The sequence below is a fragment of the Triticum aestivum genome, chromosome 6D (assembly GCF_018294505.1).
Source record: "Triticum aestivum cultivar Chinese Spring chromosome 6D, IWGSC CS RefSeq v2.1, whole genome shotgun sequence".
NCBI lineage: Eukaryota > Viridiplantae > Streptophyta > Magnoliopsida > Poales > Poaceae > Triticum > Triticum aestivum.
Genome location: NC_057811.1, coordinates 38850668 through 38911770, shown reverse-complemented (window position 1 = coordinate 38911770; position 61103 = coordinate 38850668). Strand labels below are relative to the sequence as shown.

At 45.0% G+C, this 61103-nt stretch overlaps 2 protein-coding genes and 1 pseudogene across 24 annotated transcripts; 2 read left to right on the top strand and 1 right to left on the bottom strand.

The window, feature by feature from the left end:
- The first annotated feature begins 4179 nt into the window (after positions 1 to 4179).
- On the top strand, positions 4180 to 30355 carry LOC123143354 (uncharacterized). 23 transcript variants are annotated; one of them, XM_044562255.1, is made up of 7 exons: positions 4180 to 5498; positions 6306 to 6621; positions 7176 to 8341; positions 15826 to 15951; positions 17315 to 17548; positions 28242 to 29447; positions 29578 to 30355. In XM_044562255.1, the coding sequence occupies exon 1, from the start codon at positions 4273 to 4275 to the stop codon at positions 5443 to 5445; it is 1173 nt and encodes a 390-aa protein (XP_044418190.1). In that variant the 5' UTR covers positions 4180 to 4272; the 3' UTR covers positions 5446 to 5498; positions 6306 to 6621; positions 7176 to 8341; positions 15826 to 15951; positions 17315 to 17548; positions 28242 to 29447; positions 29578 to 30355. The 23 variants fall into 23 exon arrangements, with proteins under 23 accessions (XP_044418190.1, XP_044418198.1, XP_044418185.1 ...); XM_044562263.1 differs by lacking the exons at positions 28242 to 29447; positions 29578 to 30355 and adding an exon at positions 25259 to 25919 and having other exon boundaries at positions 7176 to 7480; positions 8197 to 8341; XM_044562250.1 differs by lacking the exons at positions 28242 to 29447; positions 29578 to 30355 and adding an exon at positions 25259 to 25919 and having other exon boundaries at positions 7176 to 7480; positions 8174 to 8341; positions 17328 to 17548.
- On the bottom strand, positions 9102 to 10890 carry LOC123143187 (probable kinase CHARK; annotated as a pseudogene).
- On the top strand, positions 20813 to 24184 carry LOC123143357 (uncharacterized). Its single transcript, XM_044562271.1, has one exon. It carries the CDS (start codon positions 21250 to 21252, stop codon positions 21952 to 21954), a length of 705 nt encoding a protein of 234 aa, XP_044418206.1. The 5' UTR covers positions 20813 to 21249; the 3' UTR covers positions 21955 to 24184.
- Positions 30356 to 61103: the final 30748 nt, after the last annotated feature.

Genomic DNA, 61103 nt, shown 5'->3' with positions numbered 1-61103 from the left:
CACCAACCGGGACCAAAGGCCTTGTGCTGCCCCGCGTCAAAATTTAGTCCCACCTCGCTAGTTGAGAGAGCTCGAGAGTGGTTTATAAGCGCTGCTGCGCCCACCCTCTCGAGCTCCTCTCAACTGCAGGCTTTCGGGCCTAACCGTTCTCTTTGCCTGTGGGGCCTACTGGTCCTTCTGCGGGCCTGAATCCTGGCCCATGGATGGGTTTCAAGTCGTATTCAGGCCGTGGTGGGCCCAATAGGTGGCATAATTTTTTTCTCTGTTTTTTGTTTTCTCTTTTGCTTTATTTGTTTTGTTTTGTTTCTACTTACAACAAAAAACTTATTTATTTTATTTCTAATTACTTATGTATTTTACTTTAATTATTTTATTTTTATTTATTTTACTGCTGCTATTTTTATTTATTTTACTGCTGCTATTTTTATTTAATTTATTAAGGTTTATTTATTTCAGTTACTATAGTTTATTTTATTTTATTTTATTAAGGTTTATTTATTTTTATTTATTTTATTAAGGTTTATTTATTTTATTTACTATAAAAAAATGAACATAGATGCGCCTATAGAGAAAATTCAACCTAAATTCATAATAAATTTCTATGAAATTCAAAGAAATTTACTGTGAATTTAGGTCAAATTCCCTGTATAAGGGCATCTATTTTCACTTTGAGAGGAGCTCAACAAGGCAGAGATGGACGGGCTTATAAACTGTGTGAGCGCCCTTCGGTTGGCGAGGTGGGACTAAACACTGGCCGCAACTAGGACCAGCCCTTTAGTCCCGGTTTGTGGTATGAACCGGGACTAAAGGGTGGTGGGCCAGGAGCGTGGCCCATTGGTCCCGGTTTGTCCCACGAACCGGGACCAAAGGGGCCGGACGAACCGGGACCAATGCCCCCACGAGGCCCGGCAGGCCCCTGGCCGCACGAACCGGGACCAATGCTCGCATTAGTCCCATTCGTGACTGAACCGGGACTAATGTGAATATTGCCCTGTGAGCAAAGCCCAGTTTTCTACTAGTGGTAGGACATTATCCGTGATCATGCGTCCCGACACGAATGCAGATTGGGTAGGGGATATGATGTCCGGGAGGATGACCTTCAGTCGGTTTGCCAAAACTTTGGAGATGAGTTTATACAGAACATTGCAGAGGCTTATTGGTCGGTATTGGGTGAGACGATCAGGATTCTTTACCTTCGGAATCAGCACTATAGTTGTCTCATTCCAACCCACCGGCATGTCACCTCCATTCAGAATACTCAAGACTTCCTCCTGGATTTTCACTCCCATCTTCTCCCAGAACTTTTTATAGAAAACCGCCGGCATCCCATCTGGGCCAGGGGCCTTAAGATCCCCTATGTTGTCTAGAGCTTGCTTTATCTCCTCCCCACTAAAAGGCTTCATAAGCTGCTCATTCATCTTGTCGGTTACAGTTTTGGGCACATGTTGGAGAAGTTCATTGTTTAGCGGGCCTGCAGAAGACACGAACAAACTTTTGTAATAGTTAAATAAAAGGCCCTAGCTCTTCCTCCTTCTCCACAACACCACCACCATCCTTCTTCAAACTCCTGATAGTATTCACCCTTCTCCTTTCAGAGGCATGAGCATGGAAAAAGCCCGTATTACGATCACCATTCTTGAGCCAGTTGACATGAGCTCGCTGCTGCCAATAAAGGTTATACTGATCCTCCAGCCGACTGAGCTTATACCTTAGGAGGTGCTCACGTAATACCTAATGTTGATCTAGGACCCCCCGACGACACTTCTCCAGGTCCTTTTTTGCTCTCTTAATTCTGTTACGCGGCTCCCCCAGAACCTCCCTGTCCCATCGAACTAGGCTACCTCCAATTCTCTTCATTGCCTCCCCCACCGACCAGAGATCTTCATTCACCGCCGCCTCCCAAGCTTCCATAACCACCTGCTCACACCCCTCCTCATTCAGCCAACGCGCCTCAAAACGAAAGCACCTCTGCCCCCACCTTGAACACCTCCCGCTGTTTGCCCATTCAGCTCCGCAATAATAGGACGGTGATCAAAGCGTCGCAGATCACCATTGATGATTTTGTGTAGTGGGAAAAGGCATCTCCAGCCCATATTTGCGACCGCCCGATCCAGACGCTCCCTAGTGTAACCAGCCACATCTCTCCAGTTGTTCCTCCATGTGAAAGGGTCACCAACATACCCTAGATCATTCAGCTCACAAACTTCCAGAGCCCTACGAAAAGCTTCCATGCTACCCTGGGCCCGAGCCGGCCCTCCTTCCTTTTCTCCCGCGAATAGAATCTCGTTGTGACACGAAAGTGGTGGTTCTATGCATTTTACTCCGCGTTGATGCAATGCATGGCATTGTCAAAGCAACAATCGGAGGGTCCAATCACTGTGCAGTCTGATTCCTCAACGGCATTGACATCTGTCATGGGTGATAGTTTGGATCGCTCAACATCTGGTCATTTAGTTGCTGAGATTAAATTCTTGATGCTTGAAATGGAGTTTACTCCCCAAAAGGAATTAGTCGTGAACAAAATAGGGTAGCTGATTGTTTAGCTGGTTATAGTCGAACTGAGTGTAGTACTGTTGTATGGCTACACCGTGGACCTCCATGTATTGAGGCTCTTTTGCCACTTGACTGTAACCCTATCTCTATGGAATAAAACTCCCATTTACCCCGCAAAAGAAAACTTGAGGAAAAATTATCCTTCATTTTTTGAGTGGAATTACCCTTCAATTAATTGCTCCCAACACACAGCCGCTTCCCTTATTTTTTTAAAGGAGATCAGCTCCCCGTCGCCTTCTTTGGTGTATACTGGGCCTTGGTGTTCGGCTATTGGGCCTCAAGTTGGCCTCATAGATTTCCTTCCTGGGCTTTAAAGACGATGCGTGCTGCTCTTTTCGAAGAGTTATTTACCCAAAACCACCGCACTTGGGGCTAGGGTAATCACTTGGTACCACATTGAAGGCAGATCACAAAAAACCACGGGAAATGTGCCTAATGCGTAACGCGGAGCACCGATAGTCGGATAACCTCGCGAAAATAGTCAAACTGACTGGTTGGGCCCACCTGTAAAGCTGACGTGGATTGCCTATGTGGAAATTTTGCTGAGTTGGACCTAGGTCCCACCTGTCAATGACTAAAGTGTTTATTTGTTCACCTTTTCTTTTTTATTTCTCTCTCTTTTTCTCTGTGGGCATTTGACCGAACAGGTTGTGGGCGAGCACTGGACACGGACATCACCGGCGCCGCCACCACAGAGGACATGTGCTCCTGGCTGCCGCCGGCGAGCTCCTCCGGGAGACCAGCTCGCGTCCGCGGGCCGCATCGTGGAAGCGTGGCCGCTCGTCCTCCGGTGGACGCGGACATGGCTGGGGCGGGATCTCGCCCGAGCTCAGCGCACGGCCCCTCCTCCTCGCTTCCACTCCCGAGCGCCGCTGCTGCTGTGGAGCTCCACGCCGCAAACACCGACCTCCGCCGCCGACACGGAATGAAGGGACGAGGCAGAGACATAGCAAGCGGGAGCGGCGCCGGCAGCAGGACGTGCGAGCTTGCTCCGCGCTCGCATCGCGCTCTGCCTGCCGCACGACCCTGCCTCCTCTCTCCCATTCCTGAGCGCCGACGCCGCCGCGGAGCTCCACGCCACCAACACCGACCGCCGCCGCCGTTCAGTGACCGGAGCGCCGCCGCCACGCGCCTGCCCTACTATTTCTCTTCTGGCCAAGGGGGTGACGCGGACGAGCACCACTCCATCACCAGAGTGGCCTGCTTTTTTCAGTTATGGGAGCGTGGTGGCCTGCACCGCTCCAGGCTGCCGCCGGCGAGCACCTCTCCACCGGAGCTCCCATCCTCTGCTTGACCGATTGAAGAGATGGGGAGGAAGAAGACAATGGATGGATGACAGGTGGGACCTAGGTCCAACTCAGCAAAATTTCCACATAGGCAATCCACGTCAGCCTTACAGGTGGGCCCAACCAGTCAGTTTGACTGTTTTCGCGAGGTTATTCTACTATCAGTGCTCCGCGTTACGCATTAGGCACATTTTCGGTGGTTTTTTATGATCTGCCTTCAATGTGGTACCAAGTGGTTACCCTAGCCCCAAGTGTGGTGGTTTTGGGTAAATAACTCCTTTTCGAACAAGCCAGACCACGAGCTCCGCAGTCCGCACATTGCCTAGAAAAAAAACGAGCTCCGCACCTAGCCACCAACAGCCAGCGGCGAACGTCCCCACTCCCCCCCACCCCCACACCCATCGCCGCCGGCGACGTCCCCTGCACCGGCGCCATGCTCCGCCTCCGAAGCTGCATCCTCACCCATCTCCCCTCTTCGCCCGCCACCCATCCCGTCCCCTATCTACACCGCCTCCTCTCCGCCGCCGCGCCCGCCGTCTCCCCAGGCCCCCGATTCGCCGTCGAGGACTACCTCGTCGACACCTGCGGCCTCACCCGAGCGCAGGCCCTCAAGGCCTCCACCAAGCTCTCCCACCTCAAATCCCCCACGAACCCCGACGCCGTGCTCGCCTTCCTCGCCGGCCTCGGCCTATCCAGCGCCGACGTCGCCGCACTCGTGGCCCGCGACCCGAAGTTTCTCTGCGCCGGCGTCGAGAGAACCCTGTCTCCCATCCTCGCCGGGCTCACCGGCCTCGGCCTATCGCGCTCTGAGATCGCGCGCGTCGCCTCGCTCGCACCCCGCAGCTTCCGCTCCAGATCTGTCGTTTCCGGGCTGGAGTACTACCTCCCCCTCTTTAGCTCCTCCGAGAGCCTTCTCCGGGGGCTCAAGAAATACAAGTACTTCCTCAGTTCTGATCCAGAGAGGGTGGTCAAGCCCAATATTGAGTTACTGCGGGAGTGCGGGCTAGGCACTTCCGATATTGCGAAGCTCTGCCTCGCTGTGCCATGGCTGCTCAGCGCCAAGCCGGAGCGCGTCCAGGTGATGCTGGCGTGCGTGGAACGTCTCGGTGTGCCCCGTCGATCGGGGATGTTCAGGCACGCGTTGAAGGCTGTTGAATCCCTTAGTGAGGAGAAGCTCGCTGCCAAAGTGGAGTACTTAAGGAACACGTTCAGGTGGTCGGATGCTGAGGTGGGCATTGCTCTTCGTAAGGCCCCACTGATGCTGACCAAATCCAATCAGACACTGCAGAGCAAGTCGGAGTTTCTTATCTCTGAGATGGGGTTGGAACCGGCGTACCTTGCTCATTGCCCGGTAATGCTCTGCCTTAGCCTGGAGGGCCGAGTCAAGCCACGGTGCTATGTTATAAAGTTTCTTAAGGCAAATGGATTGCTAGATCGCCACTGGACCTACGGGACAATTGTCAGGGTGTCCGAGATGGTATTTGTGGAGACGTTCATATGCCCTCACAAGGAAGCTGCACCGAACCTTGCTGAAGATTATGATGCCGCATGCAGAGGGGAAATGCCGACTAATTTCAGATTTACATGGACCAAGAACAGGCTATGAGAATTGGTAGCTGCATATGGCGCGAAAAAGTTTTCACTCTGCGTGGTAATCTGGTAAATTATGTTTCTTTGCTCTTTGCCTAACTGGATATCTGTTGATTCCTTAAGCCCCACGAGTTGATGCCATTTGATAGAGAAGAAAGCATTGCCTGCAATCTCTCAAGATAAGAAGTCCAGGAATTATTTATGGTTCCCTCTTCTGTTTAAGATGACGGAAATGGATGTCTGGGTGGAACCAATTTTCTGTTGAAACCAGGACCCTGAAAACCAGAAAGCAAAAGAACTATCCTGCATTGTTGTGATATGCTTTCACGCCGAATTTTGTTTAGCATGTTCCTTTTTCAGTTCGTCGTCTTTTTTGCCAAAATTGTTCAGTGTATAGTATTTAAATTATGCTTCTAGAAGATATATTTCTACCAGGTCTATGTTTATTGCCTGCCTTCTGATTTCTTTCCTTGTATTCTTCAAATTCCTCAATCCTGTAGTTGACCATACTTTTGCTGGGAATGTTCAAATATTGAACTAACCTATTTGGCTCTAAAGTATGATTAACAACTGATTTTTTTATCATTTATATCTGCCCTTAATCTTCAGAATTAAATCAGTGGAGATGGCATTAATTAGTCTTATAATATCTATCTACTAGTCTTGAATTAATCTTATCATATCTACTGCAAAACTGTCAGTTCACAAAATGAATTTCATCAAGTTACGAATTTCAGACCAAATTGTTGCTTTCAGCTAAGCTGCAAGTCTTTGTACAAACTATCACCTTAGGCTTGTTGTCCATCCTAGCATAAGTGGCAAATTGATGTGTCTACTGATGGAATTCTTCGTTTTGATTGTGTTTAATGATGCAAGATGGGTATCTGGTCTACTGTTCAAAATCATGAGATGTCATTCTTTTGAAATCAATGAGTCAAAGTTCTCCCCTGTTAAAACGCATGAAAGATGTATTGGAGCTAAGACAGTACGAGATCAGGCCATTCAGCAAGTGAATTGAGAGTATCAGTGAGCTATTCTCTGTACTTTTCAAGTACAATAATCTGCTTCAGCTGGTTTTCAACTACAAATATTGGGCTACTTTGTTGGTGAGCCTATCCTGCAGTTTAGGTTTGTCAAGCATCAGCCGCCAATGGAAGCCACTCTGATTTTGAAGTAACATAATCTGCTTCAGGTGGTTTTCAACTATATTTGACCTTATGCAATGTAGGATAGGCTCACCAACAGGATAGGCTCATTTTGTTTGTGAGCCTACCATGCAATGTAGGTTTATTTGTCATTGGCGAAGTGTTTTTGTGCCTCTTGCTGCAGAAGGAACCTGTGAAACTTCCTAGCTGTATATTTATTTGCAGTTGACACAACTGACAACAGAAATATAGAAGCAATAAATGGATCTGCCCCAGTGAGCTATGCTGCTTTTTGAACAAGTATAGATGTGCAAATCAAGATAATTTTTACCTATCCATTTTGTTGTGTTAAAATAGTCATACTGTAGTTCTTAGTACTGTTTATGCCATTTAGTTTAGAGTTACGCACATTAGTTTTATTGATTAATAGCCTGATCAGTGAGCTCTTTTTAAATTCTAATTGTTTGCGGTTCTTATTAAATTCTGCATCCATGATATAGATGCCTATTGTTGTGAACTCTTTTGCAAGCTCTTTCAAAATTCTAATTGTTTGCGGTTCTTATTAGTCTGTCATGAAAATTTAATTGTTTCTTATGTTCAGCTGTGCCTGACCCAGCAAGTGGCGAATCGGAGCTCTATGGAATTCTTACTTACATCAAGTATGAAATGATCTGGATTTTGCAACCCTAAGCTCAGCAAGAGGTGCTGAAAGGATAATGTCTTTGATTGGCTTAAGACTGCTCATATCTGTAACATAGATATTTGGTGAGGTATGAAGCGTAGGATGAAATATATGAACTGCCAAAATCTAAACCCTGGACAATATATCTTGGCTTCCATTGGGTTTGATGTACATCGGTAAATGGCTATGTGTCTGCGTCAACTCTCCAAAGAATGCATCACTTGGTATTTCCAAAACTTCCGGTGCTGAAATTGCCTTTTGTATTTCCTTTGCATCCATAGATTAGATATCTACCTTAGATGTTCAGTGTTAAGTTCTGAAAAGCTTCACATCAGTATATCTTGGCTTCCATTGGGTTTGATGCCCATTCCGTAGTTGTTTAAGTAACCTTAGCAAGACAATGCCATTAAAAAAAATCATCTGATTCTTGGGAATAATTTCATCATATGATTCAAATATCTGATTATGCTTCTAAGCTAAATACTCAAAAGTATGGCCCTATGGATAGTGTTCATGTTTTCCACGTAACACAGCCCTACTTCTATCTTCATGCTATCCATAGTCATGTTGTGCATGGCCCTGTAAATAGTTTCTGTTACTACTATTTTGCTTCAAGTATCATAGCTGCCATATGCACATACTACTCAGACAGGCTCTATAAGTATATTTTTACTTACTGTTATCCTTTGTGTATTAACATGATCAATGCATAGTATATGTACCCTTCTATAAGTATTTTTCCTTCGGAGCTAATGATATCTCTGTGCTTTTGTATGTGTGTTTGCCAATGCCATGGCTGAATTATTATTTTTTGTGTGTAGACTGAAAACTGTAGGGGCTACTTACCTGACACTAAATATTTGCAACCCACCTAAATATTTAAGCAATTTTACGTGTCTTCCAATAAACCTGCACAGCATGATTGCACATCGCCTGGCAGATTTCTCCTCCATTGTCATGATGATCTAGCAGCATGTTTGGAGAGAAAGAAATGACAGGATCTTCGATCTGAAGGCAGTGAACTTAATGGCAATCTGTGATCGCATCTCAGAGGAGATATACACATACACCTGCATTTGGCTAAGGTACCCCCTTCCCCCTCTCTTCTTGGTAACAATGATACGTAAAACTGCGCTGTATGTCTGTGTAAAGTAGGACTATGCACTCTATAGTCTATACATATTGATACTTATGCATACTGTCAGCCATATAGGCTGTAGAGAAGGACGGTTCTGCCCACTCATGATATTTTTTAATAAAACGATTCCTTCAAAATCCATGGGTTATCTCACCGAGCTTCTCCTAATTTTGGCCTTATGTTAATCCCTAGATTGCAGTGCTATTCTCTGGACCATCTTTATTTGAATCCTTCATCTTTGTGTTGTTGTACCTTGTCAAGACTTGATTCCATCCCAATTCTTTCCACCTAGTTACAAGGTCCTGGTTCTTTGTGTTGCCCGAGGAGGGCCAAGGATTCTCTCATGTGAGCAGATGCTGAAAGGCAACTGACGAAATTGCCCTGAAAAATTTCCTATGGAATTAACCCCTATTTTGCAGTGGTATTTATATTGGACCTCGTTAGCTCACAAACATACGTCAGGAAAGATGGCAAAAGCGAACGTTTTGCCTGATAGATTTAGTGCTAGGGGGGCAGCAACTTTAGTTGAAGAGGAGGGGGGGGGGGGTGCCTGACAGGTTTACTTTTGAAGCCATTTTTTTCCAGAAAAATTGTCATCGCTCGATCAGGATCTAAGGCATGTGGCTTGTGGGTGCTTTCGCTGGGAACTCCCCCAGTGGGCGTTTGCCCAATAGCATTATTTCAAATGTTGGCTAATAATGATCAGACTAAATACAAGTGGTGGTGGCCGAGGATTTAAGGTGAGGCAGCCCGTCTTTTTCCAGTAGTTGCATTGCTTCCAGCATGGAAGGTCGCTCTGCACCGTTGGGGAGGGAACACCAAAGGCCCATGACAAGTACACGCTGCATCTACTCCATATCAAAGTCGCCTCCCAACCTCTCATCAGCAGCGGCCTCCACCATCTTCATATGCTCCCCATGGAAGTTGCCTCCCAAACTCTCATCGAGCATGGGACCGCTTCTTTTATAGAGATCCCATACTTCCTTCTTGGAGTTGCGCCACCCGCACGCGATCTCCAGTAGAATGAGCCCGAAGCTATAGACATCGGTGCTCCTGTTGAACTTGACATCACCTTATATTTTTAACTTGGGATCCATGTACGCATCGGTCCCTACGTGGTAGTCACCAGTGAGGAGTTGTTTTTGTTGCCAATCCTTGGTAGCCCGAAGTCGGCGAGCTTGGCATTGTGATCATCATCCAGGAGTGTATGTTGCCTGGCTTGATATCTCTATGTAGGATGTACGACACACTCGTGGTGGAGGTAGACAAGAGTCGATCCTATCCGCTTCACTATTTTGTACCTGGTTGGCCATCGCAGAACTGCCGTGTCCTTGTCATGTAGGTGATGTTCGAGATCACCCTAAGGCATCAGTTTGTAGACAAGGAAGAGCCTATGATCATCCAGCTGCTTCAGGCTGCATCACCAGCACATCAAGTGCCATCTGCTTCTGCCACACCAGCCTTGCAACCTGACCAGATTCTTGTGCTTGGTGTTGCTAATGGTGTTGACTTCTGTGAGGAAGTCCTTGGCTCCTCCTAGCCTGGACCCCTTCAAGAGCTCCTTGACAGCAACTTGCTACTATCCTCCATAATGATCGACCTTGAGGCCTGTTTCCCAGTACACCGCGGCAAAGCCGCCCCTCTCCGAGCTTCCTCTCCATGGAGAAGTTGTTTGTTGGGCGAGCCAAGTCCCGGTACCGGAATTGCTTAGGGCTAGCCCTCGAAACCATGAGGGAATTACGCCTTCGTCTCCACATAAACCATCATAGAATGAACGAATCCGAGCAGGAACACGGAAGCTCCTCCAGCAATCGCTGCTGCAGTTAGACCCGTAGCGGATAACACACACTTGGAATTTGAAATAACCTCCTAAATCTTTGTGCAAGGTTGTCAAAAGTTACTGCTCTACTCAAGATGAGCACATACATATCGATATTGGTAGTTGTTCTTTGGGAGCAAGCGTGAAGTTGAAGGACCATGACAATATCTCATGGAGCTCCACACCTATGCTAGTGGCTGCAGAGAACCCTACTGCCACATCTGGTGGGAGTAACGTTTTCAGGTGGGGCAACTGCGAGCTTGTTAGACAGATAGATAGAGTAGAGATAGAATTCAATTAAACAGTTTTGATCTCCTCTCGATCTCCCATGTATCTGGACGCATCCTAGCGATCGTCCTCAACTTGTATGCCATGGCTGGCTGATCGCCTCAGTCTATAAATACCCGCGGCCTGCTACGGCAGGAGATATGCTTCCCATAATATTTACATGGTACCAGAGCTGCTTCCTCATAAGATCATAAATCACATCTAGCCAAGCTCTTGAGAAAAATCATGACCGGCACCACCGCCTTCGCGTTCACCAGCACCATGAGTGCCCTGACCTCCCAACCTTCATCTGCCACCTTTGCTCTCTTCTCCAGCACCAACGCCGTGTCCCTCGGTCCACCACCGTAAGAGAAGTTCACGAGGACAAACTTCCTCTTATGGAAGGCCATCGTGCTGCCCCATATTAAGGGCGCACAGATGGACCACTTCCTCAACGCAACAAGCCGAGCGTCGTTACCATCACCGTCACCACCGACGGGAAGGAAGAGCAGGTCGTCAACTATGCGCGCGCGATCTGGTACGCTCAGCAGCAACATGTACAAGGCTATCTAATGGGTTCTCTGTCCCGTGAAGTGCTTGCATAGGTCGTCACGTTGCAGACTTAGGCCGAGGTGTGGAGCGCCATCCATGCCACGTTCGCTGCCCAGACGCTAGCCCAGTCCGTGAACACCAGGATCGCGCTTGTCAACCTTCAGAAGGGTAACTCTAGCATGACGGAGTACCTCACCCAAATCAAGGTGCTCTCTGATGAGATCACTCTCGCTGGTGCGCCCCTCTCCAACTAGGAGATCATCTCCTATGTCCGCTCATGTCTGGACCTTGAGTACAACTCTGTGGTCTCAGCCCTCGCCCGCGTCGAGCTTGTCACGCCCCTGGAGCTTTACAGAGCTTTGAGGCACAACTCAACCTTTCCCAAGGGACGCACGTACAACAGTCTTCTGCCAACGCCGCGGCTCGTGGCCGTGGCAGTGGCAGCCCAGGCTGTGGTCACCAAGGACATGGCTGTAATAGCGGCGTGCATGGGTGTGGCAACAACACACGCCCGGCTAGAATCAGGAACACATCATCCTCCTGCACCGGTAGACCACGTTGCCAACTATGCAAGAAGCCAAGCCATGAGGTAACTGAGTGTTGGCACCGTTTGATGAAAATTATTTTCCCGACGAACCCCATGTAGCCGCTTTTCTCTAGGAACAAGGAAACACGATGTGGTATGTTGACTCCGGGGTGACCGACCACATCACTGGTGAGCTTGAGAAGCTTGCCATCCGCGAGAAGTATTTTAGCAACAACCAAGTACACACCGCCGCAAGCGGTGGAGGTATGAACATTCATCACATTGGTCAAGCCTCAATTAATGCCCTATTTCTAAACGTGATCTTCCATTAAAAGATGTTCTCCACGTTCCACAAGCCAACAAAAATCTTGCTTCTATGTCTCGCTTATCAGTCGATAACAATGTATTCTTTGAAACTCATCCTAAATATTTTCTTTTAAAGGATCGGGCAACAAGGGAACTCGATCGCGGTAGATGCATCGAAGGACTTTACCCCATCACATGAGGAGCATTTAGTCGAAAGCGTTGTCTTCAAGCCTACTGCGTCGTCAAGCCCTCCTTGGTAAGATGGCATTAAAGAATTGGTGACTCTTGGCACACTGACAAGCATCACAAACAGACTCTTTATTTTCACTATCTGAAAATGGAAGATTGCCTTGATTGACTACTTGCTCAACTATGATTGATGATAGATGTCCTACTCTTTGATGCCATCTTGCCAAGGAGGGCTTGACGACGACGCTTTTGATGACTAAATGCTCCTGATGTGATGGGGGTAAGGTCCTTCGATGCATCTACTGCGATGGAGGAGTTTCCTGTTGCCTGATCCTTTATAAAAATAATACTTAGTATGAGTTTCAAAGAATACATTGTTATGGGTTGTTAAGCAAGACATAGAAGCAAGATTCTTATTGGCTTGTGGAACGTGGAGAACATCTTTTAATGGAACATCAATTGGGGAACTAATTGAGGCTTGACCAATGTCATGGATGTTCATACGTCCACCACTTGCGGCGGTGTGTACTTGGTTGTTGCCGAAATACTTCTCGCAGATGGCAAGCTTCTCAAGCCCAGAGTTAGCATACGACACCATGTTTCCTTCTCCTTGTTCCCGGAGAGCAGTAGCCACATGGCGTTCGCCAAGAAGATAATTTTCATAAAAACGGTGCCAACACTCAGTTACCTCATGGTCTGTCTTCATGCATAGTTGGCAGAGTGGTCTGCCAGTGGAGGATGATGATGCGTTCTGACTGCAGTTGTTGCCGCCAGGGCGTGAGCTGTTTTTGTTGCCGGTCACGTCTAGGCTATTTTAGCCATCGAAGTGCAGTCTACCGACCAGCATCCGGGTGACGTTAAAATTGATGGATGCCGTCATGGTCCCATCCAGGCTGAAGCTGGGTAGGCTTGTCGTGTTAACCGAGTGTCTGAAGGAGCTGAGGTCAATGCCGATGTTGTCCAAGGTTTCCTTGGGATCGAAGGTGTTGTTGTACGTGTCAAACTCCATGGCGACGAATTGGTACGGGTCGTAGGTGATGCTCTCTGTCTTGTTTGTGAGGCCGAAGGCATCACCGGCCGAGTCTGGCGTTAGCGCCGATGGCTAGCCGATGAGGAAGAAGGCCATGGCATCCCCTTTGGGGTATCCATGCATGAGCTTTTTTGAAACAGAGACATAAGATTTGCCTCATCTATTAATTAAGGAGAGAATAGAGTTAGTTTGTTTTACAACCGACTCTCATACAACACATGGTGATTACTCTCGCGCTATAAGTGCCTAGCTTCTTAGCACCCGGGGTGCTCCAAAGATTGGCTTCGGCTAAAATGGTGTTTAGCAAGATCACCGGCGGTGCACTCTTGTTACAGAAGACGCGGGAGTTTGTCTTCCAAATTGTCCAAGATACAAGCATGGTGAGAGAATTCATGGCCATCTAGCTGGGATGTTCAACTCGGTCCTATTAGCCCACCAAGACTTGATGGAATCCTCCAAGTGCCAAGTAGAAGTGTACATGTGGTCGAGACCAAGCTTCTCGATGACCAAGTTCCATAGCTAAATTGTAAAACGTCACTTGAAGAAGAGATGTGCTCTAGCTTCACGCTCCCTCTTGCAAAGAGGACAAAGGCCACAGTTTGGCCAGCCTTGCTTGGCCAATCTATGGGTGGTCCAAATTCGGCCTTGTATGGCTAACCAAGCGAAGAACTTGACTTTTAGCGGAGCCCAAACTTTCCAAACCATTTGTTCCATAGGGGAGAGGGTCATACCAAAGAATTACGCCTTGTAGGTGGAAGCCGCTGAGTAGAGCCCATCTGTCGAGTGTTTCCACACGATGTCGTCCTTGGTATGCTCATCAAGATGGAAGTCATGCACAAGCATCCAAATTGTGAAGAACTCCCTTATGTGGTCAACGGAAACAATTGTGGATGGTTCAATCTTTTAAATCCAAGCATTCTCCTTGAGGGCCTCACATAACTTCCAATCTTTTCTCGTTGATGCCTTGAAAATGAGAGGGTCAATCTCTTTTGGTTTTCGTCCAAGGTGCCATGGTGAGTCCCAGAACGGTGTTTTTGTGCCATTCTCCACTGTGATGGTAGTGGAGGCATAGAAGAAATCAAGGTCATCCTCATCATAAGGGTTTCCCATACCAACCCGCAAGTTCCCCGACTCCTTCCATTCTAACCATGACCAACGCAACCTCAAGGCCCTAGTGATTTGGTCGGTGTTTGAGCACCTTAAAGCCTCCATATTCGAGTGGCGATGTGCAGAAAAGCACGATGATCCAATTCCGAACCTTGGTCGGGAAGCCTTTCCTTTGTAGAAGATCAAGGATGTACTCTCACTTAACCGAATAAGAGGCCTTGCGAATGTCAAGCTTGAAGAGTAGGGTGGGGGTCCTGCACTTGTGCAACCGGTGGGCAAAGTTCGGACGTACATAAAGTTATCGTGAATCCTTCCCCTCTTGATGAATGCACTTTGCGCGTTGGAGACCAGGGCATCCATGCGGGGGCCAATGCTGATGGATAGCACCTTCGCAATAATATCGATAGCATGGATGAGACTAATAGTTTTGTCGTTGGAGATGCCCTCCGCACCCTCTTTGGGCAAAAGCACCACATTTGCGGAGTTGAGCCAATGGAAATTTGCCGAATGTAGGGACTCAAAGATGTGCATGACCCTCGTAATGCATCTTTGATGGTGTCCCAGCATTTCTTGAAGAAGATGCCCGTGAAGTCATCCGGTCTGGGTATGCCTGTGAAGCCATCCATGCATGAGCTCACCACCTCATGGGTGGTGTTGTCATACAACGGCAACGGGGGCCCGTACGACATTAAGTCGCGGTCGCCGGTAGTCACTGCTGCAAGGAGTTGCCTGCAAGGTTGACCAAGCTGCCGTTCACGGCCGCGTCACGCGAGAAATTGAGGTATTTTGTGTCGCATGAGGATGAGTTGGCGAAGTTGAAGCTAAAGGAGATGGGTGGCGGCGTTGCGGCGGCGACATGTCAAGGAGCATCGAGCAGCGAGGAGGAGGAAGCAGCCGGCGTAGAGGATGATGATGAGAAGAAGCTGCTACTGGGGCGCTCCATTGCTTGCAGGAAACATGGCTCTGTCTGTCTAGCTAGCGCTGGGGTGTTGTGAGCTCATATATATATATATATATATACTACCATAGCTTGCCACATAACTTGTTTAGGCTCACTAAACTTTTAACGGTTTAAAAGTTATCAAAAAATATGAAATAAATATGGGAGCATCTCTCTAATGTAATAAGATGATCCAACAGAGGGATTGTGGAAATATGCATTTATGTGTCCTCTGCAAAAATAACAAGCATTTCAGCTCACTGTGACATAAATATATACTAAACTATTTGTTTTTTTGTCCAGGACACATACAGTCGTATTTTTATAATCCCTCCATTGGATCTTGTTATATTATAGATGTGATGTTTCAGTGTTTTTTTTCAGGATTTTTGAGAATATTTGCACCGTTGAAACCCTTAACTAGTTCTGTGGCAAGCTATTGTAGAAAATTCTGCTCCGGTTAGCTAGACAGACTGAAATATAATACACGACTAAATTACCTTTAGATTAATCACGTGGGTACATGTATCTCATCCGAGTCATGTCTGAATTTAAGTAGGTGGCAAGAATCTTCCTGCCTGTTAGTGAAGGCATTCATGCACTACTGCCATCCTTGTGCTAGCTTTCCAAGTTGTTCTATTCTGAGCCTCCACTTAATTGTACCAGTTCCAGTTGCTAACTTTGCTATATGATAGTCTGAAAGATGGAAACCAGGGTGCAAGTCTGTGGGCAGTGGGCCGGGCACACGAGCACCAGCTGCTATTTCTTGTGGACTGCTTTAGTAGCCGCATGTTCCTGATATGAACTTTATGTAATATCAGGTAATTAACAGGACCTTGGCCTTCAATTATTTTATGCAAATTTGGTTGCCCTCCAATCTTGACTGAAGTTTCCTCGGGGTGGTTGTGATGCCATTGACGTTGACGGGCGGGTTTGCGTAGTTCCCACCTTTAGGGCTCCGTTGGTTCACAAGATAGGAAAAATGTGCAAAATGTAGGAATATGATAGAATGTATGTGTAGAACAGAGGATTGAACAGTATAAGAACTCTATATTTGGCCTGTGTTGAGGAGCCTGTCATGCAGCAGTGTAGGTTTCGTAGGCATTGGAAGAGTACTTTTCCTGCCTGTTGTCGCCCAAGGAATCTCTGAAAGTTCCTATCTGTATATTTGTTTCCACCTGACACGGCTGAGAACAGAAAAACGGAAGCAAAAAAAACTGCCCCGGTTAGCTATGATGTTTTTTAACAAGTATACATGTAGAAATCAAAATAATTTAGCTATCTTTTTCTTTTGTTAAAATAGCTATACAGTAGTTTTTGGTGCTATTTCTGTCATAGCACTTGCCTGAAATCTTTGGTGTATTTGCAAGCACCAGCAGTGACTATAACATGGACGAAACTTAGGCACCATTCATCGTTCCTTTTGTAAAAAAAATGCATCTAGAAATTTGTTGTAAAAAAAAAACCGATTTGGAACTTTTTTTTTTGCTATGCATGATTCAGAGCTTGTCAGCTTAGAGCTTGATAATGTGATATCATCAAATCATCCAACGGATAATGGAAACTATTTCGGTGGCGGTAATGGCCTCCAGTAGTTTTCTATGGAACCATACCATTCTGTAAACTGAGAATGCTTATAAGCTAGATATTCAAATTACAGTCCTATGAGTAGTTTTTGTTGGCTGGGAACAGTTTTCATGTTTTCCACGCAACAGACTCCTAGTTTTATCTTCATGCTATATGTAAGCTACACCTTGGTCGAATTGGTTTCAACAGTGGAAATATTAGCATTTTTTTATGGTAGGAGATTGGTTTCAAAGGATGGCAATTGACTCTTTTCCACGAACACTAACAACGGGAAGATCTTCCTATGTATCTTAGCAGCGACTGTTAATCCCTATACTTTGCTTTTGCTGAAGGTACTAGACTGGATGTTGATAACATTTGCTTTTGAAACATTCATACGGTGAGCCACAGAGGGTAGGTCTGCTCACTATGACATAGTCATAAACAAAATCCCATCAAAACCCATGGACTAACTCACCGAGCTTCTAGTTATAGCTTTGTGGTAATCCCCAAGAGTGCACTGCTATTCTCTGGATCATCTTTGCTTGAACCCTTCACTTTTGTGTCTGTTGTACCTTGTCAATACTTGATTCCATCCTGGTTCGCTTCCACTCACAGGGTGAAACTTCAGGTGACAAGGCTGGCGAATCATCACTCTGTTCAAATATCGGCATGATGAGGACGACGGGAACATCCTCTGCTGCAAAAGTTTGACGAATCAATCCCGTGCCCCACGTTTCAGTCACTGTCTCCATGAGCATGGCTACTTGCCAACTTCAGTAGGGGGATTGGCACTGGCATGACTACTTGACTGTCGGGTAACACCCTCCAGGCACCCATGGACCAGACCAGGTACGAATCTGAGTTCTGTCTCCTTCAGAAGTTGCACACCTTTCAGAAAACCCCGCTACACTCCACGGCGCTCAACATGAAGGATATTTGAGACTTATGTTTATGTATAGGTTTTTTTTTATACTTCCATGTTGGGATTGGTTCGGCATCGCCCCCAACAGTGCACACCCACTCTTTATGACTAAAAACAATTCTGGGTGCTTGTAGTGCAACAAAAGTACGCTCTACTTACGAAATAGCACCATTTATTTTTCTAAGAAACATGTTGATTTTGCAAGTACGAGATCTTCCACTTATTTGGTTTCATTTTACATTCTATCAGTATATGTGCTGCATATACAGCACTAATTCGCTTTCTCCCGCACCCGTAGGCTGCAGTTAATATGCAATTGCAAATGCCCTGATTTCTTGCTGGGAGTATTTGCCAGATACATAATGTAACAAATACTCCAATCTTCTAAACGCCGCCATTCCAGCCAAGGAATGACCATCCTTTAAACAGAAGAGAAGAGAAGAAAGGAATGACCATCCTTTAAACAGACTGTAAAACAATGTAATGTTGTAGAAATTCGACCCCCCCAAACTAACCCATTGGAGATTACTCCATTTCTTTACTGGTGAAGAATTTTAAAGTGTGCTCTAAATTGTAAATGACCCGACTGGGTAAAACACTAACTTCAAAATATGCAGCATATTCTACCCTTTTTTTTTGGTTGAGAAAACGCAAAAGCCTTGTGTTTCATTCCATTGAGAAGGTAGAAGAGACACAGTACACACACCCAAACGGGCAGGAAAGAAAACGATTACAGAGCTCAACAAGTTATTATGTAACTATGTTTGTGCCAACATTACAAATTATTACGAGACATGGTATACTGGCAGAAAGCTTCAACCTCTCAGTCGTAGAACTGAACAATTTGGCTAGCAACAGAAATAACCTGAAAAAGGAAAACAATCTATTAGGATGGCAAACTTCACCCACAATGATGTTTGAGAATCAATTAGTCTAACCTAGCATCGCATGAAAAACATTGAAAAGAGATCAGTGAGCAGGGGCACAATTCAAAACCTCGTTTATGTCATTGTTTGATACGATATAACTGAAAAGATGGCGACACAATGTTGAACAAAATAAAAGGCGCATTGGATCTTGTTTTCCGCTACATGAAAATGCCAGCTCCAAATTATGAGGCACCGGCCGTGGTTATCACGAGTATCCATCAAAAGAAGAAATAGCCGATTAAATGAAGAACATGCCAGTAGCCAGCAGCATTCCACTAGATAATAGCTTCAGCGTGCAATTATGTCAAGATCCACCACTAAATTATGCCCCTCTTAATTTGTCATTGCTGCCAATAAGTGGAACATGACAATGTGATGGTTCTTCTCGAGGACACCAGACACAATAAAAAAATGTAGCAGACATGAGACGACTTTAGTGTTCTGATCTCTATGCTTCTGGCAGATCTCAAGGCATAGCAGACAGCATCTGGGAGATGTAATGGCATGGTTCTTCATGTCTACCAGTCAGATGCTACAGTACAGCTGTAAGCATACCTTCTGTATAAATAGGCGTCAGCAGAACGGTAGAAACATCAAGCTAGAAGCTCTTCTTTTCTGCTCCTCCTCTCCTCAACCACAATATAGAGAAAAGCTTCAAGATCAGACATGGCTTTCCACCTAAGATCGATAAGTTTGCCTTCTAGGCCTCATGCCACCGAGACTGAGATTGAAGAAGAGATGTTGAGCCTAGAGGCAAGCATCTCTTCCTCCACGACCATCGGCACGATGTGTGAGGGTCTGAGGAGGCTTGGAGACATCTACAATGGTGTTGAAGAGATCATCTGCCTACCAAGCAGCCAAGTCTGCCCCTACCATCAGAGGATGGTGTTGGATGGAGAAATGGAAGGTTCTCTCGAACTGCTAGATCTCTGTGGTGCCATGCAAGAGATCTTCGCCGAGATGAAGGCCATCATCCAAGAGCTGCAAGTGGCTCTAAGGAAAGGGGATGATGCGGCTGCTCAAGCCAGGATCCAATCTTACACCCGCTTGACGAAGAAGGCCAAGAATCATTTCAACAAGACCGCGAAGAAGACTTCTGTAGATTGCAGGATGGTCATGCTCTTGGCCAAGGCCAGGGAGATCTCTGTCTCTCTGCTGGAGTCCACATTCCGTCTCTTGTCAAAGCAAATTGAAATGCCTAAACAGTCTCTTGTTTCCAAGGCATTTCACAAAAAGAAGTCAGTTGTTTGCAAGGAGCAACTGTTGGGGTTAGAGTGCAGTATTGGAGATCTTGAGATCGGAGCAGGACATCTTTTCAGGAAATTAGTCCAGAGCAGAGTTTCTCTACTCAACATCCTTAGCTCATAGATACTCCCAAGTCACTCTTGACACCCTTCGATTGGCATCCGCCTTTTAAGGAATAGCTGATCATCATAGAATTCCCCCCTATGTACAGTCCTTAGCTCATAGATACAGTAGAAATGTACATGATACTAGCAAGAGAAACAAAAGTTTTGATCCATTTGAACATTTCATGCTTGAAGATGTGCTTGTGATCCCAGTATACTTAATATTGATAACCTTGGTAAGTGGATCTTGTCCCTTATGCATGAAGCATGCCAGATCAACGTCACAAGGTCCCAACTTGTAGTTTGCAGAATCAATCAGTTTTATTATCCAGATTCTGCAGCAGCACCTCCAGCACCAGCACATGGCTGTGCAGTCTGGCACTGCAATTAAATATATTTCTGGTTTCATAAAACAAAGTCCAAATTAGTGCTCAAATTTTAACATCGTCGACATCTATATCATCTAAGCATTTAAGGTGAAATAATAACAAGACATTTACTGTACAGAATTAACAATAATCTGAGCAAGACCTAATCCAAACTTGCCAGTGTGAAAAGTCTTTGTTCTTCTCCGTATAATAATTCTCGAAACGCAAAGAACAACCAATGCTTTATATGCTTACTTCAAACTTCACCAAAAGTAGAGATGGTAGTGTTTGAGAATCAGTTAGTTTGACCAAGAGGTAATAAGGTTGTACGAAAACATCGGAAAAAATAGGGTGGACACAGGCACATAACAAAAGCTCGTTTCTCGTTAGATATGAAAGGGTGGGTGGCTGAAAGCCTCAAGCTGAAAAAAACAGGGGTAACACGCTGAACCACTAACATGGATCTTGTTTCCATTGGCCTAAACATGCCAGCTCCGATCAGCGAAGCTTTAACTTGTGATTCGCAAGGGTGCCCACCAAAGAAAACACCTGATTAAATACAGGCATTCCACAGCAAAATGCTAGGTTAGCAATCCATTAAATAATGGCTTTGGTAAGCAATTATGCCAAGATCCACCATCAGACTAAATTGGACTGCTGGTTCTTGTTGCCAATTGCTGGAACATAATGATGCAATGGCCCATCTCAAGGACAGTAGACACATAAAACAATGTACTAAACATGAGACGACTTTAGGATTCCAATCTCTATGTTTGTGCTTAAAAAATCTCAAGGCATAGCAGACAACATGTGGGAGATGTAATTGCATGATTCTTCGTGTCTACCAATCAAATGCTACTGCTTCTACATTTCTGTATAAATAGGCCTCAGCAGAGCAGTAGACGCATCAAACAAATAAGTGTTCCTTTCTTCAACTCTTCATCAACCACAATATATACTGAGAAAAGCTTCAAGCTCAGATATGGCTTTCCACCAAAGATCGATAAGTTTGCCTTCTAGGCCTCACGTCAGTGAGACCCAAGTCGAGCAAGAGCTTCACAGCCTAGAAGCAAGCATCTCTTCCTCCAATTCCATCAGCATGATGTGCGATGGTCTCAGGAGTCTTGCAAACATCTATGATGGTCTTGAAGAGATTATTTGCCTACCAAGCCACCATGTTTTCTCCTCCCAGCAGAGGAACATGTTGGATGGAGAAATGGAAGGTTCTCTTGAGCTGCTAGATCTCTGCAGCGTCATGCAAGAGATCTTCGCCGAGATGAAGGCCATCATCCAAGAGCTGCAAGTGGCTCTAAGGAAAGGGGATGATGCAGCTACTCAAGCCAAGATCCAGTCTTACACCCGCTTGGCGAAGAAGGCCAAGAATCATTTCAAGAAGACCGCGAAGAAGACTTCTGTAGATTGCAGGATGGTCATGCTCTTGGCCAAGGCCAGGGAGATCTCTGTCTCTCTGCTGGAGTCCACACTCCGTCTCTTGTCGAAGCAAATTGAAATGCCTAAACAGTCTCTTGTTTCCAAGGCATTTCACAAAAAGAAGTCAGTTTCCTGCAAGGAAGAGCAATTGTCGGAGTTAGAGTGCAGTATCGTAGATCTTGAGATCGGAGCAGGACATCTGTTCAGGAAGTTAGTCCAGAGCAGAGTTTCTCTACTCAACGTCCTTAGCTCATAGATACTCCCAAGTCACTCTTGACGACCTCCAATTGGCATCCGCCTTTTAAGGAATAGCTGATCTTCATGCAATTTTCCCATATGTATACACTATACTGTATAAATGTACATGATACTATAGAAACAGAAAGAGAAACCAAAGTTTTGATCCATCATCCTTGAAGATGTGTTTGTGATCCCAGTATAGCTTATTTTTATGCCCATGGTTATTGGATCTTGTTCCTTATGTATGGAACATGCCAAACCAAAGTCACATGGTTCCAACCTGCATTTAACAGAATCACTCCAACCTGTATTTAACAGAATCATTCAGTTTTATTATCCAGATTCTCCACCACTACCACATGGTTGTGCAGTCTGGCACTACAATTGAATATATTTCTTGTTTCATACAACAGAGTCCGAATTAGTGCACTCAAATTTTAACATCTATGACATCTATATCATTCAAGCATTGAAGGCGACAAAATAACAAAAACATTTACTTTAATACCACAACTTTTTGCATGCTCTACGTATTAACAATAATCCGAGCAAGACCTGATCTAAACTTGCCAGTGCACAAACCCTTTGTTTATTTCAATAAAATGATTGCCAGTGCACAAACCTTTTGTTTGTTTCAATAAAATGATTCTCAATACACAAACAACAATCGATGCTTTACATGCTTATTTCAAACTTTACCAAAAGAAAGAAGATGCTGATTCCGGAGTATCAGTAGTATGACTAAAGAGGTAATAAGATTGTACAAAAAAATTGCAAAAAATAGGGTGGCCACGGGCACACATCAAAAATCTTATTTCAGTAATGGTTAGATATGAAATGGTCATGCTACTCACACGGTTGGTGGCTGGAAGCCTCAATCTGAAAAAATGGGGATAATATGCTGAACCCCTAACATGGATCCACTACCGGAATCAGGGGCTACCATGGCCTAAACATGCCAGCTCCGACCTCGAGGCTTTGACCTGTGATTTGCAAAGGTGCCCACCAAGGAAAACACGTTATTAAATACAGGTATGTCACAGCTAAATGCTAGGTTAGCAACCCATTAAATAATGGCCTGAGCATGCAAGAAAGATCCACCATCAGACGAAACTGCGGTGCTGGTTCTTGCTGCCAATTGTTTGGATAGTAGCACAAAACAATGTACTAAACACGAGACGACTTTAGTGTTGCGATCTCTATGCGTCTGGCAAATCTCAAGGCATAGCAGACAGCATCTGGGAGATGTAATGGCGTGCTTCTTCATGTCTACCAATCAAATGCTACTTCATGTACATTTATGTATAAATAGGCCTGAGCAGAGCAGTAGACACATCAAACCAAGAAGTGTTCTTTTCTGCTCCTCCTCTCTTCAACCACAATACAGAGAAAAGCTTCAAGCTCAGATATGGCTTTCCACCAAAGATCGATAAGTTTGCCTTCTAGGCCTCAAGTCAATGAGACCCAAGTCGAGCAAGAGCTCCACAACCTAGAAGCAAGCATCTCTTCCTCCAATTCCATCAGCACTATGTGCGATGGTCTCAAGAGTCTTGCAAACATCTACGATGGTCTTGAAGAGATTATTTGCCTACCAAGCCACCAAGTTTTCTCCTCCCAGCAGAGGAACATGTTGGATGGAGAAATGGAAGGTTCTCTCGAGCTACTAGATCTCTGCAGCGCCATGCAAGAGATCTTCGCCGAGATGGTGGTCATCATCCAAGAGCTGCAAGTGGCTCTAAGACAAGGAGATGATGCAGCTGCTCAAGCCAAGATCCAGTCTTTTACTCGCTTGGCGAAGAAGGCCAGGAAACATTTCAAGAAGACTGCCAAGAAGGCTGCATCCAACAAGATGGTCATGCTATTGACCAACGCAAGAGAGATCTGCATCTCTCTGCTGGAGTCCACACTCCATCTCTTGTCGAAGCAAATTGAAATGCCGAAGCAGTCTCTTGTCTGCAAGGCATTTTACAAGAAGAAGGCCGTTGTTTGCGAGGAGCAATTGCAGGAGTTAGAGTGCAGCATTGGAGATCTTCAGAATGGAGCAGGAATTCTGTTCAGGAAATTAGTCCAGAACAGAGTTTCTCTATTAAACATTCTTAGCTCATAAATACTCCACATCACTCTATGCCCTGTGATTGGCATCCGTCTTTTTGAGGATGAGCCAATCTTGATATAGTATTCCATGTGTATAGTATACAGTGCAAATGTACAGAAATTATAGAAACAAAGACCAAAGCTTTGATCCATCTCAGATTTTACGATACTGATAATAATCTCCTGGGGCTTTGTGGTGAATATATGCATGACAAAGAAATCTGTATGATGTATATCCATCATGTATTTGTTAGGGTCTGTTAATTAGGTTTGTGTTACAGGTTACATGTTCGTGGTAAATGAAAACAACAATGATGTTAGACCTAGCATAAAACTATTTGGTTATGGGCTGCATTACACCTACCATATGATTCATGATTAACCTTATTTTTTGGATCTCACCTATCATGCATGGGACACGCCAGCTCGAAGCCACATGGTTGATGGTTGTACTTGCACATAAATCAACTAGTCAGATTCACTTCATAGTTGCAAATGCTGCCTTCATATGCCCAATTAATATTTAGGCATATATCTACACATTTATTCTGATGATAAAGCTTGCATTTCTGATAAAATAATAAAACTAGTTATGATGGGTAGGTCAAGTGGAAAAATTGAATCTAAATGTTCTTAATAACGAACGATAATCCACATTCGCAAATGCAAAACAAATAGTATGATGGTATATTCAGCATAAATTTATTTGGTGTTTAATGGGAGATAAATATTGGATTGATCGTTATAGGTTTCTGAGATGGCATGTCTTAATGTTAACACATTAACACCAAAAAATATCTCCTGTAATATGAAATATTTTGCCTGATCAAAGCTTTTGTCCATTGAGTCCTTACACCAGCAAGAGAGCAGGGATAGGATGAAGTCAATGACTCTTTACACCAGCAAGCACCAACCACCCTGGAGGTGCAGATGAGTTTACCACTAACGATTAAGACGCGGCTGTAGCATGCCAGCGGCAAAGCATGAAGAAGACTAGTCATCATGTAACACTGATGCACATGCATGATCAAGCTATCTGAACCCAACACGAAAACTGTTCCTCGTGTGTGAGTTTGTCTCCAATGATTAAGACACTTTCGACAGCCCCATATACTCATTCATTGATGTATGAAACGATAAGATAACAGTAGAGCAGCATAAGCTTGCCTTGAAGATGGGTGACAAACTCTCGGGACTTCGACTGACAGGATTCTGGTTGTCTGTAGGTAGCAAAGATGTGCAAGTGCTTCTACTTCTGAGCTATATATGAGGGTAGCAAAATGTGCGTACTGGGGTAGACACCATCCAAGAGCTGCACTTGGTTCTGAAAAGAGGAGACACTGAAGCTTTCAGGTCAATATTCAGTCATACACGGTACACCCAATCAACAAAGAAAGCACATAAACATTTCAGGTAGATCGGGAAGACGGTTACACCTGTTACTGAGGACCGAAGGGTGATCAGGCTACTTGCAACAGCAAAGAAAATTACAGTCTTGTTGCTTCAAATCTACACTCTGGCTCTTGTCAAAGTAACTTGTCGTCCCAAACATTGGCGGGTGTTCACTTTTCTCAACGCATTCCGTAGCTGAAGAGTAGCAATTGCGGGCACTTGTGTCGGACATTGTTGATCCGGGGAGCGGAGTTGACGTTCTGTTCAAGAAATTGATCCAGAACAGAGTTTTTCTGCTGAATACTCATAGCTTATAGATAAAGGTACATACTCAGATCCAATACCCTGTGGTTGGCATCCGGCGTTTGCAGGATCTATGTATAAAATGGAAAAATTACTCAACTCTGATGCTGTTCAGTTCGTTGGTTTACATACATAGTTCAGACACACTAGCCCGCTAACCCGAAGGCATGAGGTTGTTATGCTTTTTTTTAACTATGAGGTTGTTATGCAATTCACATGAAATGTGCCTCAAACACAAGCTCCTTGTAATAATATACTGGGGTATTGCTCCCTATAATTAATAGAATACCAGTTGCAGAAGCAACTAAAATTTGCATATCAAGCAGATGCCACCAGATAAACATGTCCCTAGAACATCCAAAGCTAAGCCAGCTGTTCCTTTCATCAGCAATCAGCAACCAGCTCCTTATCTCTCGTCGTTTCACTACACTCACCGATCTCATTATCTTGATCTGAAACCAAACTACACGCTCGTGCAGATGAGTTTGCTGCTGATAATTCAGACATGACAGCTAAATTTGCTAAACATGCCACCTCCGACCGTCGAGGCTTTGACCTGTGATTTGCAAATTTGCCCACCAAGGAAAACACCTTATTTAATACAGGTATGTCACAGCTAAATGCTAGGTTAGCAACCCATTAAATAATGGCCTGAGCATGCAAGAAAGATCCACCATCAGACGAAACTGCAAGGGACAGTAGCACAAAACAATGTACTAAACATGAGATGACTTTAGTGCTGCGATCTCTATGCTTCTGGCAGATCTCAAGGCATAGCAGACAGCATCTGGGAGATGTAATGGCATGATTCTTCATGTCTACCAATCAAATGCTACTGTTTGTACATTTATGTATAAATAGGCCTGAGCAGAGCAGTAGACACATCAAACGAAGAAGTGTTCTTTTCTGCTCCTCCTGTCTTCAACCACAATACATACAGAGAAAAGCTTCAAGCTCAGATATGGCTTTCCACCAAAGATCGATAAGTTTGCCTTCTAGGCCTCACATCAGTGAGACCCAAGTTGAGCAAGAACTCCAGAGCCTAGAAGCAAGCATCTCTTCCTCCAATTCCATCAGCACGATGTGCGATGGTCTGAGGAGTCTTGCAAACATCTATGATGGTCTTGAAGAGATTATTTGCCTACCAGGCCACCAAGTTTTCTCCTCCCAGCAGAGGAAGATGTTGGATAGAGAGATGGGATGCTCCGTTGAGCTCTTAGATCTCTGCAGCACCATGCAAGAGACCTTTGCTGAGATGGTGGTCATCATCCAAGAGCTGCAAGTGGCTCTAAGAAAAGGAGATGATGCAGCTGCTCAAGCCAAGATCAAGTCTTTTACTCGCTTGACGAAGAAGGCCAGGAAACACTTCAAGAAAACTGCCAAGAAGGCTGCATCCAACAAGATGGTCATGCTATTGACCAACACAAGAGAGATATGCATCTCTCTGCTGGAGTCCACACTCCATCTCTTGTCGAAGCAAATTGAAATGCCAAAGCAGTCCCTTGTCTGCAAGGCATTTTACAAGAAGAAGGCCGTTGTTTGCGAGGAGGGACAATTGCAGGAGTTAGAGTGCAGCATCGGAGAGCTTCAGGATGGAGCAGGAATTCTGTTCAGGAAATTAGTCCAGAACAGAGTTTCTCTATTAAACATTCTTAGCTCATAAATACTCCACATCACTCTACTCCCTGCGATTGGCATCCGCCTTTTTGAGGATGAGCCGATCTTGATACAGTTTTCCCATGTGTATAGTATACAGTACAAATGTACAGAAATTATAGAAACAAAGACAAGTTGTGATCCTTATCAGATTTTGCGATACTGATAATAATCTCTTGGGGCTTTGTGATGAATATATGCATGACAAAAGGAAATGTGTATGATGTCAATAATTTGTTAGATTCTGTTAATTAGGTTTGTGTTACAAGTTACATTTTCGTGGTAAATGATAACAACAATGATGTTAGGCCTACCATAAAACTAGTAGGGGTTATCGGTTGCATTACACCTACCAGAAGATTCATGATTAGCCTTATTTTGTGGATCTCACTTATCATGCATGGGACACGCCAGGTCGAAGCCACATGGCTCATTGTTCTACTTGCACATAAATCAACTAGCCAGATTCACTTCATACTTGCAAATGCTGGCTTCATATGCTCAATTAATATTTAGGTATGTATCTGAATAAATGTGTAGATACATACCTAAATATAATGGGTAGTTCAAGTGGGAAAATGAAATCTAAATGTTCTTAATAACAACAATAATCCATATTCGAAAATGAAAAAATGAGTATGATGGTATCTTCAGCATAATTTCATTTAGTATTTATAATGGGCGATAAATACTGGATTGAGCATTATAGGTTTCTGAGATGGCATGTCTTAATGTTAACACATCAACACCAAAAGGCATCTCCTGTAAAAGGGAAATATTCTGCCTCATCAAAGCATGGTAGATAGACTTTGGTAATATAGTTTTGGTCTCTTTCTTACCCCCTCTTACATTGTATAGGAGCGCCACAAAGGATGTTAGCAGAACAAGGTAGCACAGCCTGGAACAACATGCTGATTAAATCAGTGATTCCTTACACCAGCAAGCGCCAACCACCCTGGGGGTGCAGATGAGTTTGCCACTAACAATTAAGACACGGATGTAGCATGCCGGCGGCAAAGCATGGAGAGGACAGTCATCATGTAACGCTGATGCACATGCATATGCATGATCAAGCTATCTGGATCCAACACGAAAATTGTTCCTCGTGTGTGAGTTTGTCTCCAATGATCAAGACACATTCGACAGGCCCGTATACTCATTCATAGATGTATGAAACGATAAGATAACAGCAGAGTGGCATAAACTTGCCTTGAAGATGGGTGACAAACTCTGAGGACTTCGACTGACAGGATGCCGGTTGTCTGTAGGTAGCAAAGATGTGCAAGTGCTTCTACTTCTGCACAATATACGAGGGTAGCAAAATGTGCGTGCTGAGGTAGACACCATCCAAGAACTGCACTTGGTTCTGAAAAGAGGAGACACTGCAGCATTCAGGTCAATAATATTCAGTCCTACAAGCTACACCCAATTAGCAAAGAAAGCACATAAACATTTCAGTTGGTTAAATACACCTGTTACTGAGGACTGAGGTGTGATCAGACTACTTGCAGCAGCAAAGAAAATGACAGTCTTGTTGCTTCAAATCTACACCACGGCTCATGTCAAAGGAACTTGTTGTGCTGAACATTGGCGGTCGTTCGCTTCTCTCAGTGCATTCCATAACTGAAGAGGAGCAATTTCCGGCAATTGAGTTGGACAACTGTTGATCCAGGGAGCGGAGTCGGTGTTCTGTTCAGGACATTGCTCCAGTTGCAGTTAGCAGCAGTACGAAGCAACTAAAATTTGCATATCAAGCAGATGCTCACCAGATAAGCATGTCCCTGGAACCTCCAGCGCCAAGTCAACAGTTCCTTCCATCAGCAACCAGCAACCGGCTCCTCATCTCTCGTCGTCTCACCGCACTCATCGATCTCATGATCTTGATCTGAAAATCAACCTACACTAGTTTGCTGCCAACAATCCAGACATGACAGCCTGATCATATGCCCCTTACACTGATCGGGCGTACAAAAAATGCATCAGCTTGTCGGGGAGATGGGTGGCTTATGTGCCGTCAACAAAACTCAGCTCTTCATAATCGACGAGAACCTTGGTGTCTCTAGGGTGAGCCCTTACATGGCCACTGCCTCATTCGTTATATATAGAGCTAGACCATACCGTACTTGTTTGACACCGTTGCAGCGAAGAATCGCTTGTCTGAATCTATTCTCTTCCTTCCATTTCTTGCTAAAAGGAAAGCGCTCGAGCCTGCATTCCGGTCATGGCCAGCCATTCAGTCCCCCGCTCTCATGAAAGTGAAACCAATATATGTCGAAGACGAAGAACAGCTGCATATCCTGAAGGCCGATCGACACATCTCAGAGATCCTGCATTTGGCCAGCAGATGCATGCTTCGTCAGGAATCAGGATTGGGTTCGCTTGCATCCTCAGAGAAAGGTTTCATCTGAGCAACAACTGAAGGATGCCGTACATTATCACTATTTCCACGGAAAAATAAGATTCAAGACAAAATCATCTCGTTCTCTCAGGTTGAGTGGCAGCACATGGTGACATGGATCTGGTCCGAAGCACGGCAGCAGGCAACGCCGGATCGAAACCGAACCAACCTGCGACAACAAAACAAAGAGGGGAGCCACTTTGCAGTGCTCGTCGGGGTTGAAGTAGAGGCGCGTCCGCAGCAGGGAACGGCAACGCGAGCGCCGGCACCCATATACCTCGCCTTCTCCGGCAAAGGCGATGAATCGACAAAGCCTCCGTGAGCAGCAGGTGGGCGCTGGGAGATCGACGGGACGACGGTGGTGCCCGAGGTCCCCTTTTCTCGAGTCGCGTGCGGCGGCGCTGCTAGAGCTAGTACAGTGCCAAGGGCAGAGGGAAGATAGATATGGGAGGCTGACATGTGAGGACGGGAAAGCTAAGGGCCTCATTTAAATGTTTTACTAGCAAACATGCTCGCTCGTGGGTTGCAACCGAGAAAATTCATATGTTCATAGCATTATAAGCACGACTAAAGACCCCTCCACGAATGCACATTATCTATTTGAACATGGTGTCATGTCTGTGTTGTCACTTATCCTCCTTACCGTCTTCATCGACCATGGCCCGCCTTGTGAACCTGAATGGAATGCGGTTGATGTGGTCAATCCCATGATGATGATCTCGACTACTCCACGCGACATTGAATCACGCCATCACAAGTTAATGTCTAATAGTTTTATTACTAATCTCCTCAAGTTGAATGTGACAGCCGCCTTTTCCGAGCTACAGCCTACACCTAGTCTATACTCAAACCCTCATACACCCACTCACTTTTAAATCGTATATATATTATTTTTAAAGTGCATCAACCTTCTTTTTAAAACACATAAAGACTTTTAAATCACATGGACCTTTTTAAAGAGCATACTTATTTTTTGTAATTACGAATGTTTGTAAGCATGTGAACGCTTTTTAGAATTACATGAACAGGTTTTTTGAGAAAGGGTGAACCTTTTTCAAATTATATGAACATTATTTTAATACACAAACACTTTTCTTAAAACTACGCCAACAATTTTAAATGCATGAACGGTTTTTTAAAGTTATTTAACATTTTTCAAAAGGCACAAACACATTTTAAATGACACCAAAATCCGAAATCTGTGAACGGGATATTAATTGGATTTGGAGTGTGATAAGCAGGCCCGTACTGGACACATGTGCAGCATGTTCGACTGCACAGGGCCCCCAACTGACCAGAGGCCCCATTTTTTCTCTATACTATTTTTTCTAAACACTTTGTGCAAATATGCTTCTTAGTTAATGACCAATCAATGCATTTTTTTTACTGTACGAAGTACTAGTATTCCTTGGGAACATACACCGTAATAACTCCCAGCACTCCATCTCACGCACGCCTCTCCTGCTTCCTATTCTCTTTCTCTGTATTCTCTTTCACTTCCAGCGACCCATGCAAATCCCTTGCTCCATCGCAGGTCTCATAGCTTAATTCCTTCAAGGTTTCTCCGAAATAAACCCAGTGTATAGGTACGCTCCACCCTCAATCCAACATCTTTTTATCACGTGTTTTCTTCTTCGATTTCTCATGTCTCTCCCTTGTTTCTTAGATTCTTTTGCTGCTTCTACCTAGGCTGACCGACTAGAGCTTTAACCAGACTACCATAACTCCAGAAGCATTGCTGCCGTTGCCCGCACCATGATCTTCTTCCCAAATAAACCGAAGTTTGTTTCATTCCCTTCTGTTCATATGTTCTAGTATTTCTGACACATCATATACTAATCATTTGACCTAGAAAATGTGCCCTTGATGAGTAAGATTGGATTTAGCAAAATAATGAAGTGGCATTTTGGAGAAGATTGCTTACGAAAAACAAATTGAAGATTTTGTTTCAAGGACTGCTAGAAGGATGCATATTTACGCTGAATAATGTACTAATTTTGAGTTTTTAGAATGGATAGCTTGTTGAGTATAAATTTTTGTTTCCCTAATTACCAATGGTTATATCAAGGGCGTAATTTTGGATGTTGAACAGGGCCCCCGTTTTCTCGGGTACGGCCCTGGTGGATAAGGTTACACGCACGCGCCTAACTAAGTTTATTCTCAAAGATTTAGCCCTGCATGTGCGCATGCCTCCCATGAAATCTTTTACTTGTAGCCAGAGGCTGAGTTAATTTCCTTGTTTCTCTTAAGCACACCCTCTCTTTATTTATTGATGCCTTGGCTTGTTGATTGTGGCAACTCACGTGTATATAAATAGGTGTGATTTGATGTTAAAAAACGATGTGGGACTATAACTTAGAATACTGGCCTCATATTCTTTTGCATAGAGAAAAAATAGCTCAGTTAGTGGCATCCTTAAAAGTTGTTATATGTCAATACATCAGGACCAGTTAGCCTATAACGCACTGGCGAGGCCAAGCTTGGCGATAGACTCGGGAGACGATGTACGAAAATTATCCGGGCTGCTCCTGTTCCGAGCGATTGACGTACGGAAGCGGAAGCGCTAGTTAGCTAGCTATTGATGTATGAAACCTATCAATAGCTAGCTTAGCTATCTATACCTACTAATAAAGCAAGGTGGTATTCTTGATTTCGTCCCATCTATGTGATTTTATATATTTTATATTTGAAATATATATAGGCGAGGTGGTACTAATTAAGGAACGACTCACACTGATCGACATATTTTTCATCTGCTTGTGCGCAGCTGCGTTGTTGGGCCAAGGCCCACTAGACAAACGACTGGGCTGTTTAGGGAAGAAAAAAATAAAGTGCACGAAGGGGAATCGAACTTGGTACGTCCTGTGAGGCGCACAGCTTCAATAACCAGCAGAGCCAAGCATGTTTGATGTCTAATAGTCCCCCCTTAGTTATGTAAACATGTCGGACCAAGCATGTTTGATATCAACAAACCGGCGGTGAAACAGAGGAAGTTGCATCAATCGCGGAATTATCAGTCGCTGGAATATGGAAGGAAATTACCTCCTCATATTATGGGGCTGCCATGCAAAGAGAAAGGAGATTAATTAGTTGTTGAAAGGAAATAAACTCCTGGTATTATGGGGCTGCCATGCAAGGAGAAAGAAGATTAATTAGTTTTCAGAATCAAGGCCATTAACTCCAAGCAATGAGAACGTTTGCACCAACTTCTAAGTGCATAATTAAAGAAGACATTGCATAATCCAATGGCATAAATCGTATTAGACTCAGATTGCGGGCTGCCTTGCATCATGGTGCATAATTAAAAGGAAGACGTACCAAGGAAAGCTCAAATAGTTAAAAAGAAAATATATGGAGTGCTCTTGAGCATAAGAAAGAGTGTCGATGACCTGTCGTGATTTCATCAACCAAATTGGCCATTTTGTATAAAAAAAATAATAGTAAAACCATACGAGTGCAAGGAATTATCCCGTTGCAACACATGAGCATGTGGCGGACTAAGACGAGAAAAGAGGAAAATAAGTGAAGGCATGAGAAGTGTAACCATGTCTCCCGTTGTAACGCACGGGCATTTGTGCTAGTTGATGTAAAAAAAAGCTAGCTATTGACGTATGAAACCTATTTTTATTTGACGCTAACCACTACCCCACAAGACAGCTGGCCATATCACTTTATCTTAAAAAAAACAGGCCCAGACCACGTGGATTTAGGCCCAGCTGGGCGACCGACGCCGGAGGGATGACAGGACAAAAACGGGACCTGCTATATGCCGCGTTCTGAGACAAATTGCCGACCAAACGCACAGGGGGACTCCGCCCTGGGCCGGCCCATTAGTGAGTGCCCGTAGCGCGGTATCGAAAATGCAAAAAAAAATAAGAGATTGCTGCGACTCGAACCCAGGACGTCCTGCAGCAATGCTTGTCTTGCTACCCACTCAAACAAAAACGCTTTTGTGACAGACTACTAGCGCTGACTTTTAAGAACGAACAACCTAATGACGTGTTGTACCAAATCAAACCGATGAACTGTAGCGAACCGACCGTGGACACTGTAGCTAATATTTTAATAACTTTTTCCGAAAACGCGAATGCTATTTATATTTTCAAATGTTTATTTAAAACTGGAACTGTTCTAAAATACAGAATCTTTTTCAAATATTGAATGCTTTTTCTAAAATGTGAACATTTTCCAAAAAATGAGAACCTTTTTTTGGAAAAAACATAAGCTTTCTGAAAATATATAATAAAATTCTGAATTGTATGAACACCTTTTCAAAGTTGCGAACATTTTTTTGTAAAAGCAAACATTTTCTGAAAATTGCAAACATTTTGAAAAGTGTCAAGATTTTTCAAAGACATAAAAAATTTCAAATTTACAAACATTTTTGCAAGTGCGAACATTTTTACAGAATTTCGAACTTTTTTTAAGCACGAACATTTTTACAAAATTTTGGAATGGCAATTTTTTTTGAAATTCCTAAACATTTTCTGGAAGCACGAACATTTTATTCAAATTTCTTACATTATATTGAACAATGTGAACATTTTTTAAAACGTGAACATTTTTTGTAATCTGAAAATTTCCAACTTTATGGACATTTTAAAACACAAACATTTCTTGAAATTTGAGAACATTTTTTTAAATTGGTATGCATGTGATTTCAGTTTGTCATGCTTAGGTCCGTGCTCTGTAAACTGAGAATGTTCATGTACACATTTTGTGCTAAAAGTAATTAAAAGCTACTACCAGGGCTTCACATATTATAGATGCAAACATGCTTGTAGTTCTGACATTTCTCATGAATAATGAAGTGGTGTGCATCTATATCATATAGATGCTGATAATTGTGATCTGTGTCATCAATAATGAAGTGGTGTGCATCTATGATATAGATGCTTACTGTTGTGAACTCTTTTGGAAGCTCTTTTTCAATTCTAGTAATTGTTTGCAGTTCTTATGTTAAAATTTGAAGGGTTTTTGATGTTCAGCTATGTCTGACCCAGCAAGCGGCAAGTCTGACCTTCATATAAAGTTTGCAGTTGCTGGTTGTCCGTTCACTCCCATGTCTCACCTCTTCCTCCCAGCTCTCAGCTCTGTCAAGTGAACCATGCTATACGCATAGGAGCCTAGGAGGCAGCAAAGTCGAATTTAAAAAATCGCCCCCTTCTGTTGCCACACGAACACGTCACCGTGCACTTCCAACGCCGAGGGTGATGCACCGCAGCTCACGTCGAAGGAGACCCGTCCGGAAGTGCCGTACGCAAGCAATCCGGCGGACGCTTTTGTAAACCCGAAACCCCACACGCCCGGGAGGGACCCCGTCAGGGCGCGCGGTGGCTATGGGCTGCCCTAGGTCGACCTGATCGCCCCTAGGGCCTCGAGGTTCACCGCCCTGCAACAAGAAGAACAAACGAAGAACGAGAAAGAAGAAGAACTAGGGTTAAGGAGAAAAGATAAAAGATAAAAAGTTATAGATGATTTGATCGATTGTGTGTTGTTCAATCGGCCGTCACCTCTTGTCTATATAAGAGGCGGATGGACTTCCCGTACAAGAAAAGGACTTGCCTTGCCGTCCAAATCATCAACATCTAACCAAATTCGGACTTCTCACGACCTGCGGCCCGGATGTCCGGCTCTAGGCCCGGATGATCCGGCCAAGCCCAGATTTCTGACAGCAGTCAATTAATCAGGCTGTAACTTTTTCATACGAACTCTGATTAAGATGCTTTTTATATCAAAATCAACCGCCTCGATGAGACGCACAACTTTCGTGTTGAACACTTATCAATATGAGTCCATCTTGAGGGTGTTTCGGGCTGTTTTCTAAAGTCTGCAGCAGAAAAACGTGTCCGGACGTCCGGATGATTGCCCGGATTGTTCGGCCTTTACCCGGATCATCCGGGACGCGACCCAGATCATCCGGCTTCAACTTTTAGCTTCTGTTGTTTGGGTCAATTTTTTTGGCCCCCGGCCGGATGATCTGGCCCCCGGTCCGGATGATCCGGCCAAGCAGTGCTGCAGTGCACAGTTTTGGCCGTAGAACTCGCATACGACCTTGGATGAGGATGATTTTTATATCAAAATCGTCCGTTTCGACGAGACGAAGAACTTTGCAGTTGTAAATTTTTTCATCCGAGGCCACCTTAATTAGGTTTCGTGCCATTATTTGATCTGATGCCAATACGAGCATCTCTAAGATTGTCGCCTCCGAGCTCTGTTTTGGACCATCTCTATATCTATTTCGATCATCTTAAAGAGAGTCATCAAATGGTGACATGAACTCATAATTTTAACATCATCTTATTATATCCTCAAGTCATTCTTTGTGATCATGTCATTTTCGAGCGTCAACACATGCCCCCCCCCCCCCCCCCGTTTTTCGGCAAAGCTAGCGTGCCGAAAAATAACTTGTGCCGTGTTGGTTCTAAGGATGATGTCAACACTCCATCGGCCACTTTGCATGTGCTTAGGGCGATATATATATAGCGGTCATTATTTATTTGAATCCTTGATGCAAACTTGGGTCAAACCTTATCAACATCATTAACAATCCAATGATAAAGTTCCATAGATATGTATCTCAAGGTCGTTCTCCAAACCATATTGTTCACCCTTTTGCTAGGATTTTGCAGATAATCAACAATAAACTTTCTCAAATCCTTACTTTCGCCTGCATAAAAAATTCATTAGTGGCCGAAGCGGTGGACTTCGGTTCGGCCTTACCTCTGGTGACGAGACTATGCATCGGCTATTGATACAAATGCAATACACCATGATTAACATAGTAGCCGGATGCTTGCTGTGCCAACTCTCTTGAATTGTCATGTCTAGAAATATGAACAATTTTAAAGCAACCCAAGGTAAATTTTGCATCTAGACATACCTCAAGATAAAGTATAAGTGATTTGTCAAAACATTGATAACTCTTGGATTGTGGCACTACTTATAACGAATCACCGAAAGCCTCAATATGTATAGCACCTATGGCAACCAAAAGCTCCAAACCGAATAAAATTTCATATTCGGCTTTGACTATTGTGCAAAAATATTTTAAGCAGCACGAGGCTTCACAAAATAGCACCATATGGATATATATAAACAACACTGACACCATGGCCATTATGAAATTAAACATCAAAAATAATCTCCATAGTACTAGAAAGATAAGGGTAATATCACTTAGCATGTATCTTGTCTCGGTCTCCAATTGAACTAAGGACGATGCTAGAATAGCGTACCGGCCATGCATTGACATACTCTTAGGACGATAGATAAATATCGGCCATTACCACAAGGTCCATGTAGAATTCACCCACCAAAGTATGTATAGTCGAAATAAATAAATTAAATAGTAATAAAATATTTTGCCCCCTTTGTGTTAGCAACAAAAATGTAACTAACCAAATGTATAGTGATTTGGTAATACCCTCTCATGATACAGAAAATTATGTTGCATCCATGGATCAAAATAAATCAATGGAGGGTAATTGATCATACCTAGGGATGAATTCCATGTCAAAGGCATCAATGGCATGGTTGAAGAAAATGGACGATGTGCTAACCGAAGATTTTGATGTTGTGATGCACGCCTTGTCAGGACCGGTTTTCCAATAAAACATTTATTGAGAAACCGACCCTTTTATCGGACCAGCATAGAAGAATCCTTCTTACTGGTAGACAAATCCTTGATACAGGAATCCAGAAGTACTAAATATTATACAGGGTTGAGCTGAGGCTGCTCAACAATTTATTACAAGCACGCCGATATTATACATAAAGGCGGATATGACACAAAGAGGTATGGTGGCATAACTACTGACTCGTAATAAAAGTGGTGGTGGATATGTCACGGTGAAGTGGGTGACATGACTCCTAAATCTCACAACTCATCGAGCGTCGGAGTGAGGCTCGAGGACTTTTATTCTGGGTAGCGGAAGCGTATATAATACAAGTGACCAATTCCAGGATCGCACGGGACTGACTGGGACTCCTCTAGGCGCCGGACTCACTATCGAACTCTTCATCCATAAGATCGCCTTCGTCAACATCTGGCCAAATCAACAAGCCAGGTGAGTACTTTGAAAGTACTCGCAAGACAGTTTGGACATAAGATATAACAAATGCAAACATGATGCATATGAGCAGATTTGTAATGCGCACTCAGATAATAAAATTGCACTGCATGATAAATAAAAAGTAAGTCAGGCGGTAGTCCTCCCGAAATCCCAATGAAATAACTGAAGACCAATCGAGTGTCTGAAGCGACGCCTCGAAAGGTAAAATAAATTAGCAATGCCGCAGTCGGGCGTCAGGGCGACACCACATAAAGGGCTCATATTGGAATATAAACGACAGTGCGTGCCACAGTCGGACGTCTGAGCGACATCACATAAAGGGCTTATATCAAAAGTAAATAACAAGAGTGCCACAGTCGGACGTCTGAGCGACATCACATAAAGGGCTTATATCAAAAGTAAATAACAAGAGTGCCACAGTCGGACGTCTGAGCGACATCACATAAAAGGCTTATATCGAAAGTAAATAACAAGAGTGCCACAGTCGGACGTCTGAGCGACATCACATAAAGGGCTTATATCGAAAGTAAATGACAAGAGTGCCACAGTCGGACGTCTGAGCGACATCACATAAAGGGCTTATATCAAAAGTAAATAACAAGAGTGCCACAGTCGGATGTCTGAGCGACATCACGTAAAGGGCTTATATCGAAAGTAAATAACAAGAGTGCCACAGTCGGACGTCTGAGCGACATCACATAAAGGGCTTATATTTCATTATCCGAAATTCAAGTAGCTCAAGCATTTAAATCATCTCAAGGAAATACTTAGGTACGTAATAATAAAATGGTTAGTCCATCCACAGGAATAACCTTCAACCTGGTTTACCACTCATGTTTGTTCACCGGGGATTTTCACTGAGACTGACACAGAGACTGACGCTGAGACGGACGTTGAGACTGATATTGATACGGATATGGGTATGTTGACCAAGATCCTTGACCATGGAGACGGTTACTCGGATGGGTTTTGACTCTGCAGAGCTTGTACTTTTTAACCACAACCAACGGATTTCAGTAGTCACAAAGGACTAGTTCCGTTTACGGTATTTTAGGAGAAACACATCTAACCAGTACACACCCATTCCACATTCCGCTGCCAGGAATCACCCTAGGCAACGTTCAAGAAAAACTTTAAGACGGGGAGGCTACAACCTCGCGTAGCATGGGATCAAATTTATACCGCGCGCTCTAAGGGGTGCCCCCCTCTCGGTCCCAACCGGAAACACCCATGCCCCCTGACCGAATGACTGGCTTTAATCTAGGGCCATGGAACCCTCATCACGGCCCCTCTATTTGGTGTGTACAAGGAAAGAGGTTTGCAACTTACTAAACCGTATTCTTTGCAGAAAACATGTGGCAGCACGAAAAGGGGACGGACGGTAACGTGGCTCGGTCCACGTTGACGCCGGAGTTTAATGGTTGACATAAGACTGGCATGCTTCAACAATACCATCTTACCACCTTTCATGTCACCACATGATCAGGTTATCTCCCTTCAAAGGATCACATCAAATTCCGAAGCATACTGGTAGTTGCCTTGCATGCAATATAACACTCACTGATGCCCATATAAACATGCCATGCACTAACTATTCAAGCGAACATGCAAAACACTCATCATATCAAAGGTTCAAACATGCTTGCCTGGTTCGGAGTAGTCGGAGTCTAGCTCGGCGAAGTTCGTGGCTCCGTCACCTCCTCCGGTATCTACGGTATAGAGAGAACGCGTACTAACGTAAATACCAAGTGTGCATAAAAGTTGTTCCAAATATTTTTCAAATAAATACTATAAAAAACTAGACAAAAAAAATAAAACTGACAGAAAAAGAATCAACTAAAAAACATCTTTTGTTTAAAAGATATAAAGGTTTTAGTCCAAGGACTAATCTATGATGAAACAGAAAGTCTCCAGGGGTTAGTTTATAAAAACAGAAAACGTTTCGGTTGGAAATACGCCAGCCCAGAAGGAAAATGTACTTTGCCCGAAGGCGCTTTCAGAAAACGGTTCGAATAAGAAGAGGAGAGGCTGACGAGGGGGGTCCCACCCGTCAGGTTCAAACTTTGAAACAGAGCTCGCCGGCGGCGAGGCTCGCGGTGGTCGCCGGCGTTGATCCACGGTGAGGTAGGGGGATCGGAGTGTTGGAAATATGCCCTAGAGGCTATAATAAATGGTTATTATTATATTTCTTTGTTCATGGTAATTGTCTATTATTCATGCTATAATTGTGTTATCCGGAAATCGTAATGCATGTGTGAATATATAGACCACAACGTGTCCCTAGTAAGCCTCTAGTTAACTAGCTCGTTGATCAACCGATAGTCATGGTTTCCTAACTATGGATATTGGATGTCGTTGTTAACGGGATCACATCATTAGGAGAATGATGTGATGGACAAGACCCAATCCTAAGCATAGCATTAAAGATCGTGTAGTTTCGTTTGCTAGAGCTTTTCCAATGTCAAGTATCTTTTCCTTAGACCATGAGATCGTGCAACTCCCGGATACCGTAGGAGTGCTTTGGGTGTGCCAAACGTCACAACGTAACTGGGTGACTATAAAGGTGCACTACGGGTATCTCCGAAAGTGTCTGTTGGGTTGGCACGGATCGAGACTGGGATTTGTCACTCCGTGTGACGGAGAGGTATCTTTGGTCCCACTCGGTAATGCATCATCATAATGAGCTCAATGTGACTAAGGCGTTAGTCACGGGATCATGCATTGCGGTATGAGTAAAGAGACTTGCCGGTAACGAGATTGAACAAGGTATTGGGATACCGACGATCGAATCTCGGGCAAGTAACATACCGATTGACAAAGGGAATTGCATACGGGATTGATTGAATCCTCGACATCGTGGTTCATCCGATGAGATCATCGTGGAACATGTGGGAGCCAACATGGGTATCCAGATCCCGCTGTTGGTTATTGACCGGAGAGGCGTCTCGGTCATGTCTGCATGTCTCCCGAACCCGTAGGGTCTACACACTTAAGGTTCGGTGACGCTAGGGTTGTAGAGATATGTGTATGCGGAAACCCGAAAGTTGTTCGGAGTCCCGGATGAGATCCCGGACTTTACGAGGAGTTCCGGAATGGTCCGGAGGTGAAGAATTATATATAGGAAGTCAAGTTTCGGCCACGGGAAAGTTTCGGGGGTTACCGGTATTGTACCGGGACCACCGGAAGGGTCCCGGGGGTCCACCGGGTGGGGCCACCTATCCCGGAGGGCCCCGTGGGCTGAAGTGGGAAGGGAACCAGTCCCTAGTGGGCTGGGCGCCCCCCATGGGCCTTCCCCCTGCGCCTAGGGTTGGAAACCCTAGGGTGGGGGGGGGGGGCGCCCCACTTGCCTTGGGGGGCAAGCCACCCCCTTGGCCGCCGCCCCCCCTCCAGATGGATCTTGGCCGGCGGCCCCCCCTCCCAGGGGGCCTATATAAAGGGGGGAGGGAGGGCAGCGAGATTACAACCTTGGGCGCCTCCCTCCTCCCCTGCTACACCTCTCCCTCTCGCAAAAGCTCGGCGAAGCCCTGCCGAGACCCGCTACATCCACCACCACGCCGTTGTGCTGCTGGATCTCCATCAACCTCTCCTTCCCCCTTGCTGGATCAAGAAGGAGGAGACGTCGCTGCACCGTACGTGTGTTGAACGCGGAGGTGCCGTCCGTTCGGCACTCGGTCATCGGTGATTTGGATCACGGCGAGTACGACTCCGTCATCCACGTTCATTGGAACGCTTCCGCTCGCGATCTACAAGGGTATGTAGATGCACTCCTTTCCCCTCGTTGCTAGTATATTCCATAGATGCATCTTGGTGAGCGTAGGAAAATTTTAAAATTATGCTACGATTCCCAACAGTGGCATCATGAGCCAGGCCTATGCGTAGTTACTATGCACGAGTAGAACACAAAGAAGTTGTGGGCGTTGATGTTGCCAATTCTTCTTGCCGCTACTAGTCGTTTCTTGTTTCGGCGGCATTGTAGGATGAAGCGGCCCGGACCGACCTTACACGTACGCTTACGTGAGACAGGTTCCACCGACTGACATGCACTAGTTGCATAAGGTGGCTAGCGGGTGTCTGTCTCTCCTACTTTAGTCGGAACGGATTCGATGAAAAGGGTCCTTATGAAGGGTAAATAGAAATTGGCAAATCATGTTATGGTCATACGTAGGTAAGAAACGTTCTTGCTAGAAACCTACAAACCACGTAAAAACTTGCAACAACAATTAGAGGACGTCTAACTTGTTTTTGCAGCATGTGCTATGTGATGTGATATGGCCAGAAGATGTGATGAATGATATATGTGATGTATGAGATTGATCATATTCTTGTAATAGGAATCACGACTTGCATGTCGATGAGTATGACAACCGGCAGGAGCCATAGGAGTTGTCTTTATTATTTTGTATGACCTGCGTGTCATTGAATAACGCCATGTAAATTACTTTACTTTGTTGCTAAATGCGTTAGCCATAGAAGTAGAAGTAATCGTTGGCGTGACGACTTCATGAAGACACAATGATGGAGATCATGGTGTCATGCCAGTGACGAAGATGATCATGGTGCCCCGAAGATGGAGATCAAAGGAGCATAATGATATTGGCCATATCATGTCACTATTTGATTGCATGTGATGTTTATCATGTTTTGCATCTTATTTGCTTAGAACGACGGTAGTAAGTAAGATGATCCCTTATGATAATTTCAAGAAAGTGTTCACCCTAACTGTGCACCGTTGCGAAGGTTCGTTGTTTCGAAGCACCACGTGATGATCGGGTGTGATAGATTCTAACGTTCGCATACAACGGGTGTTGACGAGCCTAGCATGTACAGACATGGCCTCGGAACACACGCAATACACTTAGGTTGACTTGACGAGCCTAGCATGTACAGACATGGCCTCGGAACACGGAGGACCGAAAGGTCGAGCATGAGTCGTATAGAAGATACGATCAACATGGAGATGTTCACCGATCTTGACTAGTCCGTCTCACGTGATGATCGGACACGGCCTAGTTAACTCGGATCATGTTTCACTTAGATGACTAGAGGGATGTCTATCTGAGTGGGAGTTCATTGTGTAATTTGATTAGATGAACTTAATTATCATGAACTTAGTCTAAAATCTTTACACTATGTCTTGTAGATCTAATGGCCAACGTTGTCCTCAATTTCAACGCGTTCCTAGAGAAAACCAAGCTGAAAGATGATGGCAGCAACTATACGGACTGGGTCCGGAACCTGAGGATCATCCTCATAGTAGCCAAGAAAGATTATGTCTTAGAAGCACCGCTAGGTGAAGCACCAATCCCAGAGAACCAAGACGTTATGAACGCTTGGCAGCAGCGTGCTGATGATTACTCCCTCGTTCAGTGCGGCATGCTTTACAGCTTAGAACCGGGTCTCCAAAAGCGTTTTGAGAAACATGGAGCATATGAGATGTTCGAGGAGCTGAAAATGGTTTTCCAAGCTCATGCCCGGGTCGAGAGATATGATGTCTCCGACAAGTTCTTCAGCTGTAAAATGGAGGAGAATAGTTCTGTTAGTGAGCACATACTCAGAATGTCTGGGTTGCACAGCCGCTTGACTCAGCTGGGAGTTAATCTCCCGGATGACGCGGTCATTGACAGAATCCTTCAGTCGCTTCCACCAAGCTACAAGAGCTTTGTGATGAACTTCAATATGCAGGGGATGGAAAAGACCATTCCTGAGGTATATTCAATGCTGAAATCAGCGGAGGTGGAGATCAGAAAAGAACATCAAGTGTTGATGGTGAATAAAACCACTAAGTTCAAGAAGGGCAAGGGTAAGAAGAACTTCAAGAAGGACGGCAAGGGAGTTGCCGCGCCCGGTAAGCCAGTTACTGGGAAGAAGTCGAAGAATGGACCCAAGCCTGAAACTGAGTGCTTTTATTGCAAGGGAAGTGGTCACTGGAAGCGGAACTGCCCCAAATACTTAGCGGACAAGAAGGCCGGCAACACCAAAGGTATATGTGATACATGTAATTGATGTGTACCTTACCAGTACTCGTAGTAGCTCCTGGGTATTTGATACCGGTGCGGTTGCTCATATTTGTAACTCAAAACAGGAACTACGGAATAAACGGAGACTGGCGAAGGACGAGGTGACGATGCGCGTCGGGAATGGTTCCAAGGTCGATGTGATCGCCGTCGGCACGCTACCTCTGCATCTACCCACGGGATTAGTTTTAAACCTCAATAATTGTTATTTAGTGCCAGCTTTGAGCATGAACATTGTATCTGGATCTCGTTTAATTCGAGATGGCTACTCATTTAAATCCGAGAATAATGGTTGTTCTATTTATTTGAGAGATATGTTTTATGGTCATGCCCCGCTGGTCAATGGTTTATTCTTGATGAATCTCGAACGTGATGTTACACATATTCATAGTGTGAATACCAAAAGATGTAAAGTTGATAACGATAGTCCCACATACTTGTGGCACTGCCGCCTTGGTCACATTGGTGTCAAGCGCATGAAGAAGCTCCATGCAGATGGACTTTTGGAGTCTCTTGATTACGAATCATTTGACACGTGCGAACCATGCCTCATGGGTAAGATGACCAAGACTCCGTTCTCCGGAACAATGGAGCGAGCAACCAACTTATTGGAAATCATACATACCGATGTGTGCGGTCCAATGAGTGTTGAGGCTCGCGGAGGATATCGTTATGTTCTCACTCTCACTGATGACTTAAGTAGATATGGGTATGTCTACCTAATGAAACACAAGTCTGAAACCTTTGAAAAGTTCAAGGAATTTCAGAGTGAGGTTGAGAATCAACGTGACAGGAAAATAAAATTCTTACGATCAGATCGTGGTGGAGAATATTTAAGTCACGAATTTGGTGCGCACTTAAGGAAATGTGGAATAGTTTCACAACTAACGCCGCCTGGAACACCTCAGAGAAATGGTGTGTCCGAACGTCGTAATCGCACTCTATTGGATATGGTGCGATCTATGATGTCTCTTACCGATTTACCGCTCTCATTTTGGGGCTATGCTTTAGAGACTGCCGCATTCACTTTAAATAGGGCTCCGTCGAAATCCGTTGAGACGACACCGTATGAATTATGGTTTGGGAAGAAACCTAAGCTGTCGTTTCTAAAAGTTTGGGGATGCGATGCTTATGTCAAGAAACTTCAACCTGAAAAGCTCGAACCCAAGTCGGAGAAATGCGTCTTCATAGGATACCCTAAGGAAACCATTGGGTATACCTTCTACCTCAGATCCGAAGGCAAGATCTTCGTTGCCAAGAACGGGTCCTTTCTGGAGAAGGAGTTTCTCTCGAAAGAATTGAGTGGGAGGAAAGTGGAACTTGATGAGGTGATAGTCACCCCTTCCGAACCGGAAAGTAGCGCAGCGCGGGAAAATGTTCCTGTGGTGCCTACACCGACTGGGGAGGAAGTTAATGATGATGATCATGAAGCTTCGGATCAAGTTACTACTGAACTTCGTAGGTCCACAAGGACACGTTCCGCACCAGAGTGGTACGGCAACCCTGTCCTGGAAATCATGTTGTTAGACAACGGTGAACCTTCGAACTATGAAGAAGCGATGGCGGGCCCGGATTCCGACAAATGGCTAGAAGCCATGAAATCCGAGATAGGATCCATGTATGAAAACGAAGTATGGACTTTGACTGACTTGCCCGATGATCGGCGAGCCATAGAAAACAAATGGATCTTTAAGAAGAAGACGGACGCGGATGGTAATGTGACCATCTATAAGGCTCGACTTGTCGCTAAGGGTTATCGACAAGTTCAAGGGGTTGACTACGATGAGACTTTCTCACCCGTAGCGAAGCTGAAGTCCGTCCGAATCATGTTAGCAATTGCCGCATACTATGATTATGAGATATGGCAGATGGACGTCAAAACGGCATTCCTTAACGGCTTCCTTAAGGAAGAGTTGTATATGATGCAGCCGGAAGGTTTTGTCGATCCTAAGAATGCTAACAAAGTATGCAAGCTCCAGCGCTCAATCTATGGGCTGGTGCAAGCATCTCGGAGTTGGAACATTCGCTTTGATGAGATGATCAAAGCGTTTGGGTTTACACAGACTTATGGAGAAGCCTGTGTTTACAAGAAAGTGAGTGGGAGCTCTGTAGCATTTCTCTTATTATATGTGGATGACATATTATTGATGGGAAATGATATAGAATTCTTGGAAAGTATAAAGGCCTATTTGAATAAGTGTTTTTCAATGAAGGACCTTGGAGAAGCTGCTTATATATTAGGCATCAAGATCTATAGAGATAGATCAAGACGCCTCATTGGTCTTTCACAGAGTACATACCTTGACAAGATATTGAAGAAGTTCAATATGGATCAGTCCAAGAAGGGGTTCTTGCCTGTATTGCAAGGTGTGCAATTGAGCACGGCTCAATGCCCGACCACGGCAGAAGATATAGAAAAGATGAGTGTCATCCCCTATGCCTCGGCCATAGGGTCTATTATGTATGCCATGCTGTGTACCAGACCTGATGTAAACCTTGCCGTAAGTTTGGTAGGAAGGTACCAAAGTAATCCCGGCATGGAACACTGGACAGCGGTCAAGAATATCCTGAAGTACCTGAAGAGGACTAAGGATATGTTTCTCGTTTATGGAGGTGACGAAGAGCTCGTCGTAAAGGGTTACGTCGACGCTAGCTTCGACACAGATCTGGATGACTCGAAGTCACAAACCGGATACGTGTATATTTTGAATGGAGGAGCAGTAAGCTGGTGCAGTTGCAAGCAAAGCGTCGTGGCGGGATCTACATGTGAAGCGGAGTACATGGCAGCCTCGGAGGCAGCACAGGAAGCAGTCTGGATGAAGGAGTTCATTACCGACCTAGGGGTGATTCCCAATGCGTCGGGCCCGATGACTCTCTTCTGTGACAACACTGGAGCTATTGCCCTTGCGAAGGAGCCCAGGTTTCACAGGAAGACCAGGCATATCAAGCGTCGCTTCAACTCCATTCGTGAAAGTGTTCAAAATGGAGACATAGATATTTGTAAAGTACATACGGACCTGAATGTAGCAGATCCGTTGACTAAACCTCTCCCTAGGGCAAAACATGATCAACACCAGGACGCAATGGGTGTTCGATTCATCACAATGTAACTAGATTATTGACTCTAGTGCAAGTGGGAGACTGTTGGAAATATGCCCTAGAGGCAATAATAAATGGTTATTATTATATTTCTTTGTTCATGGTAATTGTCTATTGTTCATGCTATAATTGTGTTATCCGGAAATCGTAATACATGTGTGAATACATAGACCACAACGTGTCCCTAGTAAGCCTCTAGTTGACTAGCTCGTTGATCAACAGATAGTCATGGTTTCCTGACTATGGACATTGGATGTCGTTGATAACGGGATCACATCATTAGGAGAATGATGTGATGGACAAGACCCAATCCTAAGCATAGCATAAAAGATCGTGTAGTTTCGTTTGCTAGAGCTTTTCCAATGTCAAGTATCTTTTCCTTAGACCATGAGATCGTGCAACTCCCGGATACCGTAGGAGTGCTTTGGGTGTGCCAAACGTCACAACGTAACTGGGTGACTATAAAGGTGCACTACGGGTATCTCCGAAAGTGTCTGTTGGGTTGGCACGGATCGAGACTGGGATTTGTCACTCCGTGTGACGGAGAGGTATCTCTGGGCCCACTCGGTAATGCATCATCATAATGAGCTCAATGTGACTAAGGCGTTAGTCACGGGATCATGCATTGCGGTACGAGTAAAGAGACTTGCCGGTAACGAGATTGAACAAGGTATTGGGATACCGACGATCGAATCTCGGGCAAGTAACATACCGATTGACAAAGGGAATTGTATACGGGATTGATTGAATCCTCGACATCGTGGTTCATCCGATGAGATCATCGTGGAACATGTGGGAGCCAACATGGGTATCCAGATCCCGCTGTTGGTTATTGACCGGAGAGGCGTCTCGGTCATGTCTGCATGTCTCCCGAACCCGTAGGGTCTACACACTTAAGGTTCGGTGATGCTAGGGTTGTAGAGATATGTGTATGCGGAAACCCGAAAGTTGTTCGGAGTCCCGGACGTCACGAGGAGTTCCGGAATGGTCCGGAGGTGAAGAATTATATATAGGAAGTCAAGTTTCGGCCACCGGGAAAGTTTCGGGGGTTACCGGTATTGTACCGGGACCACCGGAAGGGTCCCGGGGGTCCACCGGGTGGGGCCACCTATCCCGGAGGGCCCCGTGGGCTGAAGTGGGAAGGGAACCAGCCCCTAGTGGGCTGGGCGCCCTCCCATGGGCCTCCCCCCTGCGCCTAGGGTTGGAAACCCTAGGGTGTGGGGGCGCCCCACTTGCCTTGGGGGGCAAGCCACCCCCTTGGCCGCCCCCCCTCCAGATGGATCTTGGCCGGCGGCCTCCCCTCCCAGGGGGCCTATATAAAGGGGGGGAGGGAGGGCAGCGAGATTACAGCCTTGGGCGCCTCCCTCCTCCCCTGCTACACCTCTCCCTCTCGCAGAAGCTCGGCGAAGCCCTGCTGAGACCCGCTATATCCACCACCACGCCGTTGTGCTGCTGGATCTCCATCAACCTCTCCTTCCCCCTTGCTGGATCAAGAAGGAGGAGACGTCGCTGCACCGTACGTGTGTTGAACGCAGAGGTGCCGTCCGTTCGGCACTCGGTCATCGGTGATTTGGATCACGGCGAGTACGACTCCATCATCCACGTTCATTGGAACGCTTCCGCTCACGATCTACAAGGGTATGTAGATGCACTCCTTTCCCCTCGTTGCTAGTATACTCCATAGATGCATCTTGGTGAGCGTAGGAAAATTTTAAAATTATGCTACGATTCCCAACACGGAGGGTACCTATGGGTTCACGGTGTCTTTCCGCGTCGGTGGGTGGTGGACTTGGTCGTCGGCGAGCACCACGTCGACGGCGGCCTTAACCCCGACGGACGGCTGTTCGGGCGAGGATGATACTCTCCGACGGGAGCTGCAACCTTCAAATTAGGGCGCGGGTTAGAGAAGTGGTTGCACTAGGAGGCTACTGGCAAGGTTTGGGAGGCGAGGGTGCCCTCACCGGAGAGAATCGTGCCGGAGCCCGAAGCGGATCGGGGCAGCCGGAGTTGGGGAAGAAGGCCTCCTCGAGGTCCTCCTAGTGGCTGGGCGCGGCTCTGGTGGGGTGTAGGGGTGGTGCTGGGTCGAAGGCGAGCTCGGGGTCGCTATTTATAGCCGGCCCGAGGCGGTTGCCGAGAACGGGATAACGCTGGCGGGCGATTACGGCGAGACAGTGGTCGGGTCGGAAGTTTAGGTGATTGGGCATCATCGTGATGGTCCACTGGTTCCGTTCAAGGGCTAAATTTGGTATGGCTTGGGTGATACTCCAAGCTCTCGACGGAACGGCCTCATGGGCACGTCGGCGGCAGAGAGCGCGCTCTGCGCCTCTCAGGCCACGGCGACTGTGCTGCAGCACGCACGGGGAAGAAGACGGCCACGCGTAGGCTTCTGGTGGTGTGGGCGGTGCTGGACGGCGCCGTCCCTCGCTGCGCCTCTCTGGCAGCCGCAGCGAGTGCTGCTGCCGCCGCTCACGGGGGCGATGCTCCTCTGCCAGCTCACCGCCGACGCCCGCAACTGTCCAGGCGACCGTGCGGCACGGTGGATAAGAAGAGGGAACAGGGAGCAAGGCGCCACTGCAGCTACTGGCGAGATCGACGTGAGGCTCTGAAGAAAACGACACTGACGACTGAAACTGATCACTGAAACTCTGAACTTGACAGGAACAGTGCACGCCAGGTGTTCGACGATATGTTTCAAGCACGTGGAAAACTTTTCTGGAGTTGATCTTTGGTGGAGAGGTCTCTTGATGCATCTGAGGCCTCATGATTTTTCTTAGAATTTTTGGAGAAGAAAAATAATGAATTTCACCAAAAATGACAAATCTGGTCCAAACTTGCAGCAAGCAAAGTTTGAAAATTTTGAACTGTGGACCAGTGGATCTTCATGGATCTTGGTTGAGGGTTCTAAGGACTAGCCAGGGAAATTTGTTTGGAATCAAAACTAAAAGGAATTCTAGTGGTTCCTTTGTAAATCACTAAGGGCCAAAATAAAAGACAGAAAAGATTTTTGATTTAAAATAAATAGAAATAAATTCATGGGAGAGTTTAACTTGCTGGATTTGAAGCTTGACTTGACACAAAGTGGGAAGATGGCTCTTGGGAGGGAGAATTCAACTTAGGTCATGGCAAGAAATAATTTTTGAAAGGGGGAGAATAACCCAAAAATTTGAATAGCCTCGTTCCAAGAAAATGAAATCAATAAAACCAAATAAAATTTTTGGGGTGTCACACGCCTTCGGCTTAATTGTTTGTTGCTTCCATCCTTTTCTTTCTTCACTTTTATTGTACTTGTTGCAGTAGAAGCATGCACATCATTTTTGTTTTGATTGATCCTCTTGGGAACCCATGCCATGTTCTTATTTGTCAACTCTTGTGCACTAAGATTTTGTAATTCCTTCTTTTGCCAATACGATAAGCCGAGTGAGCACCTCGAGTGTGATTTTGTTTCAACCAATGGCAACTCTTTTTGGGCCTTGTGCACCCTCAACTTCTTTTCTTCAGATTTGGCACTCTGATTTTTATCAATTGATTGCTTCACTTTTTTGCCTTTTGTAGCCAATGTCAACACTTTAATTGGCTCTTTGTTATTTGAGATCAAATCTGAAGTAGCACACTTACGACCATCTCTTTTCACACGGTAAACTTGCTTTACCACCTCTTTCTTCTTCCTTGAGCTCTGGACTGATTCCTTATGATTGAAACGCTCTTTGACGCGTGATTGTTCAAATGTTGATCTTCTTGAAGCTGCATAGTATAGATGGTCTAAAATAAGATGGAGAATGTGCCCTTGTATCATACACGTCCCATGATGAATATGGATCTATATGAGCATATGGAGGCATCCACGGCATTGGCATTGGCGGCCCAAAATAAGGATATGAATATGTTGATTTAAAATAAGATGGTCTAAAATAAGATGGAGAATGTGCCCTTGTATCATGCATGTCCCATGATGAATATGGATCTATATGAGCATAGTATAGATTTGAACAATTTATAATTTTTGATTTTTTATTAGAACTAAAACATGTTTTCAAGACAAACATTTTTAACACATATTTTTTTAATCAATTATTAATATTTGTTAATTTTTTTGAATAATTTTAAATGTTTTGAAACGGGACATTTTTGGGGCAATTTTGAGAATTTTTAAAAAAGCATGAATATATTATAAAAATGTGGATTTTTTTAAAGGAAAAACAAACTAAAACACTCTTTATCTTAAAAAACACACACAGTGTTCGCAGTTAAGAAAAAAAAGATTGATGGTATCTGCACCATGAACCATCAAGTTGAGAAAGTCGTAGGGATGTCCTTTGTTGGCGCCTCCTACAACTTAGCACTATCATTGGGTGGAAAAGGAGTGGTGTATCTGTTTTTAGTGGGATATACAGAGGGTCGAACTCATTTGTATTGATAACGAGACGTTTGTGGTGACTTTATCAATCTGAAGACCCGTCGGCTGAGTCTCTCTAGGGTGAGTGTGTATGTATGTTTGTGAGTGCATACGTTTGTACGTGTTTTCCAAAAGAAGATTTCCTTTAGCCTTTGTATAATGCAATTTAATGCGTTGTGCGTTGCACTAGAAGAAAAAAGCATCACATTTTTAGTGACTCATTCATGATGACACTTTTCAGGTTCGACAAGGTGGTTTCCACAATTCAAAAAATTGATGAAGCCGCATCCATGTCTTTGACGGCGTCTCCTTCGGCATTGTACCATCACCGAACGGACGAATTGTGGTGCATTGAAGTAGGATTGTTTATATAAAATTTGTTTGTTAATATTCAAAAGCAAACAGGTTGGCGAAAAGGAAGTTCCTCGCTCCGCGGACGGCCGAGTGGATGGTCTCCACCCTCTCCGGCCGCGGCTGGAGAGTGGGGGGGCTTGGATCTGTGCCTGACGTGTGTAGATAGTAGGGTAGTGGTCTCCGGCGGTGCTAGCGAGGTGGTGGTGCTGGCATTGTGGTGGAATAAGGTTGTTGGAGTTCGATCCCCATCCCAGTGAGGTCCTATGTGGCAGAGTTGGCGAGCTTCTGACATGGTTTCCTCCTCGATCGGTCAGTCTGGTGAGGTTTGGTTCTCCGGGTGTGGTCTTCATGGCGGAAGTGATGGCCGGATGTGGGAAATTTGGTCCCCTGCTTCTCTCTTCGTCGTGGTAAGGTGGTTCCTCACCTTGCCATGGGGAGTTGGGGGTGATGTGGCGGTGCGTCGGTGGATGCCGGCGACGCATTTCGTCGTATCTTCAGGCGTTGTTTGTGGACCTCTGAACTATGTTTCTGCCGGCGTGGTCTAGCGATGGCCGTTCTTCCTTCTTCTCGCGTGTTGGTTTTCGACCGAGGCTGATGACTTCCCGTCCGTGTTTCAGTCCGTCAGCAGGTTTCAAGATCGCACTGACTCTGTGTGGGAGCAGCGCGCCCTTGAAGGAAATATGCCCTAGAGGCAATAATAAAGTATTATTTATTTCCTTATATCATGATAAATGTTTATTATTCATGCTAGAATTGTATTAACCGGAAACATAATACATGTGTGAATACATAGACAAACATAGTGTCACTAGTATGCCTCTACTTGACTAGCTCGTTAATCAAAGATGGTTATGTTTCCTAGCCATAGACATGAGTTGTCATTTGATTAACGGGATCACTTCATTAGGAGAATGACGTGTTTGACTTGACCCATTCCGTTAGCTTAGCACTCGATCGTTTAGTATGTTGCTATTGCTTTCTTCATGACTTATACATGTTCCTATGACTATGAGATTATGCAACTCCCGTTTACCGGCGGAACACTTTGTGTGCTACCAAACGTCACAACGTAACTGGGTGATTATAAAGGTGCTCTACAGGTGTCTCCAAAGGTACTTGTTGGGTTGGCGTATTTCGAGATTAGGATTTGTCACTCCGATTGTCGGAGAGGTATCTCTGGGCCCACTCGGTAATGCACATCACTATAAGCCTTGCAATCATTGTAACTAATGAGTTAGTTGCGGGATGATGTATTACGAAACGAGTAAAGAGACTTGCCGGTAACGAGATTGAACTAGGTATCGAGATACCGACGATCGAATCTCGGGCAAGTAACATACCGATGACAAAGGGAACAATGTATGTTGTTATGCGGTCTGACCGATAAAGATCTTCGTAGAACATGTGGGAACCAATATGAGCATCCAGGTTCCGCTATTGGTTATTGACCGGAGAGGTGTCTCGGTCATGTCTACATAGTTCTCGAACCCGTAGGGTCCGCACGATTAAAGTTACGATGACAGTTATATTATGAGTTTATATGTTTTGATGTACCGAAGGTTGTTCGAAATCCCGGATGTGATCACGGACATGACGAGGAGTCTCGAAATGGTCGAGACATAAAGATTGATATATTGGAAGCCTATGTTTGGACATCGGAAGTGTTCCGGGTGAAATCGGGATTTTTCCGGAGTACCGGGAGGTTACCGGAACCCCCCCGGTAACTTAATGGGCCTTAGTGGGCCTAGGTGGAAGAGAGGAGAGGAGGCTAGGGCAGGGCCGCGCCCCCTTCCCCCCCAGTCCGAATAGGACAAGGAGAGGGGGGCGGCGCCCCCCCCTTCCTTCCTCCCCTCCACCTCTTCCCCGTCTCTCCTAGTCCAACATGGAAAAGGGGGGAGTCCTACTCCCGGTAGGAGTAGGACTCCTCCCAGGCACGCCTCTCCTCCATGGCCGGCGGCCTCCCCCTTGCTCCTTTATATACGGGGGCAGGGGGGCACCTCTCGACACACAATTGATCAACGATCTTTTAGCCGTGTGCGGTGCCCCCTCCACCATATTACACCTCGATAATATCGTAGCGGAGCTTAGGCGAAGCCCTGCGTCGGTAGAACATCATTATCGTCACCACGCCGTCGTGCTGACGAAACTCTCCCTCAACACTCGGCTGGATCGGAGTTCGAGGGACGTCATCGAGCTGAACGTGTGCTGAACTCGGAGGTGCCGTGCGTTCGGTACTTGATCGGTCGGATCGTGAAGACGTTCGACTACATCAACCGCGTTGTGTTAACGCTTCCGCTTTCGGTCTACGAGGGTACGTGGACAACACTCTCCTCTCTCGTTGCTATGCATCACCATGATCTTGCGTGCGCGTAGGAATTTTTTTGAAATTACTACGTTCCCCAACAGTGGCATCCGAGCCTGGTTTTATGCGCTGATGCTATGCACGAGTAGAACACAAGTGAGTTGTGGGCGATATAAGTCATACTGCTTACCAGCATGTCATACTTTGGTTCGGCGGTATTGTGAGATGAAACGGCCCGGACCGACATTACGCGTACGCTTACGCGAGACTGGTTTCACCGTTGCGAGCACTCGTTGCTTAAAGGTGACTGGCGGGTGTTTGTCTCTCTCACTTTAGTTGAACCGAGTGTGGCTACGCCCGGTCCTTGCGAAGGTTAAAACAGCACCAACTTGACAAACTATCGTTGTGGTTATGATGCGTAGGTAAGAACGGTTCTTGCTAAGCCCGTAGCAGCCACGTAAAACTTGCAACAACAAAGTAGAGGACGTCTAACTTGTTTTTGCAGGGCATGTTGTGATGTGATATGGTCAAGACATGATGCTATATTTTTATTGTATGAGATGATCATGTTTTGTAACCGAGTTATCGGCAACTGGCAGGAGCCATATGGTTGTCGCTTTATTGTATGCAATGCAATCGCCATGTAATTGTTTTACTTTATCACTAAGCGGTAGCAATAGTCGTAAAAGCAGTAGTTGGCGAGATCAAGGTGTCGCGCCGGTGACGATGGTGATCATGACGGTGCTTCGGAGATGGAGATCACAAGCACAAGATGATGATGGCCATATCATATCACTTATATTGATTGCATGTGATGTTAATCTTTTATGCATCTTATCTTGCTTTGATTGACGGTAGCATTATAAGATGATCTCTCACTAAAATTTCAAGATAAAAGTGTTCTCCCTGAGTATGCACCGTTGCGAAAGTTCTTCGTGCTGAGACACCACGTGATTATCGGGTGTGATAGGCTCTACGTTCAAATACAACGGGTGCAAAACAGTTGCACACGCGGAATACTCAGGTTAAACTTGACGAGCCTAGCATATGCAGATATGGCCTGGAACACAGAGACCGAAAGGTCGAGCGTGAATCATATAGTAGATATGATCAACATAGTGATGTTCACCATTGAAACTACTCCATCTCACGTGATGATCGGACATGGTTTAGTTGATTTGGATCACGTAATCACTTAGATGATTAGAGGGATGTCTATCTAAGTGGGAGTTCTTAAGTAATATGATTAATTGAACTTGAATTTATCATGAACTTAGTACCTGATAGTATCTTGCTTGTCTATGTTAATTGTAGATAAATGGCCCGTGCTGTTGTTCCGTTGAATTTTAATGCGTTCCTTGAGAAAGCAAAGTTGAAAGATGATGGTAGCAATTACACGGACTGGGTCCGTAACTTGAGGATTATCCTCATTGCTGCACAGAAGAATTACGTCCTGGAAGCACCGCTGGGTGCCAGGCCTCCTGCAAGAGCAACACCAGAAGTTATGAACGTCTGGCAGAGCAAAGCTGATGACTACTCGATAGTTCAGTGTGCCATGCTTTACGGCTTAGAACCGGGTCTTCAACGACGTTTTGAACGTCATGGAGCATATGAGATGTTCCAGGAGTTGAAGTTAATATTTCAAGCAAATGCCCGGATTGAGAGATATGAAGTCTCCAATAAGTTCTACAGCTGCAAGATGGAAGAGAATAGTTCTGTCAGTGAGCATATACTCAAAATGTCTGGGTATAATAATCACTTGATTCAACTGGGAGTTAATCTTCCGGATGATAGCGTCATTGACAGAATTCTTCAATCACTGCCACCAAGCTACAAGAGCTTCGTGATGAACTATAACATGCAAGGGATGAATAAGACAATTCCCGAGCTCTTCGCAATGCTAAAGGCAGCGGAGGTAGAAATCAAAAAGGAGCATCAAGTGTTGATGGTCAATAAGACCACTAGTTTCAAGAAAAAGGGCAAAGGGAAGAAGAAGGGGAACTTCAAGAAGAACAGCAAGCAAGTTGCTGTTCAGGAGAAGAAACCCAAGTCTGGACCTAAGCCTGAAACTGAGTGCTTCTACTGCAAGCAGACTGGTCACTGGAAGCGGAACTGCCCCAAGTATTTGGCGGATAAGAAGGATGGCAAGGTTAACAAAGGTATATGTGATATACATGTTATTGATGTGTACCTTACTAATGCTCGCAGTAGCACCTGGGTATTTGATACTGGTTCTGTTGCTAATATTTGCAACTCGAAACAGGGGCTACGGATTAAGCGAAGATTGGCTAAGGACGAGGTGACGATGCGCGTGGGAAATGGTTCCAAAGTCGATGTGATCGCGGTCGGCACGCTACCTCTACATCTACCTTCGGGATTAGTATTAGACCTAAATAATTGTTATTTGGTGCCAGCGTTGAGCATGAACATTATATCTGGATCTTGTTTAATGCGAGACGGTTATTCATTTAAATCAGAGAATAATGGTTGTTCTATTTATATGAATAATATCTTTTATGGTCATGCACCCTTGAAGAGTGGTCTATTTTTAATGAATCTCGATAGTAGTGACACACATATTCATAATGTCGAAGCCAAAAGATGCAGAGTTGATAATGATAGTGCAACTTATTTGTGGCACTGCCGTTTAGGTCATATCGGTGTAAAGCGCATGAAGAAACTCCATACTGATGGACTTTTGGAATCACTTGATTATGAATCACTTGGTACTTGCGAACCGTGCCTCATGGGCAAGATGACTAAAACACCGTTCTCCGGAACTATGGAGAGAGCAACAGATTTATTGGAAATCATACATACAGATGTATGTGGTCCGATGAATATTGAGGCTCGTGGCGGATATCGTTATTTTCTCACCTTCACAGATGATTTGAGCAGATATGGGTATATCTACTTAATGAAACATAAGTCTGAAACATTTGAAAAGTTCAAAGAATTTCAGAGTGAAGTTGAAAATCATCGTAACAAGAAAATAAAGTTTCTACGATCAGATCGTGGAGGAGAATATTTGAGTTACGAGTTTGGCCTACATTTGAAACAATGCGGAATAGTTTCGCAACTCACGCCACCCGGAACACCACAGCGTAATGGTGTGTCCGAACGTCGTAATCGTACTTTACTAGATATGGTGCGATCTATGATGTCTCTTACTGATTTACCGCTATCGTTTTGGGGTTATGCTTTAGAGACGGCTGCATTCACTCTAAATAGGGCACCATCAAAATCCGTTGAAACGACACCTTATGAACTATGGTTTGGCAAGAAACCAAAGTTGTCGTATCTTAAAGTTTGGGGTTGCGATGCTTATGTGAAGAAACTTCAACCTGATAAGCTCGAACCTAAATCGGAGAAATGTGTCTTCATAGGATACCCAAAGGAGACTGTTGGGTACACCTTCTATCACAGATCCGAAGGCAAGACATTCGTTGCTAAGAATGGATCCTTTCTAGAGAAGGAGTTTCTCTCGAAAGAAGTGAGTGGGAGGAAAGTAGAACTTGATGAGGTAACTGTACCTGCTCCCTTATTGGAAAGTAGATCATCACAGAAACCAGTTTCTGCGACACCTACACCAATTAGTGGGGAAGTTAATGATAATGATCATGAAACTTCAGATCAAGTTATTACTGAACCTCGTAGGTCAACCAGATTAAGATCCGCACCAGAGTGGTACGGTAATCCTGTTCTGGAGGTTATGTTACTAGACCATGACGAACCTACGAACTATGAAGAAGCGATGGTGAGCCCAGATTCCGCAAAATGGCTTGAGGCCATGAAATCCGAGATGGGATCCATGTATGAGAACAAAGTATGGACTTTGGTTGACTTGCCCGATGATCGGCAAGCCATTGAAAATAAATGGATCTTCAAGAAGAAGACTGACGCTGACGGTAATGTTACTGTCTATAAAGCTCGACTTGTTGCGAAAGGTTTTCGACAAGTTCAAGGGATTGACTACGATGAGACCTTCTCACCCGTAGCGATGCTTAAGTCTGTCCGAATCATGTTAGCAATTGCCGCATTTTATGATTATGAAATTTGGCAAATGGATGTCAAAACTGCATTCCTGAATGGATTTCTGGAAGAAGAGTTGTATATGATGCAACCGGAAGGTTTTGTCGATCCAAAGGGAGCTAACAAAGTGTGCAAGCTCCAGCGATCCATTTATGGACTGGTGCAAGCCTCTCGGAGTTGGAATAAACGCTTTGATAGTGTGATTAAAGCATTTGGTTTTATACAGACTTTTGGAGAAGCCTGTATTTACAAGAAAGTGAGTGGGAGCTCAGTAGCATTTCTGATATTATATGTGGATGACATATTGCTGATTGGAAATGATATAGAATTTCTGGATAGCATAAAGGGATACTTGAATAAGAGTTTTTCAATGAAAGACCTCGGTGAAGCTGCATATATATTAGGCATTAAGATCTATAGAGATAGATCAAGACTCTTAATTGGACTTTCACAAAGCACATACCTTGACAAAGTTTTGAAGAAGTTCAAAATGGATCAAGCAAAGAAAGGGTTCTTGCCTGTACTACAAGGTGTGAGATTGAGTAAGACTCAATGCCCGACCACTTCAGAAGATAGAGAGAAGATGAAAGATGTTCCCTATGCTTCAGCCATAGGCTCTATCATGTATGCAATGCTGTGTACCAGACCTGATGTGTGCCTTGCTATAAGTTTAGCAGGGAGGTACCAAAGTAATCCAGGAGTGGATCACTGGACAGCGGTCAAGAACATCCTGAAATACCTGAAAAGGACTAAGGATATGTTTCTCGTTTATGGAGGTGACAAAGAGCTCATCGTAAATGGTTACGTTGATGCAAGCTTTGACACTGATCCGGACGATTCTAAATCGCAAACCGGATACGTATTTACATTGAACGGTGGAGCTGTCAGTTGGTGCAGTTCTAAGCAAAGTGTCGTGGCGGGATCTACGTGTGAAGCGGAGTACATAGCTGCTTCGGAAGCAGCAAATGAAGGAGTCTGGATGAAGGAGTTCATATCCGATCTAGGTGTCATACCTAGTGCATCGGGACCAATGAAAATCTTTTGTGACAATACTGGTGCAATTGCCTTAGCAAAGGAATCCAGATTTCACAAAAGAACCAAGCACATCAAAAGACGCTTCAATTCCATCCGGGATTTAGTCCAGGTGGGAGACATAGAAATTTGCAAGATACATACGGATCTGAATGTTGCAGACCCGTTGACTAAGCCTCTTCCACGAGCAAAACATGATCAGCACCAAGACTCCATGGGTGTAAGAATCATTACTGTGTAATCTAGATTATTGACTCTAGTGCAAGTGGGAGACTGAAGGAAATATGCCCTAGAGGCAATAATAAAGTATTATTTATTTCCTTATATCATGATAAATGTTTATTATTCATGCTAGAATTGTATTAACCGGAAACATAATACATGTGTGAATACATAGACAAACAGAGTGTCACTAGTATGCCTCTACTTGACTAGCTCGTTAATCAAAGATGGTTATGTTTCCTAGCCATAGACATGAGTTGTCATTTGATTAACGGGATCACTTCATTAGGAGAATGACGTGATTGACTTGACCCATTCCGTTAGCTTAGCACTCGATCGTTTAGTATGTTGCTATTGCTTTCTTCATGACTTATACATGTTCCTATGACTATGAGATTATGCAACTCCCGTTTACCGGAGGAACACTTTGTGTGCTACCAAACGTCACAACGTAACTGGGTGATTATAAAGGTGCTCTACAGGTGTCTCCAAAGGTACTTGTTGGGTTGGCGTATTTCGAGATTAGGATTTGTCACTCCGATTGTCGGAGAGGTATCTCTGGGCCCACTCGGTAATGCACATCACTATAAGCCTTGCAAGCATTGTAACTAATGAGTTAGTTGCGGGATGATGTATTACGGAACGAGTAAAGAGACTTGCCGGTAACGAGATTGAACTAGGTATCGAGATACCGACGATCGAATCTCGGGCAAGTAACATACGATGACAAAGGGAACAACGTATGTTGTTATGCGGTCTGACCGATAAAGATCTTCGTAGAATATGTGGGAACCAATATGAGCATCCAGGTTCCGCTATTGGTTATTGACCGGAGAGGTGTCTCGGTCATGTCTACATAGTTCTCGAACCCGTAGGGTCCGCACGATTAAAGTTACGATGACAGTTATATTATGAGTTTATATGTTTTGATGTACCGAAGGTTGTTTGAAGTCCCGGATGTGATCACGGACATGACGAGGAGTCTCGAAATGGTCGAGACATAAAGATTGATATATTGAAAGCCTATGTTTGGACATCGGAAGTGTTCCGAGTGAAATCGGGATTTTTCCGGAGTACCGGGAGGTTACCGGAACCCCCCGGTAACTTAATGGGCCTTAGTGGGCCTAGGTGGAAGAGAGGAGAGGAGGCTAGGGCAGGGCCGCGCCCCCTTCCCCCCCAGTCCGAATAGGACAAGGAGAGGGGGGGGGGGCGCCCCCCCTTCCTTCCTCCCCTCCACCTCTTCCCCCTCTCTGCTAGTCCAACATGGAAAAGGGGGGAGTCCTACTCCCGGTAGGAGTAGGACTCCTCCCAGGCACGCCTCTCCTCCATGGCCGACGGCCTCCCCCTTGCTCCTTTATATACGGGGGCAGGGGGGCACCTCTCGACACACAATTGATCAACGATCTTTTAGCCGTGTGCGGTGCCCCCCTCCACCATATTACACCTCGATAATATCGTAGCGGAGCTTAGGCGAAGCCCTGCGTCGGTAGAACATCATCATCGTCACCACGCCGTCGTGCTGACGAAACTCTCCCTCAACACTCGGCTGGATCGGAGTTCGAGGGACGTCATCGAGCTGAACGTGTGCTGAACTCGGAGGTGCAGTGCGTTCGGTACTTGATCGGTCGGACCGTGAAGACGTTCGACTACATCAACCGCGTTGTGTTAACGCTTCCGCTTTCGGTCTACGAGGGTACGTGGACAACACTCTCCTCTCTCGTTGCTATGCATTACCATGATCTTGCGTGTGCGTAGGAATTTTTTTGAAATTACTACGTTCCCCAACAGCCCTCAGCCCG

What these genes read in the sequence shown, in the direction of transcription:
- LOC123143357 (XM_044562271.1), top strand. Translation starts at nt 21,250, where the DNA reads ATGGCTTTCCACCAAAGATCGATAAGTTTGCCTTCTAGGCCTCACGTC.
- LOC123143354 (XM_044562255.1), top strand. Translation starts at nt 4,273, where the DNA reads ATGCTCCGCCTCCGAAGCTGCATCCTCACCCATCTCCCCTCTTCGCCC.